This window comes from Lynx rufus, unplaced genomic scaffold (assembly GCF_022079265.1).
Source record: "Lynx rufus isolate CCGP_SWC_20201006 ecotype Redwood Valley unplaced genomic scaffold, mLynRuf1.p SCAF_33, whole genome shotgun sequence".
Taxonomy (NCBI): Eukaryota; Metazoa; Chordata; class Mammalia; order Carnivora; family Felidae; genus Lynx; species Lynx rufus.
In genome coordinates, this window is record NW_025814849.1 from 1,422,214 (window position 1) to 1,493,794 (window position 71,581).

The 71,581-nt window shown below is 48.8% G+C and overlaps 2 protein-coding genes across 2 annotated transcripts; one reads left to right on the top strand and one right to left on the bottom strand.

Moving 5' to 3' along the window:
- Positions 1 to 7,248: 7,248 nt before the first annotated feature.
- Positions 7,249 to 54,928, top strand: LOC124522018 (transmembrane protein 132B-like). Its single transcript, XM_047093191.1, has 4 exons — positions 7,249 to 7,281; positions 52,921 to 53,112; positions 53,546 to 53,610; positions 54,034 to 54,928. The coding sequence occupies exons 1-4, from the start codon at positions 7,249 to 7,251 to the stop codon at positions 54,926 to 54,928; spliced, it is 1,185 nt and encodes a 394-aa protein (XP_046949147.1).
- Positions 54,929 to 58,764: 3,836 nt separating this feature from the next.
- Positions 58,765 to 59,666, bottom strand: LOC124522031 (ribose-phosphate pyrophosphokinase 2-like). Its single transcript, XM_047093211.1, is given in 2 exon segments — positions 58,765 to 59,523; positions 59,526 to 59,666. Coding segments are annotated over 2 exon segments (900 nt in total).
- Between the last annotated feature and the right edge of the window lie 11,915 nt (positions 59,667 to 71,581).

Here is a 71,581-nt window from a genome sequence, read left to right on the forward strand (position 1 = left end):
AGTGAGCAGTGACCAGTGGCATCTGGGTTCTTTACTGTCATTGGCTGGATTTAATTGCCCTTATTTAGCCGGGCTTTACCTTTCACTCAAGGTGTCTCGTCATTCACTGAATATGTCTAACTAATTACGTGTGTCTCTGACCCCTCCCCGGATTCCTGGAACTTATTTCCACCGTCCCCAGTCTAGTCTACCCTCTCTTCCTTGCTAGCTTCCCGGTGTGACCAGCCAGTTGACAGGAAAGCATGGAGGACCAAGAAAGTCCTGCTGCCCAGACATTGTGGATTGTTATATGTGGATGCACTCTGGTCACCAGCAGGTGTCTGGAAAACATCCAGTTTAAGTTTTGTCATTCATCTAGTATTTGCAGCAAGGTATGGCCATGAAATGCCGCAGCACTTCTCGAATGCTCCCAGCATCTTCTGAGAGATGACTAGAACAAGGCAGACAATGCCTAGATCAAACACTGGTCAGGTGAAGCATTGGCTCTGATGGAATGCAGGAAGTGATGGGAGATCTTCCTGGTATCTAGACATACATCCGCCAGTGACTATGCCCTTTTCAACTTAGTGCACTCCTAAGCAGCCAGCTAGAATGAGTCATGGTGTTTGGTTGCTATCACTCCATACCAGGTGCCAGCAGGTCCATGATTAAAAAAAATGCTTCAGTGGCAACACAGTTACTATGGGGTGACTTTGAAAAAGGGAATTTAACCTTGTGTTCCCCTTAAAATAGGAGTCGGTAACAGAATCTACTCTGCAGGGTTGGAAGATTCCGACGCGGCATGCCACGTGGTGAATACAGCTACAACAGAGGACACCTGTGGTCGTCACCAATGTCGTTGTCATCATGCATGTCCGTTGTCACCTCCACTGGTGCCTTTTCAGTAAAGCATTCTATGACCGCCCTATTTAAAATAACAACCCTTTTCCTCACTCTTTCTCCCTTCCTCCTCTTTATGCATCTATTTTTCTTCTTTGCATTTATTACCATCTCACATGTTGTCTACTTATTTGATTAACGGTCTGTTTTGCTCTAAAAAAAAAATAAGCTGCATGATCATAGGGACCTCGTTTTCCTCTAGGAAGTGCTAGTGTCCAGGCAAGTGCTTGGCATCCAAGTGGTTCTCAGTAAGTCCTGGCTGATTAAACAAAGCAATCTCATCCCAAGTTGTTGAACCATGTAGCAATGCGGCTATGGTCGAGCTTTACAGACTGGCCGTGGGTTGGGTCAATAATGCAAAGAATTTTTAGCTCTTCCCAGCATGTCCTCGGTTGCAGAATGAGCTGGAAAGGAATTTGGATCATTATTTTAGACTGCCATCTCATGGACAAGCCAGGTTCCATCTTTTTCTATTTATAGCACTATATGGAAAGTCCTTCCGATGTGCTAAGCGCTCTGTAGATAGAATGCATTACGTCATTGCATGACAAGACCTAGAGTGTCATACTGTGACATCAGGGCAGCCTACCACCTCCTTGGTCTCTGCTGAGCTCAGATTAAACAAAAACCCAGTAGGCACGGGCAGGGGAGATGTAGCCTTTGTGAAATAATGCACTTCCTCTCTTCCACACAAAGGGGGATGTTAGGGATCACCTAGAATCTTTAATTCCACTCAGGAGCTGATAAATCATCACTGAAAATGGAAAAGGAGCAGGCAAGTGATGGATGGAAGCCTTGGTATGCGAATCACTAATCTGTGTCCTAAAGACGGCGATTAATCAAAATCCCAAGCAATTAAAAATAATACTAAGTTTCTGGGCTTAATTTAATAATCATTAAATTGCTGAATTTTGCCTGGTCATGGGTTCTCATTTGGAAGCCTCCTGTCTTACTTGCTTCAATCCGTGAAATATACTGTCTTCTTAAGCCTGAGTTTATTTTCTTATAAATGACCTTATTAGAAGGCAACAAAAATGAAATAAGCCTAATTAATTTAACTTTTAAAAAGTCATATTTTCGTGGAGTACTTTCTAACACACTCACACTAATTTGTTTCTGTTGTGTGCATCACGAGTATTAAGTGACTGGGTTCGTGTTCCCATAGTGGATTAATACTTGTGTTTTAATGGAAAACGGAGTTAATCAGAAAATTCCCTCTAGCAGCAAAGGGATGTGTAGGTCACAGGAGACTGTCTTTGTAGATAATTAAAGTTCAAGTTTAGCTTTTTTTTTTTCTCCTGGAAATGTCTGATTGGATCATTTGCAATTTACAGTAAATATCGGAAGTCCTGGTAGCTGGATTTCCATTGTCTTTTTCCTTTTCTGTTTGCACGGGGGGCCTTGTGGGCTTGTGGCTTTGTTGGGCAACCTGAGGCACACTATCCACGATAGTGCTGGTAATTATATAGAGCCCTGATGGTGTTCCGTATATAAGAGACATCGTGGAATATTTGTAGTGGATTGGGCACTGTGATAAGGGCTTCATGGGGCCATTCAGCCTTTCCAATACCCATTTTATGGATGGATAAACTGAGGCACCGAAAGATGAAGTTACACAGGCTGAGAGCTAGGAAGTGGCTGAGCTAGGGTTTATACTCGCGATAATAAACCATTATAAACATTTACTGTGAGTCGGCACAGTAGGGATAGGTAGAGAATGGCTGTTTGATAAAACTCCAAGCAGCAAAATTCAGACTCCCTGACTAAAAGAGAAAAGAACACCTTCTTTCCAGATGGATGCTCTGGGATTCCAGGCAGAAGTTGTTTTTGAGTTGGCGCCTTGTGGCCACTCGGTCTAGTGCCTCATTGTGTCCTTGGGTCTGGACGCTCAAGGGCTGTGCCCCGCGTCAGGGGCACGCAGACAGATACACGTCAGAGAGCCTCTCTAGCAGGAGCTCGGCCACCCCACCCCACAGATGCTGGAGAGAAAATCAGTGAATAATTTCTTCACGGCTCGGCTATTCTCTGTGGCAGCGTGGACGGAGGTCCCCCCCCAGGCGCTCACAGACACCACCGTCAGCGTCTGGTCACTTAGAGTAGCAATCCCCAGTAGAAATCCCAGTAGAAAGAGAAGGTTCAGAAGGTTCCCACCAACGGCCCATAATGCAGGATTGGCTCCTTTGCTGTAAGGACATGACTGTGACATTTGCAAAAAGCTGAATGAAGTTTGACTCTTAAATATCAGTAATGTGTGGGTGTGAAGATGTTGATGGCTGTCGTGAGGCTTTGGTGGTTTTGTTCTTGGTGTAGGAAATGCACACTTCAGTGGCTTAAAGGGTTGAGGCATTAGATTGGCAATTTGCTCTTGTTCAGTTCGGGGGAAAAATAATTTCTTTTTTGTAAGTTAATTGTTTAAATTGAGACAGACAGAGACGGCGCGAGTGGGGAAGGGGCAGAGACAGAGGGAGAGAGAGAACCCCAAGCAGACTCGAGCGCAGAGCCGGACATGGGGCGTGAACCCATGAAACCATAGGATTGTGACCTGAGCTGAAACCAAGAGTCGGATGCTTAACCCACGGAGCCACCCATGCATCCCTAATGTCTTGCACTATACTTATAACTGTTGTGTGACTTTGTGATTGTTTCAAACTTAAACAAAAAGATATATTAAAATTACTCATTTATTTTCCCTCCAACATCTGTGAGGTGGCTGAGTTGGAGATGCTCTCCTTCACACGCATCTGTCCTTGTCCCCCTGTCACCAGTGGGCTAGCACAGCCACACTCTTCTCCAGGCGTTGTCAGAGGCCCACAGGAGCCCAGCAGAGCAACACGAACACCAATGGTTTTCTTTTCTTTCTTTCTTTCTTTTTTTTAAATGAGGTAATACATGATAGAAATGAGCGTGGACGTACTGAGAAATCTGAGACTCAGATGTGGATCCCCAATACTTATGTCTCTTTCTTGTGGCCAAAGCAAGGCTCATGCTTGAATTCCAAGTCAAAAGGGCCTTTTGATGGGACGAATTGGCATCTTCCCATGACAGCAGGTGTAAAAGTGGAGGCTAATGATGCAATCCATCATAGTGCTACAAATAGAAAGAGATGGGGTGCACGGGATCTGGAGAGATGGCCGCCACCCCCGTCCAACACATCCAGGGGAAAAGCTCATTAAATGAGGTAAGTGTGCTCAAGGCCCAGCACAAAGTTTGATCCTTAGTTAGCAACTAATATGTCAGTTCCTTTATTTTAATAACTCCTGACCACCAAAATGCCTATTTCTTTCAACAGATGTTGGACCAAGAAGAAGGTCTGAAAGCATATCTTAATTCTCCCTATACCTTTCCTTGTGATGATGAGAAGAAATTAATTTTTGTGTGTGTCCGTGCCAAGCAGATGGTTGGAGTTAAATGTCCCCGGAGCACGATGGTGTTGTTTGCATCATTAATTAAACTTTACTCAATATCGCTCTCGTAAATCTTGAGTGTAGCATACGTGCAAGGTGGTTTAGCTCTGGTTTTGAGACTCGGTGATGGAAACGTGCCATAATCTGCCTACCTTCTAATGCAACCACAATGCGTTTGAGTTAGGATTTGGAGAGGGTGGGTAATAAAAATGGGGTGGAGACATATGATGATACAGGCCTGTTTTTAAAGAGTAAAAGAAGAAAGGAATAGTATTTGAAAATAGTTATAAAAATTGATAGCTTGGTAATGGAAGCCTAGACGCCAGCGGAGACATCTCCCTTCTAGATGCCACTGCTGAAAATAGCTTGATTTTCTCACACCGGCCCAGCGGATAGAAAGGGATCTGAGAATTCAGTCTAATTACCTGCCCTGTTTTAGGACTTGAAAATGATTTGTATGGAACATAATAAAATTTAATCTTCTTCTTCAGCCAAATTTATAGTTGTTGGTGGATGGGAGCTTATCCTACGTGGAGGGCTGAGTGTATTTCAAAAGGCAAGATCTGCCCACTTAACAATGGGACTTGGGAAACCGTGACTCTAGCTCCAATTTCCTGCTTGGTCTCTCAAAAACCACTGCAACCCCCTGCAGATGCTAATTTATGGCCTGATGGCCTGATCCCCATAGTATCCATTGAGTTTTGAGTCAACCGTGAATTCACAGCCAACTTTTTAGAATTATATACATGTGTGTATATATACACACACACATGTCATTTATATTAACATATAAATATAAATGATATATTATGTATATACATTTATCTAAATATATATGTGTATATCAATTATATATGATGTGGGAAACAAAGGCAAAATTTAAAAAAGTAAATTTCCCTACTACAGCCCATTGACAAGTCCTGAAAACAGGTAGAATGATCTTCCTCTAGGAGCTCAGCTGCCGTAATGATGGCACTTTGCTAGGAGCAAAAGACAATCTTAGCTTAACGTTATCCTGGCCTCCAGGATCCCATGAGTCTACTTTATCATATAAAAATCCCTCTGGAAACTTCCTTTATCTCTACACCCCAAAATATATGTTAGCAATCATCCTCCAAGCATGTGGCCCCCTGATATACATCTGAAGGATCTCATGGCTGAGGGTTTACTAAACAGCGATAAATGACCTTTTCCTAACAACGGCTAGCCCCCCTCAGGGTCCTGGAAACCTTGTCTCCAAGATTCCTTGAAGACACATGCTGTCCCTAACCCCCTCCCAGCTTGAAAGTATATAATCAGTCACCCCTCACAACCCCTGTCACGGGCCCTGTCCCCGTGCTTTAATGAAGCCACCTTTTTGTACCAAAGACATCTCAAGAATTCCTTGGCTGTTGGCTCTGAACCCCAGCATTTCCACATTAACATAAATTTAGAATTACATATATATCTTAGTAATTATATGGAAGTATTTGAAGTTCTATAGAACATATATATATATGTATATAGCTAGCATTTACAGGTGGCTGACTGTATTATAAAATATTTTGAATGTAAAAAATGATCTTCCAATTTAAAAAATTTTGTCGGGAGAAAACTGAGCCACCGAGATAGTGAAATAATGCAATTATTCTGATTTATGGGGTATATTGTCTATCTCACCCAATCCAATCTCTTGCCTTCTGAGAGAGAATTCTGAAAAATTATTTTGCTAAAATAAGTAACTCTTCTAGTTCACCTGATTTATGTTTCTCAATAAAACCCATATATTTTTTCTACTAGGACCTGAATTTATTATTTCTTTTACTGAGGCAAAATTTATTTGGGGGTCTTAAATTTGCTCAGCTTAAGTTAGTATTGGTCAGATGCTGAACACTGGGTGAAAATTCAAACCCGATCATCGGGGCATCCTGGATTTTTCATTTGTTTCTGTCCAAAGCGAGTATGACAGTAACTTGCTCTCATGGATTTACGTTGAGTGGGGAGTTGGGATAGCACTTTTGTGCTGGTGGAGACCAGGGCTGATCCTTGGGAAGAATCCAGAATGAGCGATGCTTGCTTGAGAGTGGAGGGGCGGGTTTTCTGAGCCCGCTCCGGGAGAACCAGCCCACATTGAAGCAAACAAATGGAAAGGGAAATCTCTTTCTGTGAAACAGGGACAGAAGCAAGAGAGAAGTCTAAAGACAGCTGTCGAGGTGGCAATGGATCCGAGGCGCAAAGTGACAAGAAAGGCAGAGGAATCTTCCTGACGGCCAGCGTCTCCCAGTTGTAGAGTTTGGAGCCCATGGTTTAGGACAGCGCTCGGCTCCCTCCCCACAGCACTGTAATTTCCTTCAGCACATTTGTCAGAACTATGATCTGCCAATTCAGAGAGAGTGATGGCAGCTCGGGCTTCTGTCTCCGGCATCCCTTCCAAGGCTCCTCTTTAAACTTCTATTAGCCTGTTCTTTCCTGCGTCCTCCAAATATGGAGGGTGCATGAGACACATCTGGTCTTGGCAGCCATTGTGTGAATTCCTCTTTCCAAACCCACCGCCCCTCTTGTGATACAGGCTAGGGCTTAAGCTCGAGGCAGAGGGCGTTGACGCCTACCCGTCTGGCTTTAGACTTGGCTGGGGTCTGCTCACTGTTTTGAGTGTGAAACACTCTATCCAGGGACCTGCAGGGGATGTGACCCTAGAGGCCAGGGGCTTGCTGGAGGCATGTTAAGTCTTAGGGATGGAGCGATATCATTTGCTCAGCTGCTGTGGGAGCATTTACTGTGACAGGGCACAGGATGGTTCTTGACAGAAGGAGGGGACTCCTTGTCCTAAAATGCTGACTACCTCTGCTCTCTGAGGAGAGGAAGGACTGAAATGACTTAGCCTGTGATTTTGCTTGTTTTTTTTTTTTTAATGGAATCTAGTCACTATAGACTGAATCGTGTTCCCCTCTCCCCAAATCCGTAGGTTGAAATCCTGACCCCCGATATGGCTGTATTTGATGATAGCGCCTATGGGGAGGTAATTGAAATGAAGTCATAGGGCAGAGCCCCAGCTGATAGAATTATAAGAAGAGACACCCAGGTGTGTGCGTTCTCTCTCTCTCTCTCTCTCTCTCTCTCTCTCTTTCTCTCTCTCTCTCTCCCTCCCCGCTCTCTATGTCAGAACTTGGGAAGAAGGCAGCCCTCTACAATCCAGGAAGTGGGCCTCACCTGGACCTTGATCTTGGACTGCCACCTCCAGAACTGTGAGAAATACATTTCTGATGTTGAAGCCGCCCAGTCTGTGGTGTTTTGTTATAATAATCAGAACAGACTAAGATACTCAGAAAGGACATGTGTGAATAGATAGCTGGAACCTATGTCTGTGAGAAAGAGGTACGTCCTTTGGTAGGTCAGATTCAGTCTCTAGGCCTGTGTTCCCAACTTTCACATGAAAGGATCAGACCAGTGGTTAATCAGTCCATTCATCCATCTATCCACCCCTCCACCCACCCACCCATCCATCCATCCAACCACCAAGACATCCATCCATCCATCCATCCATCCATCCATCCATCCATCTATCCATCCAGCCACCCACACATCCATCCATCCATTCATCCATCCACTTTCTCTACAGATCACACTTAGTCCCCAGTACATACTGGTCAGAGTTGTTTACTGAGTATACTGACTATTGTATACTGCATATAGCAGAAATTCTGACTCTAATTAGTTTTAATTAGTTTTCAATAGATTTTTATGGTGATCAAGAACAATAAAGGTTTACATTAGGGTAGTATGATTAGTTCCTGTTTATTAGAACAAGAAATAGGTTCTTCTGTCTTCAAAAGTTATCTTTGATTAACTCTTACCTCATAAGCTTTTGTAGGTCTGAATCCCAAAGTAAATTTATAGGTATTTGTTTGAGTCTGTCACCCGACCAGAGTCTGGGTGATGGCTGTTGGCTTCCAGAATAAACCTGGGGCAAGTTGGCCTTGATGCTTTTGCGTAAACTAGAGTGAGCAGCGCCCTTTGTAAGCACTGAGGACACGGGGTCCCTGCAGAGCGGGGGCCACACTGCCATCGTGCCCCGCGCTAGCCATCTGCCCACATCTGTGCCTCCTTATAGCACAGGAATGCCAACAAGCATCTTGTCAGCTACACTGCCACGGTGGCCACATAACAGCGTTTATATGTGAAGTCATGTCTTAGCCCACACTCAGAAACAAAGAAATACAAAATGATTGATCCCAGGGAGCAGATGGGAGCCAGCTAAATGTAAAAGAAGAGGGAGAATAAACTAGAAAGGTATTTGGTTCAATTGACCCCCATCTTTTCAGGACAACCTTCACAGATGTGCAGTTTCTTAAGGTGAATTGGAAAAAATGGACCCAGATCAACAAGCCCATAAGAAAAACGGCTGTTCGTCAGCCGGCTATAGAATTCTGGGTGATTCTGGGGCAAGAACAGGACATGACAAATTCTTAAAGGTTCTGCCACGATCTCTAATATTTATGACCCACTTCAAAAGCAGCTACTGCGGCCACATGTGTCACAGGCTGGGTGACTGCAGTTGTTCTGTGTTGTTAGTGGTGAGTGAGAAGGGGAGACAGGTGAGTGAGAATGTCCCAGACAGTGACGTTCTCATTGAAGACATAATCCTGTCACTGTGGATAGGAGGACTGGCGATTCACCATGATGTGGAGTCCTGACTACCAAGGCCATCAGTGCTATAAAATAATGGAAATATAAGATAGAAATAAAATTATCAGGTATAATATAAACATAACATAATATTAAAGAATAAAATGCTTAGCCTATAGTAAGCAAATGAAAATTAATAATACAGGTCCATTTTAGGTCTGTATGCTTTAAACACACACACACACACACACACGAAGAGAGAGAGGAGAAGGGAGAGAGTTCAAAAGTTTACCAGGAACCAGCCATGAGCACCAACCAGTTCTGGGCATGCGGTCCGGCCGTGACCGTGCCTGCGGCTGCCAGGGACACAGGGGGGAGTGGTTGCTACACCTGTTCCTGCACAGTATGGTCCTGATTCTGGCACTTTTCATGGCTGTGATTTTACTTTCTCTCAAGACGACATTTTCTTATTTTTTAATGTTTTTATTTATTTTTGAGACACACACACACACACACACACACACACAGAGTGTGAGTGGGGGAGGGGCAGAGAGCGAGGGAGACGCAGAATCCAAAGCAGGCTCCAGCCTCCGAGCTGTCTGCACAGAGCCCGACGCAGGGCTCGAACTCACGAACCATGAGATCAGGACCTGAGCCGAAGTCGGACGCTCAACCGACTGAGCCCCCCAGGCGCCCCCAAATCTCCTTTCGAGAGCTCCTTAGAGGCGTGGGCAGTGATGGGTAGGTGACGGCTTGTAGGCAAAACGTACGTGTGCCTCCATCAGCCAGCGCCCCTTTGTGTTTTGGTTATGACTTCACTTTTTATTTTAAAAGATGCTTATTCTGGAAAAGTCAAGCAGCATAGACGCTTGGCAACAACAAAGAAAAAAATCACCTCAAACCCTAAGATCCTAAATTCTGCATTCTCCGTCTCGGAAGACTGTCATTTCTTCAGTCCTCACCCCACAGGGTGGCTATAAATGGATTCCCGAATGAATGGGGATAATGTGCTATAAAAACGCACCAGCACCCTGCATGCTGTTTTTGTAAAAATGTGCCAAATTTATTTTCACTTATTTAACAGGAGAGGAAGGATCCAAACGAACGCTGATGAACTCCAAACCTTTCCTCCTTGGAAAGATGGATCGGGCCTTTTGTGATGAGGCCTCAGAGGTCACAGAGTGTAACTTCTACCGGAACCACACGTCTGCCCAAGATCAAGGACGGGAAACCAGTCCCACGCCGCGGGATAACGAGAGCCCCGTGTCACAGTGAGGTTATGTGGACGGCGTCCTTGCAGGCATTTTTGGTAAATGCAACCCATAGTGGGTCTCACCCGGCATCTGAGGCGCACGCTTATAACACTAATACCCTCGAGGGAAGTAGCCTGTTCAATAGGAGGCGGAAGAAACTGTCGGGTTTTTAACTGGGAGCAGGAAAACTTGGAAGGAGCTCGGGCAACTTGGCTGCATTTCCTGGTCTCCCCGGAGCCATCATCTCTGTCTCTGGAAAATATTTACCTTCGGCCGAGAAGGCGGCTCAGTCGTGGACGGGGATGGTGAGGTCCCCACCTCTCTCTCGGGGGGGAGGACGGATTTCAGAGGGAGCCGGTCACCCCGCTCGGCAATGAGCTGCCCGGGCCGTAGGAAACCTAATGGGACAGAACACAGTCTAATTTTCTGGGAGAGCCGCACAGCCTCCCTGCGATTTTGCATCCAATAAGAGTTCCCATCTGGGGCTCCCTCGCGGGCTGTTCGAAACTCCCGTGTAAGAGGCAGCTCGGTACAACCAGGCTCGCCTTGGCACGGGGACGGGCTGCGTCTGGGCAGGTGATGCTGGGGCGCCCTGACGTTGCTGTCCCGCTGACTTGCCAAGGAGGGAAGGCACCGGGTGCCCCAAACAGGGTCCCACACGGTCGGCGGAGGTCTCTGCTACAAGGTGATGCCGGATTGCTGCAGAGACAGCGAGGTGCCGACATTAAATAGATACAGACCCCCGCCCAGACCCGCCTGGCCAAAAGGATGACAATATTGGGGATTCTCGTTACTAACACACGGCTTGAGAAACGACGCATGGCCACCGCGGGACGGATTGGCTTCCGGACGCACTCTTTCGTGTTCTTTGCTTAGTTCCTTTATTACCTGTGTTTATTGTCTAGTAAATGGTTTGAAATTAGAAAAAAAAAAAAAATCCCGAGAAGGGACAACGTTACAATGGGATAAATCCTTCGAAGCGAATGTAGATCAACAAAGTCAACGCCGGAAATTTGCTTTTCCAAACGACACCGGGGCTGAAATGGGACTTGAACCCCAGCGTCTCCAGACCCAAGGTCAACGTTGCCTCGGCTGCCTCCTGTCGAACCTGTGATGAACCCACGTGCTTAATTGTCGGTCATCGGCCTTGCAAAGGTCCTGGGGAAGATATCCTGCCACTGAGATGTCCCCCGGGATTGGGCATGATCACTGATGGAGAGACTCCTCTCCGTGCCTGCCCCAGGCTCATGGGAACCGACCGGTATATTCACTCCGTCTGGCTCAGTCCATGACCCTGAGTCCGTCCGTGACCCTGAGTCCAAATCCACTTGGAGAGAGATGGAGACAGAAAAGGAGATAGTGCAAAGCCCTAGATTCTCAGAACACTGAGGATCCCCCAGTGGGATGAGCAGACTCTGATGTGGTCAATGCCTCCCTGGGACTTTGCAGCAGGAATACTGATGAAGATGGAAAATTGCATGCTTACAGCCACTGGGAATATTTTGAGCCAGGCTGCGACGTTTAAACTGAATGCGATCTCTAAACATAGCACATCGATGTCCCCAAACCAAAGCGGCCCATCTGTAGCAGAAACAGCAACTTCTACTTAATGACGCTTAAGCAGGAGCACTGCCAGAATGAGCCTGCCTCGAGCGCACAGCCACTCCGTCACTGGAAGCTTCCCGACGCTGCAAGCAGAGGGTGGCCGAGGCGAGCAGCAGACCCTCCAGCCTGGGGTGATGTCTGGAAACCCGGCTGTTCGATCCTGAATGGAGACATCTGGTCCAGTGTTAGCTTGATCGTTATCTGTCCCCAGGCAGGGCAGTTTGAAGAGGTAGGTATGCCAGAGGACGGGCGGGAGGAGACGCACCAGACCACCGTGCGTACAGACCGTGCTCCTGATGTGGGCAGACCTGGGTTCGAATCCCTGCGTTACCGCCGTGCGACCTTGGCCAAATCTCCGAGCCTCTCTGAGCCTCTGTTTCCCCAGCTGCCAAGTGGAGGTGACTCTGCTGGGAGAATAAAGAGGGAGCAGAGCCCTGCGTGTAGTCAACGCGAGATAGTAAGAGTTACAGCAGCACCAGCCGTAGGATCTGGTAAAAGTGAATCCACATTATCCTCTGGGAAAAACTAACTGAATCCCAGCCGCTGCGGCGTCGTGCAGATGCGACAGTGCCCCCTCCAGGGTTCGTCGTGATGATCGCTCACCTGGTGAACAGGTGCCGATGGGGACGCTGAGGCTCCGAGCTGAAACGACTTGCCAAGGTCAGATGGCGACATGAGCATCCACTTTGCGGCTGCTCTATGGTTCCCTGCACCCCAACCGGGACTGTGTGCCCCTCCTTGTCCTCCAAATGTCCCCTCCCCCCAGCAGTTGCAATTCAAAGGCTGAGAGTTCACAGACTGTGTCTGATTGGGATGGAGACCATCTAAGCAATTGGACCCCCCTAGTCCTGGGTCATTATCTTGCTCTTCCCAGAGTTGGGGGTGGATTTGCTGACCTTCACTCAGCCAGCCAGGAGCTGAACGGCCAGATCACTCACTTCACCAGGGTCCTGGCTCTTTCCTGCATCACCTTTGCCTCCCAGTGGGGAGGAGGGTGACCTCTGTTAGGAGGTCTTTGCTGTGTTTAGTGCCACGGACAGTTGTCCTCAGGGGCAGGACGCACACCTCACTGTCAGTGGCTGAGCTCTGTCATCTCACACGAGGAACAATTAGGCATCGTTTGGACAGAAGCCGCTTGCATTTTGTCCAGAAGGCTTATTCTCATTTTCCCAGTATATTCAGTTCTCTCCTCCCAGGCGGTGACTCATGGCTCTGTCGTTTCTATGTGAGTTCCAGCTGGAAGGACATCATTTGTAGCTCTCGTGACAAACGGCCAACATAGCAAAATGGATGCATGGCGAGCCGGTGCGTGAACAACGACGGCCAACGTCCTTAGTAATCAGAGCAATGGAAATTGAAACTGTAAGAGATACCTTTACACGCCCATCGGAATGGGTATAATTTAAGAAAAGAATCCACCTTTTCAAGTGTAGGAGAGGATGTGGAGAAACAGGAACTTTCTAGAGGGGAGTAAAATGGATGGCCACTTTATTTATCTTTTTTAAAGTTTATTTCTTTGTTTTTGAGAGAGAGAGAGAGAATGGGAGAGAGGCAGAGAGAGAGAGAGAGAGAGAGAGAGAGAGAGAGAATCCCAAGCAGGCTCTGTGCTGTCAGAGCAGAGCCTGATGTGGGGCTTGAACCCACGAACCGTGAGATCGTGACCTGCCTGAGCCGAAATCGAGAGTCGGACGCTTAACCGACTGAGCCACCCAGGTGCCCCTGGATGGCCACTTTATAAAACAGTTGACTTAATAAAAAACTAAAAATAAAAAGTTAAACATAACTTCCCTATGGCCCAGGCTTTCCACTTCTTGGTATTTGCCAGTATTTACTAGCCTGGTTCCTGAACGTTGGTAGCAGCCTTATTGGTACCAGCCCATGGAAAGGGCACGAATGTCCACCAACAGGTGCATGGGCAGCCACGTGTCCATATAAGGAAATAGCACTAAGCCGTCAGAGGAAATTGACTACGGATACATGCTCCAACATGACGGGTCTGAAAATAATTGTGCTAAATGAAAGAAACCACACAGAACACGGGTGATTCCGTTCTTAGGGAATTACAGTATATGCAACAAACCTATGTCAGAAATCAGACCAGCGGTCGTGTGCAGATTGGGGGAGGGGTGCGGGGCGGGGGAGGGGGTAGGCGGAGGGATGATCATTGTTCTCTTGCTTTCGGTCATGGTCTTCCAGGCTAACACATAGGTCGCAACTTAGAAAATATTACGTTTCTTAAATATACGCATTCTGTTTTATAGCATGTATACTTCAATAAAACTCTTTAAAATCGTCCTTGGCACGTGGTAGATATCTGATAAATACCGTTGGTGAGGCAATCGCACTAGAATTGGGGCAGGGAGAATGATTTTACTCCCCTCCAACCTTTGTCCCTCCTTTCTTCCCCTTTTGCTCTCAAACGATGGGAACACTTGGGGAGGTCGTGGCTTCTGCCTTTCTTCCCCTTTTGCTCTCAAACGATGGGAATACTTGGGGAGGTCGTGGCTTTTGGGACACTTGTCAGTGGTGACCTTAGGTCCCAGGTGTCCTGCTGATAAGAAGGGAGAAAGGTCCTGGGGCCATTCACTGTACCTGTACTCTGTAGACATCCTACTTCTTCTTTTAAATTTTTTAAATGTTTTTTTTTTTTAATTTATTTTTGAGAGAAAGAGAGAGAGCAGCAAGGGAGGGGCAGAGAGAGGGGGAGACACAGAATCCGAAGCAGCCTCCAGACTCTGAGCTGTCAGCACAGAGCCCGACGTTGGACTCGAACTCACGAACCACGAGATCATGACCTGAGCCGAAGTCTGACGCTCAACCGACCGAGCCACCCGGGCGCCCTGAGGGAATGAATTTCTGTTATTTTTAAGCCACCAAGCTTTGGATAATTTGTTGCAGACAACAGAGAAATGTTGTACAAACGGAGATCAGACTTGTACCAGGTGCTCATTTGTGCGGGGCCTCTCAAGACCACGGACAGAGCCTGGGTCTTTCCGTAAAGGCAGGAAGTCACTGTAGGGCTCTAAGCAGGGGGCTGACATTATCTACCTTATTTCTACATAAAACCATTGAATCTGCAAGTCTGGCTACTGTGTGGCATCGGGGTGGGGCGTTTCAAGCCTGGAAGGTGGGCGGCAGCTTTGGAAGCTGCTGTCCTTGTCCTTGTCCACCGTGGCTGGGGCCAGCGTGGCAGCAGGGGGCGTGGCTAGGGTCCTTCTTGAAGCCCAGACCTGAGATAGTTCCTCTAGACCTGAGCTGATCCGAGAACAGCTTGGGGATTCGGGAGCAGGCCAAAGCTTGATGGTCACTTACATTTATTGCTGCTGGTGTACATTTAAAGTTGCTTTTGGCCAAAAGCCCCTCTCACATCCTGCAGAACTGGGGAAGGACATCCCAGGGAGGCTCTCGTCCACCGCGTCACCAGCAGGAGGACTCTGTGTTTGCTCCTTCTCTGTCGTGGAGAACAAACACACGAGCGGCCCAGTCTTCCAAAATGCACTTGCACTCTCCCCACTCCATGGGGGGCAACACACACACACAGCCCCGTGGAAACTTTCAGAGACCCCGGATTGTGCCGTAGACTCCACCTCAAAGACCCAGAGGAAGCACTGGTGTGACAGAAGGTCTTGTGTCCTGACGTGGGGGGTGGGGGGGGGTGGGAGGACACATTTCATGTCTTGTTCGGATGTTGACCTGCCATGTAAAACTACCTCCCTATCATGGCTCTCTATTTTAGGTACGTGTATGGGAAATTCAGATTCGATTGACTGTAGTGCTGGCCATTGCTCAGCTAACTCTTTAACTCCTTCAAACAGGAGCAGCTGTTCATTGGCTGTACATTTAGAGCATCCAGTACCTACAGAGGAATATGAGAGTGTGGACTCTATTGCGGGCGAGTGTAGACATAGGGAGGGGTGAAGATTTGCAGCCAGCTACTTAATATACTATTGGAATATATCGCCCAGTAACCGACCGCTCAGGATTTCGTTGGCCAGAGCACCTTGCTAAATGGCTGAAATATAATGTATTTAATCAACTCCTTTCTTTTCTTTAAAAAAAACTTTTTTTAATGTTTATTTATTTTTGAGAGAGAGAGAGAGAGAGAGAGAGAGAGACAGAGAACAATCGGAGGAGGGGGCAGAGAGACAGGGAGACACAGAATCCGAAGCAGGCTCCAGGCTCTGAGCCATCAATACAGAGCCCGATGCGGGGCTCCAACTCGTGAGCTGCGAGATCACGACCTGAGCCGAAGTCGGATGCTGAACCGACTGAGCCACCCAGGTGCTCCCAATTTTTTTTAGTATTATAAGCAATATTACAGGCTTATGTTATATGTGATATGTCTTTGTCTAGTCCTCTTGTTATTTCTTTAGATTGTTTCTTAAAATGAAATGACTAATATTTTCACAAATATTTTTTTTTAAATTTTTTTTTTCAACGTTTATTTATTTTTGGGACAGAGAGAGACAGAGCATGAACGGGGGAGGGGCAGAGAGAGAGGGAGACACAGAATCGGAAGCAGGCTCCAGGCTCTGAGCCATCAGCCCAGAGCCCGACGCGGGGCTCGAACTCACGGACCGCGAGATCGTGACCTGGCTGAAGTCGGACGCTTAACCGACTGCGCCACCCAGGCGCCCCTTCACAAATATTTTTAAGATTGCTGCTACCTGTTTGCCAACATGTTTCGCAGAGAAGTCGCAAGACTGGTTTCTCATTAACAGTGTGAGAAATGCTTACTCATCCTGATACTGGGCATTGTCAACTTGTTTTTAAAACATACTTGCTAATTTGATGGGGAAAATGTCATATTGTTTTTACTTGTGCTTCTTTTGTAACTTGTAAGTAAGGAACAAATTTTTGTACTTACTGATTTCTGGTAATTACATATTTGACTGGTAAGTGGGACACATATATCATCATCACTTGAGCTTTTTAGAAATAGTGTGTGTATACAGGCTGCGTGGTTAGCAATTCTTCTATTATGTCTCATTAATTCATTCAAGAAATAATTACTGAGAGCCTTCTATATATGGTAGGCATGATTCTAGGCGCTGGTGATTTCATAATGACCAAATATAAAATTCTCTGTTCTCTGGGCGCCTGGGTGGCTCAGTTGGTTGAGCGTTGATTTTGGCTCAGGTCATGATCTCACGAACTGTGAGATCGAACCCCACGTTGGGCTCCGTGCCGGCAGCATGGAGCCTATTTGCGATTCTCTCTCACTCTCTCTCTCTCTCTCTCTGCCCCTCCCACCATCCTCACATAAATAAATACACTTAAAAAAATCTCTGTTCTCATGGGACTTGGCATCTTCTGGGGCAGAGAGAGATACAGTACATGAGTAATGTATGTGGTATGTTAGATCGTGAAAAGTGTTCAGAAAAGAAAGACCAGGCATAGTGTCTGTAGGGGTAAAAGGAAAGCTTGCAATTTTAGAGAGAGTCCAGGGAATTTTTCTCCAAAAAAATGAACATTCTTTCCATCTGAGTAAAGACGAAAGGAAATGTGTGAATTGGCCACAAAGACACCTAGGGATTCCAGGAAGAGGGGACAGCAAGTGCAAAGGCCCTGAGGCAGGAATGTGTCTGTGTTGGATTGAGGGAATCATGGTGGGTCTTCATGGCCATTGAAGGACTGTGGCTTTTTCTTCGCAGGAATTAGGAGCCGTTGGAGAATTTGAGTAGAGGAGGGATTTGTTTCGTTACACATTTTTAGAGGCTCACACTGGGTGCTGGTTTGAGGACATACCAAAGAGGAGCAAAGGCAAGGTCGAAAGTGTCAGGTGGGAGGCTGCTGGAATAATCCGGACAGTGGATGGTGGGAGTGGCTTGGACCCAAGAGCTAGCAGGCCAGCGACGGGCAGGACTCCGGTTTTCAGTGTTAGAAGGTGGAGCCCACAGACCGGCTGACAGATTCACGTGATGGTTCTGTTTGGTTTGCTTGGGTTTTTTTTTTTGTTTTTTTTGTTTTTTGGCTATTATCATTTTTAAAATTTTATTTAAATCTAAGCTCGTTGATATATAGTGTAGGAATGATTTCATGAGTAGAAGTTAGTGGCCTGTCACTTCCATATGACGCCCAGGGCTCGTCCCAACAAGTGCCCTCCTGATGCCCATCCCCCATCCAGCCCATCCCCGCCCCACCTCCCCTCCAGCCGCCTTCAGTTTTTCCTCTGTAGGGTTGCTCCTCTCAAAGGAGCGAAATACCCCTTTCTGGGTGTTTCCTCCAGCCCCCTCCGTTCTCGAGTCACAGATAGCCTTGTTTCTCTCCCCGTTTGCGTCAGTAATGGTCCCTGTGACGTGACGTCATGCACGAGCCCCAGAGTCGTTCACAACACCGTCGGACAAGAATGACCTTGGAGATGTCCTCCCCGGACAGAAACGAGAAGCATTCATGATTCCCACAGTGGAGAATACCGTTGTGTTCTGGCGGATGTCACCCCCCGTGGCAGGCTGGCCCCGGCGGGTGGAGGGCGGGCGGGGGATGCCCCGCTGACACTTTGGTGACCACAGGTAGGACGCTGTCCCTTCCTCGGCTGTGTCCTGTCACATCCGTCAGTTCCGAGCCACAATCTTGACCTCGGAGCTTCTCAGCCTCAGCAGGGCTGGCGTTTTGTGCTGGATAAATCTTTGCCCAGAGAGTCTGTCCCGTGCCTTGTGGGACTTTTAGCAGCGTCCCTGGATTCTGCCTGCCACATGCCAGAGACGGTCCAGACCCTGTCGATGTGCCCGGGAGACACGCTCACCCGTGCTTGGCGACCCCGACCAGGACTAAGCTGTGCCCCCGAGTCCACGAGATCCGGATCTGTTGTAGCCCGACTAGGGAAAGAGTGACTTAACCTCCTCACAGCGGCAAACAGCCATCGTCCTCTCCCCACCTGGGCCTGAGGTGAAGGGCACTTCCGGCTTCCTGCTCTCTCCTCAGTCACCGACCCTTCTTTGCAAGGTCCCTGTTGTCCCTGTAGTTGGACAAGAACATCCTCTTGGGATGTGGGTTCACTTGGTAACTTCACTGTTGTTTTTCTTTACTCCTTTTTCTTTTTTTTTTTTTTTTAATTTTTTTTTCAATGTTTTTATTTATTTTTGGGACAGAGAGAGACAGAGCATGAACGGGCGAGGGGCAGAGAGAGAGGGAGACACAGAATCGGAAACAGGCTCCAGGCTCCGAGCCATCAGCCCAGAGCCCGACGCGGGGCTCGGACTCACGGACCGCGAGATCGTGACCTGGCTGAAGTCGGACGCTTAACCGACTGCGCCACCCAGGCGCCCCTTCTTTTTTTTTTTAATTTTTATTTATTTATTTTTGAGAGACAGAGCGAGACCAAGTGAGAGTGGGGAGGGGCAGAGCGAGAGGGAGACACAGGATTGGAGGCGGGCTCCAGGCTCTGAACTATCCGCACAGGGCCCGACGCGGGGCTCGAACCCACACACCGTGAGATCGTGAACTGAGCTGAAGTCGGACGCTCAACCGACCGAGCCACCCAGGCGCCCCTGGAGGCAGGGGTCTTAGGTAGGCAGTTCCTAGGTAGGAGGGAGACATAAGGCCTTGGATCTCAACCCACCTGCTCCAGCAGCTGTGCCCCCTCCCCCTGGTGTGAACACACCCCCAGGTGTGCAGGTCTGAGGCCTCCGATGGCCCTCTACCCGATGCGCCTCCCCCATGCGGCCACCATCCGCCTTACCTGGTGCGGCCTTGTCTGCCAAGCTGGGCAATATTGATTCTTCAGACGAGAGGTCTGGATCGGGCTTCGGTGGTCCTGGGTTCGACTTCTGCCCCTTACTGTTTTAGCTAAATGACGCTGGAGAAGTCCTTTCTCTTCTCGGGGCCCCTTCTGATTAAAACGAGTCATTTCAATAAGACTCATGTTTGTCACTGGCGGGTTTTCATAGCACAGGCGATGGGGCGCGTGCACGTGCTTGAATGTGCATCTCCACGTGCGTTTATGTGCGTGGACACCGTGTATGCGCGTAGCTCTAATTAAAACGCATTAGGAGGAAGTGAGGGGACGCTGGCCCATCGGACGATATTTTGCAATGCCCTTTGCTCACAGCAAGGCTTGTGAGTTGAGGCCTGAGCTGCTTTAAAGAAAAATACCAAGCTGGTGACCTTTTGAAGAGACGCGTAATAGCACAGGGCGTGTCAGGGGGTGAGCGTGTGGGGGGTGAGGGGTCTCTGTGCCTCCCTCAGACCCAAGGCCGAGCTCCCCCCCTGCCACTGCTCCCCCGTGGTGTCCACATGCGCGTGCGGGAGGAACCGTGCTCGGGGTCTCGGAGGCGAGCCCCGAATCCCACGGGGGACGCTGTGCAGGGAGGCCCCTCCGAGGCGAGGGGACGGCCCGAGTCTCGGGCTGCGGGATCCCTCTTGCGTCACCACCGCAAACACACACCTTTTCCTTGTCATCAGTGTATTTCGTCTTCAGCCGCCTCTGGAGTGGCCTCAGCTGGCCTCTGCTGTGGAAACTGTCTCTTTCAACTTTTACAAAAAAGGAGGTGGGGGGGGGGGGGAGAAAGGCAATTAGCACAGTCCTTTGAAGAATTAAGCAGCAGCAATGCTGGCGGCTGAGAGAGAGAGAGAGCCACAGACGGCTTTATGAATTACAATTCAAGCTGAGAAACCCACCGGGGTCTCGTAAGGCGATAACTTGTGGAGTATCGCTTCCCGTGCCTGTTTCTTTAAAATCTGGGGTGCCCCCGGGAGAAGTTCTGGTGCGGGAGGGCTGACGGTCCAGACACGAGATAAGATGCCACGCAATCGCGAACATGGGGAAGGTTTAGAATAATCCACAAAACAATAGGAACCTGCCGTGTGGCTTTCTGCTATCAAAGTACATCTGGGTCTGGGGGAGACAGACAGAGAAGCTTAATCTGAGTCCGTGAACGTCCAGAGGCTGTTCAACTCGGTGTTTGCATCACCCGAGACATTCCCTGGGTCCCACAGTAGATGTATGCCACCCTCGCCCCCAGATCCACAAAGAACACCGAGAACAAGCTTCTCTGGCCGGTTTTCTTTCCCCCTCCCCTCTTCCCTACTTCTCTCCTGACTTTCACAGACAGCTAATGTCCCATTGGCCTTTTTTGTTTAATTTTGCCTCCCTTGGGCTTCCCCTAAGCCATTGGAAGGGGTGGCTATTAGCTATGCTTTTGTCTCTGAGCAACAGAATAGCTGAGTCATGGTAGTTAAACAGAGCAAAACAAAATGAAATCGGGGCTTATTCGTCTCCAGGGCAAGAGGCCTGGAAGCTTCTGTTTTGGCGCCATGGTTCTATGATATCGGGATCAGAGTTTTTGAGATTCTTTAGATCTTTTCCCCATACTTGTTGCCTCATGGTGCCAAGATGGCTGCTGTACCTCTCTTCCGGATGGGGCTCTGCCTTCCTTCCTATGGTGGGAGCGGGTTTCCGGGCCGCGGCCTTGAGGGGTATGTGGCGCTGAGACCATGGCGATGTTGCGGCGATGCCCGCTGAGGCCTCTCTGTGAACCCCAAGATACTGGCAGGCGGGGCCCAGATCTGCTCCTCCGTCCCCCAAGACAAGCCTGGATGGGAGCGCCCCTGCCTGTTGCACCTGCTGCCTGCCATCCGGGGCGCTCTGCCCCCTTCTCGGCCTCTCCCTGCCCTCCCTCGGCCCTGCTTTCAGATTTTACCCGGGGAGCTCGAGAGGGTTCAAAGCCACAGATGATGAGACGTGTCGGGAGGAAAGCAAAGGCAGGTACTGTCCCGTTCCCCATGCAAAACACCACTCCTCACGTTAATCTGTTCAGGGAAGGCATGGAGTTTTCTTTGTTTCATAGTAGGATCCACTCACACCAATTCTCCGAAACCATTACCCCAGGGACCTTCTTCCAAATGTAGGTTAGAGGGTTGATGTCTGGGAGCAGCAAACGGAAGACAGAGGCAGAGACACTCTGGGCTCCCTGCTCCCGCCCAGACGTAAATCTACAGGAGAAGACTGGTGCCATCAGCCCATCTGTTCGATGATCACCTCCCCACCCGAGGCCGGGCAGGCATCGCAAACCACCTGTCAGACCTGCGATCCTCACAGACCCCGCGACCCGGCCAAGCGACCCGTTCTGGACAACGGCGTGCTGTGACCAGCGTTGGAGAAGAGAAGGTACAGGTTGCCTTCCCTTTCCCTCCTGATCATAGACCAGGACCATTTTCTGGAGTACAACCTTTGGAAGCAAAATACTGAGACCTTCCCATAGGATAAAAGGCTGGTGATCATACTTCTCATTAAGAAGGGGCGCCTGGGGGCGCCTGGGTGGCTCAGTCGGTTAAGCGTCCGACTTCAGCTCAGGTCACGATCTCGCGGTCCGTGAGTTCGAGCCCCGCGTCGGGCTCTGGGCTGATGGCTCGGAGCCTGGAGCCTGCTTCCGATTCTGTGTCTCCCTCTCTCTCTGCCCCTCCCCCATTCATGCTCTGTCTCTCTCTGTCTCAAAAATAAAAAACTTAAAAAAAAAATCATGTTAAAAAAAAAAAAAGAAGGGGACCCTGAAAATGGTTGCTTGGCAACTTGAGAGTTCTTTGGGAAAAAAAAGAACCCAAATGGTTCCCCCAAACTACTGAGGTATCGTTTAGAGGATGAGGAAGTGTTTTCTCTGGATGAAGGCAACGGCTGCCATGTTTCCTTTGTGTTCTTCTAGCAAGATCAACGCCAGACCGTTCAGCGTGAGCCCTGCTTCCTGTAGCCTTAAGAAGGGAGCCCCCTGGGGTGCCTGGGTGGCTCAGTCGGTTGAGCGTCCGAGTTCGGCTCAGGTTGTGATCTCACGGTTCGTGGGTTCGAGCCCCGCGTCGGGCTCTGTGCTGACGGCTGGGAGCCTGGAGCCTGTTTCAGACTCTGTGTCTCCCTCTGTCACCCCACCTCCCCGATCGCACTCTGTCTCTCTCTCTCTCTCTCTCAAAAATAAATAAACATTAAAAAAAAAAAAAGATAGGAGCCCCTTCTGTGCTCTAAGACTTAGGCAAAGATAGGAGAGAGCTGACTTGGAAGTAACACTGGAAATCAAAAACAGCCTTGCTGTCTGTGGGCCGACGCTTATGCATTTGTGCTCCGAGTCCTGCTCAGAAGCGCTGGGCAGCACGTCAGAATTGCTTTGCACGATCATAATTTAGCAAATCGTCTACTCTCTATATCAGGCTGGCTCAGTAAATACGTCTCCTTTCTGTTTCGTCTGAAGAAGAAACATCGTGGCGAATAACTCTCACAAAGGGAAAAAAAGTCACCCTGCCCATTGTTCAAATGGCACATAGGAAGGACGGCCCCTCGAGGACCCCTTCTGAGGGCACCTGCTTCCAACGGGCGTGGGAGGGGGCTCGGCGTGGAGGCCACCGGTAGAACACACGATCTGGTTTTCAGAGACTTTGGTTTATTGCTACCCTCTTGTAACCTTTCCTGAGAGATTTCAATGCCAAAGCCTTGACGGAAAAAGACACAGTTTTCTATCAGATTTTCCCCTGCTGACACACAGACCGCTTTTCTTTGTGCCTAGCTGTTCTCCCCCAAAAATGACTTAACCGATCACACTCTCCCGAGATGAGTTTTTGCTTCTTGGCGAGGGGGAGGGGACCGTGGCGGGCTCAGGGGCGGGGCGGGGGGAGGGGGGTGCATTCAGAATTTCTGCCACGGAAAATGTGGTGACGTTTCTCATTTCCCCAGCTCCCCTCCCCTCCCCCAGCTCTTTACCAATTCACTCAAGCACTGTCTCTGCTCCAGGTGCTATATACTTGGTTCTAGGCGTAAACAATCAAGTTGTACCCATACTCACTTTCAGGACTTGTGCAGGAGAGCCGAGACACAGGTATGCAAGCGATGTTCCTATATGCTAAGGGGCGGTACGTCTCCATGTTTAAAGAGAGGGCTGACTCTTCCAAGAGGGGCACGTTTCACCTGGGAAGGCTTGAAAGTAAAGACAGTATCGGAATGGGGTTTTGAAGGATCGGTAGGAGTTTGCCAGGAAGAATGAGGAGCCGTGAGTCATGAAATCAGTAGTTACTGTTAACAGCACTAACTGTGCCCCACACGTGCTTTTTACATGTTTCAAATGCCTTGTCACTATCAGCCGTTCAACAGTGTGAGCGAGGGGCCCCCGGGTGGCTCAGTCGCTTAAGTGGCCGACTCCTGCTCAGGTCATGATCTCCCGGTTCGTGGGTTCGAGCCCCGTGTCGGGCTCTGTGCCGACAGCTGGGGGCCTGGAGCCTGTTTCGGATTCTGTGTCTCCCTCTCTCCCTGCCCCTCCCCTGCTCACGCTCTGTCTCTCAAAAATAAATGTTAAGAAGAAATTCAAAAAAACCGTGTGAGCGAGAGGAGATGCTCAGTGTGTCCCTTTTACAGATGAGCCAACGGGGGACTCTCCCAAGCACAGGTAGCTTTTGGAGCAGGCCCGCTGTCCCCAGAACCCGGCTTTCAGCCGTCACACCACACCGGGGGGCGCTGGGGAAGAAAGAGCGTCGGGAAGGAGAGAGAAGTCTGCTGAAGCACGAATGGTTAAAGGAAGTCATCTGCTCGAGGACTGGGTGGCGTGTGACTCCCCAGCTGTGTGGCTCGGGGACGGATAATCAGCCGCGCGGAAGCTTCACAAAACGGGGTGGACAAGCGCGGTCTCTTGCCGGGGTTCGTGGGAACCCCCCTTTCCGGGGGGCTCCTCTCTTTTCTTACGCCTCCCTCTCCTCTGTCCTTGCCAACGTGTGTCGGCTGAGAACGTGCTACCTGCCAGATGCCTCGATAAGCACCGGGATGCAGCTAAATGGGGCCGGGGTGGCTGCATTGACATCCGCAACCCCGTAGTCACAGGTGTGGGGTGGGACAGGCCATGAGGACCGCACGCGTCCCTGGGTCCGAGGTCACCTTGCCTCTCCCTCCGTATCTCCCTCTGATGCCCTCTCTGTATGTCTTTGTGTTGCCCGCTATCTGCTCTGTTAGCTTTCGTCTCTGTGTCCTCGGCCGCCTGCCTCTCTCTTGGATTTCCTACTGTTTTTAACCAGCCTGGCTTTCTCATTCCCTCTCTCTCTCTCTCTCTCTCTCTCTCTCCCCGCCGCCTCTGTTTCTGTGTTCATTCTGTTACTCGTCTGCATCGATACTCGCATATTCTGTCCGGCCCTCCACTCCTCTGCCTGTGACTCTACTCGACATGTGGCTCTTGTCTCTATCTGCCTGTCTCCCTGTCCCTTCCCGTCTTCTGTCCAGAGGACTGAGAGTCAACCCGGCTCCGGCCGCGTCTCCCCTGCTGACCGGACCTACCCGTGTCCCTATGACAGGAGCCATGGGGCAGGGGGCCCTCGTTCTTCGGCGAAGCCACCGCCCCGGGCCGGGGTTCCAGGCTTCTCTTCCAGAGCTTTGCTCCACAAGCCGCTGTCTCATCAGGGTCGGGTGTTAATTCAGCGACCGATATTTGCATGCTAGCTCTGTGGCAACTGGATGTGCTATTTCATTTTCATTTGGCCCACGGCGGGGAAGAAGGCGCCTTCAGTCAACAAAGACGGTTGCATTAGCAGGTTACAGACGTAATTAGGCAGAGCTCGACTGAACCGCTAATAGATTCAGGCGCCGGGAAGGAATTAGAGATAAACACTGATTATTCAGTGCCGGCGCTGGGGTGTGCGAATGAGCGGACCCACCTGCATGACGGAGACAGTGTCAGCTGGGCGCGCTCGACCTTGCCTCGTGTTCCCGCCTGTCTGTCATTCCCTCTCCGGCTGGTCTCTCTCTGCCCGATGGCGTGTCCTTTCCTGTGACTGCTGTTAACAACCGACCACAGCGGGGATGACTTAAAACAGCAGAAATGTGCCCTCTCACTACCCTGGAGGTCGAAAGTCTAAAATCAGCGTGGGTGGGGCTGAAACCAAGGCGTCCGCAGGGGGCGCGCCCTCAGGAGGCCCCGGGGATGACGCCCTCCCTCCTCCTCTGGCGGCCCCTGGCGTCCCTTGGCTTGTGGCCGCCTCACTGCTGGGCACCTGCCTGTCCCCCTTCCTTCTGCACCAGACGCTCCTGTCCCTGCCTCTTAGAGGACACAGGCAGGTGTGTTCAGGGGTCATAATGAGGACGGCTTCCTCTTCTCAAGACCTTGAACTTCATCACCTCCGTGAGTCCCTCTTCTGCCGTCAGGAGGACACTGGCACGTCCTCGGGGTTAGGCTGTGACGCCTGTACCGGAGCAGAAGTTAATTTGTCTTTCCGACCGTCTTTGGCCTCATTTCCATGACTCTGTCTGTCTGAAAGCCCCTGTGCCCCATCTCTGCACTTCCCAGCCCCTCTCGCTGCCTCCGGCTGTCTTTCCAACTACGGGGGTCCCGCTTGTGTCATTCTGCCTCTGGTTTCTTTGCGCGTGGGGATTCCCTGACGTCCTCTCTTTCCGCCTCAGTTTCCTTACCTTATCTGACTGTCTGCCTGCCTCTCGGTCCTGTCCCTCCCCCTCACGCAGACCAGGATTCTGTTCCTCCCTGGCACGGAACCCGGAGATCACTGGTCGCCCTGCCCGCCCCAGACGCCTGACAGACACCTGTCTGTCGGTTCAGACGCCGCAGACGGAGAGGGGCCCCGAGTGATAACAGAACATCAAGGCTTCGCTTTGCTTGTTGTTCGTTATCAAACGCAGAGGGAGACTCAGCCACGGACCGAATCCCCTCCGTTTTTCGTGTTTTTTATTCACCGTGACGTGATACAATTCTGCACAGCTACCAACACATTGAAAACCAGACTCCCTCCTCTTCCCCCCACCCCCAGTCACGGCGACAGGTGCAGGCTTTCCCCACGTGACGCTGCAGCCTGGCACGCCCCAGCTCAACGTCTGAGCCGCCTTGTGACCTCAGGGAAGTGACTGGTCTCTGAACCTCCGCTCCTCTTCTGTAAGGTGCGTGTCCCAGTACTTCCCCCGATGGGAGGCATCCAGGTCGTTCTGTCCTCTCCGTCCCCATCTCGACCTTTGGAGGGCTTTGTCTCAGAGACCCATTCTTTCCAGGGTTCGGCTGACCTTTCCTCCGCTTGGCAAGATAATAATCCTCTCCCTTCCTTCCCTCCTTCCCTTTCTCTAGTCATTGTCCAATCACTGTCCATCCTTGGGAACCACGATACGATAGACAAGGACTCCCAGATTTGCAGGCGAGGAAGTGGACAGAGGCTCTTGCTGGCTTGGGTCGCCCCAAAACCTGGCAGCACAGCGGAGGTGAGCCCTCACCTGTGACCCTTAGTGACAGCCTCTTGTACCCACTCATCTTCCCTTCCCCGCAGCGAGGCCGAGGATGTGTGGCTGGGAGTGTGGGAGCTCGTGTCTGTCTCTGAACAGTAAGTGAAAACGGGGTGCAGGTGGGAAGGCTTTACACGCTTTAGGATGATGGGGGAACTGTAGAGACTATAGGCCAGCAACCCCCACAATGGACTCATGGTGGAAAGGGCACTGATGTGTGTTGCTATGGTGACAGAGTGCCTCAACGACACCAAGGGCAGGAGACTCTCTCCGCCTCCCCCCGCCATCTTGCTTAAGGATAACCTGAAACCAGCCCCGGAACTCATATTTCTGCTTCTTTCTACAAAGGTGCTTCCTTGTTGCCCTTCCTACAGGACTCCTTTCTCTGCTTTTCATGTAGGTGGCATGAAATGGCCACCAGCTGCTCCTGGGTTTATGCCCCTACCTCTCAAGAAAAGAGCTAAGACAGAGACTTAACCCCCCAAACCCATGGCTGTTGCCTCAAGACCCAGTTTGGGGCAAGTTCACCAATGGACGACTCAGTGGTGGCCAGGGTAGGTGGGTCACGCTTCCCAGCTTCCCAGAATGGCTTCTGGGGTCCCTGTAGCTGTCCCCAGGCAGAAGGATATCAGGAAGAGAGAAATTCCTAATGAGCGTTTGAATAGCACTGCCTCACATTTATTTAACAAACATGGGGTGGCCACTCATTCACCATGTTGCAGACACGAAAGTTGGTCTTTTACTCTCATTGGATTGCCAGTCCCTTCGAGTTTTCTCGGTTCAGATGCTCCCACTCTCGCCGGAAGGGGCAATTTGTCTTTATTGTTGCCTCCCCAGCTTCAAGCTTTCCGTGCACAGGTTAGAAACTCACCTGTTTTATATTCTGCCTGCAAGTTGTACAGATGCATTTAATCGAGAAAACTTGGTGAACGATACATAAAGCCCAGTGGCCAGTCGCTTCCTCGCAGTGACCCCGGGGGGCAGGTAGGTGGATGCTATTATCTAGTTAGTCTTGGCTACTGATGGACGTTCTCCATCCACAGGGACGGTGATAATGGGAGTTTCCTCCAGCTTTCCCGTCTCCCCATATTAGCTATTACCCCCTTGACACAGCAAGTGTGCTTTGAGCTGAGCTGAATTTTTATTGAATTTTTCTCTAAGTGCTATCTTATTTGAAATGTCCTTCCTCATTTTCGGCAGGGACCAACAGGTAGCTGCATTTTGAAAGTGTATACCACCAGGATAACCTATTATCAGAGGCCACAAAAATAGAGTTTAAGTGGTAGGCTAGGCAGACTTCAGAGTTATCTGATGCCCAGCACGGGGATTGAAAATCATGATTTACGTGGTAGCAAAAACCTGAGTTTTTCTCTGCCGGAAGTTTACAGCTGTCTTGAAGTTTTATAAATCATGACTCGAGGCACGTGAGGGCAAAGGGAGAAAAATGGAATGAAGTCACCTTCAGAGGTTGGCGTTGGACCTCAGGGCTTGCGGCTTCTCCTGGAGCTTTCGGGATGTAGGCGGATTGGGCATATCATAAACCACAAGCCTTGTGGTCAATACTCGTGAGCCTTGGGGCTCCTTCGGTATTTCTCTACTGGCCGAACTTCACATTGTGCAAAACACACTTAATTAGTTCTTGTTGTGCATTCTTTCTCATTTGCTTTAACCAAAGTTTTAGGAGGTCAGTGTTCACCCTCAAAGATCCCTTTTTAGTTGGATAAGACGGTGTTGTAACTGCATTTATTGGAGGAGGTGATTTGGTTGAGGAAATCACACGATCTTTAGCCCATCTAGGACGGTGGGTGTTGACTCTAAGAGTCTCTCTTCCGATCTTGGCTGTGCCCCTGAGCAGCCGCTGTGTTAACCCGACCAGCCAGCTGGTGAGGAACAGAAACCATGGCACATGCATCTGCTAAGAGAGGCAATGCACAGAGCTGGTCTCTACAGCGGTGGGGGCGGCAGGCACGTCAGAAACCCAAGGGGCAGGCTGTCAGGATGTGGCCCCGGAAAGCTGGACAGCAGCTGAGGTTGCCACCCGCTCATGGGATTCTTCTTTCTTCGAAAACCTCAGCTCTGCTTCCAAGAACATCTCTCCACATCTGTACTTTTGTCCAAACTGCCACGACATCTTTTTATCCCCAATTGCTCAGGGCTTTCCCAGTGGACATCTTAATTATTTGTGTTCGTTTCTTTTTTCTTGTGAGAATGGATTCTTCCAAGTGGGGAATCTGTATCACTTGGTTGTTTGTTTATTGGTCATCTTAATGTACAGAATAGAAAAATGACCGAAGTATACGTCCAGGTAACGCTTGGTGCACGGATGGATGAACGCATGAATGGATGAATGAGTGAGTGGATGGATGGATAAGTGAATGGACGTGTGAGTGAATGGACAGGTGAGCGAATGGATGAATGAATGATTTGGATGAGTGAATGGATGAATGAGTGGATGAATGGATGGGAGAATGAATGAATGATTGGATGAATGGGTGGATGAATGGATGAGTGGATGGATGGATAAGTGAATGGATGTGTGAGTGAATGAATGTGTGAGTGAATGGACAGGTGGGTGAATGGACGAATGAATGATTTGGATGAGTGAATGGATGAATGACTGAGTGAATGAGTGGATGGGTGGATGGATGGATGACTAAATGGATGTGTGAGTGAATGGACAGGTGAGTGAATGTATGGATGTATGAATGGACGGATAGATGAATGGATGGATGAATGATTATAATTCTATCTAGAAGGAGAAAAAATCCCCACATGTGTATAACATGCCAATGCTACACCTTCCTTAGCTCAATTACCATGTTTTCAAATTTGTGCTCCAAACTTTCTGTTCTCTTGCCCAGTAGTTGTTAGTTCCAAATTTTTATCAAAGAAAAACACATCATCTGTGTGTAGAAGAGAAGAAAAATAGTGCTTACCATATAGATGGTTGAGAAGGTCAAGTTGAGCACCACAATTGCATGTGCCGTGTTCCTTCACACCTGTTCTTTCTAACCCCACGCCCTGGCATCTATCAGGAGTGGACTATGAAAAGATTGAATGAGCAGGACCAGGATGTCAAGAAAGAACTGTGTCTTTCTGGAAATACAGAATGTGCCTAAATGATTCATTGGCAAAGTAAGCATTCTCTCTGTCAAAAATATCCAGTCTAAGACCCATGGAATTAGACTCTGAGTTTGCTTTTGTTTTTGCCCATCTGGGAGTAAATTTGTGTGTCCCTTTAGGAGTTGAGCTTGTGTGTAGGGATGTCTATAATGTTTTACCTCCGCCTGATTCAAAGCTCCATAGGATAAGAACTCTATCTCATTCACCAATGTTTATCACACACAGAGGTACTAATGTGTATGTAGGACGGCTGGTATTAGGGAAATCTGTCAGCTAGAGCTGTCCTCACAAAATACCATGGGCTGGGTGACTTAAACAGTAGAAATTCATTTTATCAGTAAGGTTTGAAAGCAAGGTGCTCTCAGGGCTGGTGTCTTGTGAGGCCACTCTTGCTGGCTTTCAGATAGCTGCCTCCCGGCCGTGTCCTCACATGGCCCTTTATCTGTGCACACGCACAGAGGAGGAGGTCCCTGGTGTCTGTTCCTCTTCTCATAAGGACACCGCTTCTATTGCACTGCACCCTAATCACCTCACAGGATCCTCATGACCCCCACCCAGAGGCCCTCTCTCCAAACACAGTCACACGGGGGTTAGGGCTTCGGCTTGTGAATTTGGGGAGATGCAGTTCATTCCAGAGCTCTTTCCCAAGATGCAGTGAGCTCTCTCTGTGGTCGTCTAGTCTTTGCTAGAACGTCCCTGGGGAAGACCCTGCTGTTGGACATCTTCCAAGAGGACTGGTATCTGGAGCATCTTTGTCGAAGTGATCTGACTTGGGCTTGCAACCTTGGCCCAAGTGGGGTTTTGCTTCATGGGATGCTTTTGTTCCAACAGGGATGATGGTCTGCTCTGAGCACAGCAATGTGCAGGGGGCTTGGTGGGCAACCAGCTGGGATACGGATATGTGTCCTGTCCGTGGAAGGTGATAACCAGCCTGAGGGAAAGAACTAGTTAACAGTTTTTGGAGCTCTCACTCCCTCTCACTCCCTCTCACTCTCACGATGTGCTAGGCATTGCTGACTCATTAACTCACACATGTTTTTGAGGCAGGTAAGACTATCACGTGATGTTATAGACGTGTGATCAGAGGTGCAGAGACGTTAAGAAACTCACCCCGGGTCGCCCAGTGGGCAGGTACTCACGGGTGCTTGCAGGCCCCAGAGCTGCCCCTCCCCACACTGCGCATCACTGAATTTTCAGCGTGGATGTGTCGACAGAGGCCGTCCTCAGAAACGAGTAGCCAAAGTACCGTTCCTGCTAATCCTCCATCAAAGGGATCTGTTAGTTGGAGCGAGCTTTTTTGAGTTTTCAGAAACACTTCTGTATTTAACCACATCACCTCTAAACCTTATATCATTTCTTGTTTTGTTTTTCCTTTCTCTTTCCAGTTTCTTTGAAGGTCTTTTCCGGAAGGAAGACAAATGTGATTTCCAGGGTGCGATTATAGTGCAACCTTTGAGAATCTACCTTTGTGACTGAGGGCTGGGCTGCTGTTTTTCTGTTTACTGGTAACCGTATTGTTTGCCAGTGAACCTTGGCTTCCAGAACACCAGAAGCCAGTCCCACATCATCAGCAAGGGGCTGGATTGTTTTTTCATTCTTGGACAGAAATAGCCAAAAACGCTATTGCCGCTCTGGAAGGTGGCGCCTACCAACTTGCTCTGGAAGGTGGCGCCTACCAACTTACTCCGCGATAATAAAGTTTTCAGGTTCCCAATATCCACTGGACTGAGCACTAATGAGGTGACAAAAGACTCCCAAAAAGTTGCATTTAACATTTTAAAGGCTTTCCTGCCCCAGGGAAGCATCTTCTTTTCACACTTAGTTTACAATGGGTATGTTTCCCGATAGATGTGCTGTCAGAGAAAATCTGAACTGCTGTTTGCTCAGAAATGCAAAGGAAATTGGTCACTAAGTCGAAGGTGATGTCACCTCTGGAGATGGTCGGAAGCCTGCGGTTCCTGGGTGAATGTGGAATAAGTCCAAATGAGCCCACCTCCCAAGGTCTCTTTAGATGGTTCAACATTGGGTGAATTTAGAGGAAGTGATAAAGTGATCACTGATCCACTTCCTGAACGCAGACCCGTAGAGGGGCATGCTTGAGCCTTAGTGACGGAGGTGAGGACCTTGTGGAAGATTCTGGCTGGAGGCACCTGCACCCAGGTGATACACAATGGCGACCGGCACGTCTACCATAAGCTCTTAGGTTAATTATGGTAGTTTGGTTTTCTGTTGTGGAAACATCACACCGGCTCAAGCATGTTCTCCTTAAGAGGAAGTGTCCTGGCTTATACAACTGAAAACATCATGATGCCACTATACAAAGTTGGGTCAAGGGTCTCTCTGGTTGAACCTGAGGCCCTCTACGTGGGGACGCTGGACCACACTTAGGTCCCCAGCTGGCTCAGGGCCCCTCCTCTGCCTAGGCTTGTCCTCCTAGCCTCTCTCACTCCACGGCTACCCTGCCTTGCACAGGGATCAACCTGTTGGCTTCCTGGACTGGTTTTATGAGGATATGCATGGGACAGGTTGGTCCTTCCCTGAGATTCCAGCTTCCTGAGGGCAGGAACCATGTCTAATTTACCTCTGCATTGACGGGGTCTATCTATACGGATGGGGTTTTGGAGTGGTGGTGATGCAGAGCTGACGGCCAAGAAAGATATTTTGAGACATCTTTGGTACAAAAGGTGGTTTTATTAAAGCACGGGTGCAGAACCCATGGGCAGAAAGAGCTGCACTGGGGTCTTGACTGGTTGCGTACTGTGGAGTTGGAGGAGGTAAAGTCAAAAGGGAAGCCCCCAGAAGAACTTTGATATGCTAAAGAGGATACCTGAGACAGGAGACCTAGCTGTTGTCAAGCTAAGGTTGTTTTCCCTCTAGTGAGACTAACTTTACATCGGGAGGGGGTTCCTGGGGAAATGCTAGACTCTGTATTTGCCTCAACTATTTGTCAATGGGCTGCAGGTGATAAAGAAATTTAATTTTTACCTGCCGTTTCCTTCTTGTCTTTGTTCCCACATCACCGTGGAGGGGAGGGTGATGTTGGGGCTCCCGGAAACTGAGTCCATAGGTTTCTGGAGATGAGTCTATTGATAAGATTGCCTTTTTCTTGTAATTTACTAAGACGTTTATGAACGAATGGAGACTCATGTCCTACAGGACCGTGACCTCTATCAGCTAACCATTCGTTTTCCTCTTTCCTGTGTTCTTGGGCAGCCAGGAGTGCCCGAGGAATGTCACACACATGTCCCACCTGGGGCGGGTGTTGCTTTGTCCTCAGCTTGCCTTATGCTCCCTCATCAATATTACTACTACCACTAACAAAAGTAAAATTATTATCACACCTAGGAGCTCACACTAGGTCGTGCAATGAGCATGTTGATGCACACCAGCAGGTGCACACATATGGAGAATTTCATTCCGTAATGGCAACCTTAGGACGTCAGCCCTGGGCTTAGCCTTGGCTGTGGAAACGCAGAAAGTAAGTACGCGGTTCTTAGCTGGGATTTGAGACGTAAGACGGACGCCTCTTCCTTGGCCATGGTGGCCAACACTTCCTGCAAGTTATTGGGCATCATCTCCATCCCATTGGCTAACCCCAGGAGCCGAGAATTTAAATATAAACCGTCAGGCGGTTCAGAGTTCTTGCCTGGCTTTGTTTTCCCTTCTCTCAGTAATGTCGCCATCAGCCATCCCTTTCTGGTTGGAGATATGGCATCTATTTCCTGGTTTCTGGACTGGAGATAACACCTTGTTCTTAACCTTCGGCTCCCGCTGTGTAGATTATGATTTCAATATTAATTAGACAGGTTTTTTTTTTTCCCCCAGTACGGTTTTGGCAACCTCCATTAAGAACGAACATTCTTAAATCCTTTAATGTGGCAAGTTCCCCAGCTTCTCTGCTGGCCCAGAATGTCACCGGAACTTCTCCCTCCTCCCGGGGCGAAGCCTCCCTGGCCCGTCTCCAGCTACTGCAGCCACCTGTGTCCTCAGGAACACGGGGCTCTCAGAGCTTTGGGGCCCTTCGTGGGCTGCAGGTCTCAGACGCTGCCTAACCCTGGCTCTTACTGCCTTGTTCCTTTTGGAGATGCATTCATTTTGAGCTCAGTGAGAGAAATGAACACCTTCATTTCTGTGGCACGTGGGTGGGTGGCTCAGTTGGTGGAGCGTCAGACTCCTGATTGTCGTTCAGGCCATAACCCCAGGGTCATGAGATCGAGCCCAATGTCTGACTCCATGCTCACAGCGTGAAGCCTTCATGGGATTCTCTCTCTCTCTCTCTCTCTCTCTCCCCCCCCGCTTTTCTGCTCATGCCCAGCAGGAAGGGAATTTCATTTTCCTGAGTTTCAGCAAAAGCCCTGGGATTGACTTGACGGGAGCAGTTCACGCCCCATCTCGTTTCCGGCCTGGCTGCTTTGCCCAGGGGACAGGAACGTGATGACTGTCACGTCTGGGTCACTGGCCACTCCTGGATCTGGCTCTATGCAGTTGGAACAGACGGAGCATGAGGAAGTGAGGTCTCTCCAGGGAAAATCAGAGCTCTGCCACTCAGAGCAGCAGGAACGACTACCAGGCCATCAGCAGTAATAACAGAGTTCCACTCCGACTTGCCTGGCCTCTTAAAAATGCCACAAAGCACAGGAGAGAGAGCATTCAAGCTATGACAGCGCCTGAGCTCGATGTGATGCTGATTACAGACTCGCCACTCTAAGGGACTCCTGTGTCTAGTTCACGTAAGGCTCTCTAGTTCTGAGGGAGGGTATGTCACTATCCCCACTTTACAGAGGGGGAAACTGAGACAGCAAAGGTAAGTAACGCCCAAGACTTCACAAGTCATAAGTAGGGGCCTGGATGTGTAGCCAGGCCTGTGCTGTTCTGCCGTCCGTGCTCATAACCACCACTGTATTTTCCCTCTGCTGCAGAAAAGCAAGGTTCATCTCCTGACTACTGACTGTGAGGCTCAGCGAGTCGGTTCAACTCCAAGAACCTCAGTTTCTTCCTCTTAACAGAAAAGATGAGTTCAGGCCGCCTCCCCAGCCCCGTATGCGCATATGATACAATACCGTTATTCATTAGTCAATCAGCAAACATCCATGTTTTCAGGTACTTCTCCAGGCCAAACAGGCAACAGCAGTAAGGCATTTCCCATCACTGACAATTTGTAAAATGCCCTTCGTGAAACAAATACACGCTTATTATTATTACTATCACTGCCGCTCCTGGGAATAATTCAGTGGGCTTGTGGGTTGTGTCTCTGCAAGTTAGAACAATTTTTCTCATGTTTATTTATTTTTGAGAGAGAGAGACAGAAGGCCAGTGAGGGAGGGGCAGAGAGCGGAAGACACAGAATCCGAAGCAGGTTCCAGGCTCCGAGCCGTCGGCGCAGAGCCCGACGCGGGGCTCAAACTCATGAACCGCGAGATCGTGACCTGAGCCGAAGTTGGACGCTCAACCGACTGAGCCCCCCAGGCGTCCGTGTCTCTGCAAGTTGAAAACCCTAAGTGTGAGGGCATTTTCCAGGCACGTTGACGACGGTAGAGACCGCAGCTTGGCTGTGTTCAGCCCTTAGTGGAGGCCTTTTACTAAACCTTATAAGATGCTATTAGTCATAGCACTGAGGTTGCCAAGCCCTCCCTTTGTGACCATCGTTCTAATACAAAGTGACACTGGGAAGCCCGCAAGGTGAGGCTCGGGCAGGCACTTGGGTAACACCTGTCAGCCCGGCCTCAGCCGTGACGGACGACGCCAGCGGCTCCCGGAGGCGCCTGCTCTGTTGTTCCCGTGGCCCACTTTGCAAAGCTGATCTTGCCATTAAAAGGTTTCATGGTGGGATGGCTACCTCTGCAAAAGACAGAGCCAGGTGCATTGAGAGCTGTGTGCCGGGAGCTGACGTCCCCTTGCCTGAGAAGCCCCCACCCCGGCTGACCCTGAGCAAAGCAGTGGCCTGGCCCTCTGCTCAGTGTGGCTGAGGGATGCACAGACCCGTCAGATGACTGCAGCACCCCGGCAGGTGGCCTGAGAGCCAGGGGGCACATTCCCACTCCTGGGGAGTTCCGGGAGGGACCCGATGCCTCGTCTGCTCTGCTCTGCTTGCTTACCTGGAGCCCAGGGGACTGTGCACTCACTCCCTACTGCCCTTGGACCTGCCGTTTCCCTCTTAGGTCAGGCTGTGTAGACACCCAAAGCCTGCCATCCACTGTCTGTCCGCCGCCCCTCCCCTGCCTCTCTGTTTCTTCCCTGGCCCTGTGCTCGTATTTTGACCTCACCATTGAAATAAAATGCTCACTCCTTCCCATTTCATATTGCTGATGATGCATTTCAGACAGTCTTTAGAATTGTGATTATATGTGGGTAGATATGCTGCATAGACGTGTATACTGCAGAGTGCAGCGCCCGGGCCACCTGGCATTGCTCTGGGTCCTGGTGTTATTACACCGCACCTTACCTCGGCCAAGTCGTGCCAAGTTTCCAAGCCCAGCTGCGTGACCGCCTCCAAATACCGATCTCCTACTCAGTACAGTGTCTTCTTGTTTGTTTCTTTTTTTTTAATTTTTTTTTTTAACGTTTATTTATTTTTGGGACAGAGAGAGAGACAGAGCATGAACGGGGGAGGGGCAGAGAGAGAGGGAGACACAGAATCGGAAGCAGGCTCCAGGCTCTGAGCCGTCAGCCCAGAGCCTGATGCGGGGCTCGAACTCACGGACCGCGAGATCGTGACCTGGCCGAAGTCGGACGCTCAACCGACTGCGCCACCCAGGCGCCCCTCTTCTTGTTTGTTTCATGGCCAGTATGAGACGATTTTCCGGTTTTCCCAAGTTCCTCCAGACTGGCCTTTCTTTACGGCAACCAGGAAGGTAGAGATTGGAGAATTATTTTATTCGCTTTTTGTCAAAAAATTTTAACATTTATTCATTTTTGAGAGACAGAGAGTGAGTATGGGGGGTGGGTGGGTGACAGAGAGAGACGGAGACACAGAATCCGAAGGAGGCTCCAGGCTCCAAGCTGTTAGCCTGATGGGGGGCTCGAACTCACAAATCGCAAGATCATGACCTGAGCTGAAGCTGGACGCTCAATCGACTGAGCCACCCAGATGCCCCTTATTTGCTTTTTAAAAATTTATTGATAGGGGCGGCTGGGTGGCTCAGTCGGTTAAGCGTCCGACTTCGGCTCAGGTCATGATCTCACGGTTCGTGGGTTCGAGCCCCGCGTCGGGCTCTGTGCTGACAGCTCGGAGCCTGGAGCCTGCTTCGGATTCTGTGTCTCCCTCTCTCTCTGCCCCTTCACTCACTATCTGTCTGTCTCTCTAAATAATAAATAAACATGAAAGAATTACAAAAATATATCGATTAATTTGGGGAATGATTCTCCGGTGCCTGGTTCTGTCCTCCAGCCTTTTTCATCAGTTATTTAAAGTGATGCATCCTATAGGCCTTTCAGATACAAGTGATAGAGTCTCCATTTCACCGTAACTAAGGCTCTGGGAAGTTTATGTGCCCACATCAGTTGAGTACCAAACAAGTAAAACGAGGTTTGAGTCCCGATTCGTCCCGCTCCAGAGTCTGTGTTTGGTCGGCTCAGAGCTACCACCCAGGAGGATACAAACTCAGGAACACTTGGTGAATCTCCGGGATTTTTTTCATGGGGTGGTGTATTTGTGAGGGGCCCCGTGGATTGTGACAGCGCACGGGCATCGCAGCGGATGCCAAAGGATTCCGCTGAGCACAGGAAGATCAATCAGAGTCTCGGACCCTCTGGGGAAGCACTTGGAAAAGCCAATACTTCTGCACGGAACCAGGCTTATGGTATTCACCTAGGGTAGCATGATAAGGGGTACAGCAAAGCGAGACAAAAACGGAACAAAACAAGAATACGGTCCAATGGGAAACGTTTAGAGAGGGTCTTTCTGCGCAAAGAAGGCATCCCTCAAGACTGAATCAATGCGCACTCTCATATTCTGCATTATCCACATGTTCATTACAAAATCAGTGGCCGGACCGATCAATGCAACTGCAGGGGCCGAGACCTGTCAGCACAGAGACCACACATCGCAGAGAAGTAGGCACCTGCTCTCCGGGAAGAAGGGGTTCTTTCAGGTCCAATCAATAGGCGACATCTGCAGCCTGTGTAACCCACGGAATGCTGATAGAGCTGTTTGAAAACACCAGGGCTAATCAGTTCTGTTGTTACTTGATTTAACTTCGAGAATTGCCTTGTTTCATTGATGGAAAGGGAGCAGGATTAAGAGGGAAAAGAAAATGCTTTTCATATGCGATCCAGGCAAGACAGTGTGAGATGAAAATCAACTATTTTAACATGGGAACGCCCCCTTTGTAGGACGGGGGGTTTTGGGGGTTGACTTGCAGATGGGGGCAGGCGGGTCCCCCTGGCAGGCTGGAGGGCAGTGGTCAGCTTCAGGCACAGGCTTTGCAAGTCCCCGGTGTGAGTGTGCTGTCGGGACCGTCGTCATAAGTGCTGGGTTTGAGCTAATCGAAGGTTTCCCAATCCTGACAGTTGAAGTCTGATACTTCTTTCTCAGGAGGGTCTGTGCTGTGCATTGTAGGGGATTTACACGCATCTCTAGCGTTTACTCACTAGATGCCAGTGGCAACCACCTGCCTGAATTGTGACAACCAAAAATGCCCCCCAGAATAGCTTTACGCTAGAGGTAAAACTGTCCCTGGGTGAGAACCACCGAATTCTACCTCCAGAAAAAAGATGGGATGGAGGGGAGTATATTGGACCCCGTAAGCCCATGTTTAGAAGTTTGGGACTTTAGGGATGATCGACAGCCAGAGATGAAACCATTGCCAGACATTGCCTATGCATCTCTTATTTCTCGACACCAGTTTTCCTTCTCCCGACAAGCTTGTCCATGCAATTGGGACTGTGGCCACAAGTAGCTTCAAGCTCATATCTGTGCAACTCTATGATCAGGAAGGAAAAGAATCTTTTCCAACGAAGTTCAGTCCAAAAGCTCCCGCAAAGGGCTCTGGTCCAGCTTTGGTAACACATCTGACTGTAAGTGACTTCTAAGCTGTCTGTGTTGGGAGGGAGCTGAGGGATTCTGTTGGCTCACATGTTCTCTTGTTGGGCAGGCCTCCTGCCAGGGAGAAAGGAGGAAGTTTTTCTGATCGGTTCATTCACTCATTCATTCATTCATTCATTCATCCACCTGTCTGTCCATCCAACTATCCATTCACCGACCTGTCCATCTATCCATCCATCCATCCATCCATCCATCCATCTATCCATCCATTTTTCCATCCATCCATACACGCATCCATCCAGCCATCCACCTGTTCATATATCCATCCATTTTTCCTTCCATCTAACCATCCATCCATCCAGCCATCCACCCACCCATCCATCCATCCACCCGTCCATCCATTCATCCATCCACCCACCCATCCATCCATCCATCCAGCCACCCATCCATCCATCCACCCGTCCATCCATCCACCCATCCATCCATCCATCCATCCATCCAGCCACCCATCCATCCATCCACCCGTCCATCCATCCATCCATCCATCTATCCATCCATCCATCCATCCATCCATCCATCTATCCATCCATCCAACCATCCACCCATCCATCCATCATCACTCATATACTCTGTGCCATTCCTTGTCCTGTGTGTGGAGGATATGAAGATGAATTGCATATTTGTGTCCTGCCTCTGACAGGTTTCTGGTCTGCTTTTACTAGATGTTCAGCTAAAACTGAGACAGAGAACTAGGTATCTCAACAGGTGGTGACAGTACACTCTTCAGTGATTTGGGAAATGACTGAAAATGGCCTGGAAGTAGATACAGAGGTTAGGAGGGAGCAGATGGAATCTGATTAGGAAGACAATGAGAAATAAGGCATTCTCAGCCCTGAAAAAGCATCTGTTAATTGTTGTTGTTTTCTAATGCCCAATGTGCTTGGGTAAATAGGGAGATACCAGTTTTTTTGAAGCACAGATAGCGGGAGAGGCACTGGGGTGTGTGCAGGAGGACAAGTGTGAAGTTGAGCAAAGGAGTTTGGAGTTTAGCCCCTGGTCAGAGGGGAGCCCCAGGACAATGGCCATTGGGTGATAGAGTTTTTGAAAATGAGCCTTGGAGATAATGAAATTCAGGCAATCGTGTAGGAGGTGGGTAGGAGAGAGGGAAGAGTATTTCGGAAGTTCTCTTGCAAGGAGGGGAACAATCGACTGGAGGGCTTGAGAGGAGACCAGAGGGAAACAGTGGTGACAACTGTGTCGAAGAGTTAGATTCAGAGCAGAAAGAGCTATAATATCCTCAAAACCTCCCTTCCCTCCATCCCATGACCATGACCATGACCATGACTGCAAGGGCCTGCCCAACCCCTACACTCCTTGACCCCCTTTGGCTTCCTTTATAGCGTCTGCCTCTAGCTGACCTTCTCCTGTATTTGCTTGATCCTGTCTGTCGCCCGCAACAGAACGTGATCTTTGTGAGTTCTCATGTGTCTCTGTTGTTCGCATCGGCCCCATGTCTAGCACAGCATCTGGTCCCTCCAGAGTGTTCAGTAAATATTCACTGAGCTTGTTCATTCACCCACCTATTATTCATGTATCCAGTCACTACTCAATCGTGCATATACCCAATAATATGTTCAATGCACCATTTAAAGACTGCCTTCTCCAGTTGTTTCATGAAAAAGAACATTCTTAGTGGGTATGTGGGTGTTTGAAAGGAAATAATGTCTAAATCTACAAGCAGAAACTGATAGATACTTCAACTGGTGCTTCTGGGTCACAGTTTAGACCTTGCAATTCACTCCTCAGTGGAGAATTCTTCCTTTTGACAGGCAATCCAAAGAAAGAAGATCTTCTTAAGTATTTTCCTGTGGATGGGTAGAGAAGTCTGGAATGTGACAGCTCTTACTTTGGGTGGAGGGTGTGCTCTCAAAATCATGGCCGCCGAAGATGTCGAAATTGGGATACTCAGACATTGCTGGTGGGAATGTAAATAGGGCCACTGCTTTGGGAAACAGTTTAGCAGACCTTGAAAACATTCAACGTGGAGTTCTCACGTGACCCAGCAATCCCACTTGTAGGCGTATATTGAAGAGACATGAAAATGTAAGTCCTCATAGGCAGAAACTGGTACGTGGATGCTCATGGCAACTTTCTTCATAATATCAAAAAAAAGGAGAAATAGCCCAAGTGCCCGTTTTCCCCTGGGGGGTGAAACACATGTGGTCTATCCAGATAAGAGGCCATTACTCAGCTGTAGAAAGGAATGAAGCCCTGATCTATGTTACAACGTGAATGAGCTTGAGAACATGATGCTGAGTGAGAGAATCCAGGCACCAAAGGGCACATAGAGCAGGATTCCATTCGTACGAAATGTCTAGAGTAGAAAAATTCATAGAAACAGAAAGTAGACTCGTGGTCGCCAGGAGCTGGCGGGGGGAGGGGAGTGAGGAATGAAGCAATGTCTAAGGAGTACGCGGTTTCTTTCGTGGGTGACAAAAATAGTCTAAAAGTAGATGGCGATTATTGCAAACCGTGAATCTACCAAAACCCATCCACTCGTCCACTTTACAAGGTGAATTTAGTGATAGGTGAATTTTATCTTAATTTGTAAAAAGCACGGCTGAATTCTCATGGGCCGTGTAAGCAGGTTCAATGGGAGGAGAACTACGGAGGTTCTCAAGCCACAGATCCCCCTTCTGTCCGCAAGGGAGAGAGTTGGTGCAGATAACTATGTGGGCAACATCAGGATTATTACTTCCAAAGAGGGAGATGGATTTATGGAGAAGTATGGATACTAAATTATTTATTTGAAATGCTGCTTGTGTGATTTTTGGCACTAACACAAAAGAGACGAGGCAGCCATGGGAGCCCGGGTGGCTCAGCTGGTTGAGCGTCTGACATCAGCTTGGGTCACGATCTCACAGTTTGTGAGTTTGAGCCCCGCGTTGGGCTCGCCACTGTCAGTACAGAGCCCGCTTCACATCTTCTGTTCCCCTCTCTCTGTGTCTCTCTCCTGCTCACCCTCTCACACTCAAAAATAAATAAAATATCAAAAAGAATTAAAAAAAGACATCGTTGCTGCCGAGAAGCACCTTGGAAGCTTTGTTGTTATTAGGATTTGAAGAGCCTTCGGAACCTTCTAACGAATTTGGATTTGAATTTGTAGCAAAAATGGGAGAGGTAAGACACGCGTATCACAGCTCCCTAGCTCCTGTCCCAGGAAGATATCACTAATCAGTCCTTGCACGTCTCTCCCCAGAGTCCAGACTCCTTCTCAGGACAAGCCCCCAGCGCCTGTGAGGATCCTTCTACACTCACAAATGCGATGAAACCTTTCCTATTTATGGTACAGTCTGTGGGAGCCGGGAGCAGTATCAAATAAGGACTGCAGCATAATGTCCGTGAGGGACACCTTTGTTCCAGATGATTTCATACACTGAAAAAATAACAATAAACCCACCTGCTTCCCTGGGCGTCGGAGGCATACTGTCAAGGAAAGCATTACGCCCAAGGCTGTAAAATGCCAATCTTGAGGCAAATAGAGTCCCAAGACTTGCTTTGTTCGGCCAGGATCCTTCTTTACAGTTGTCCCGTCAGTGGCCGGTGTTGAAACTTGATAGATTTCGCTCTCTACCTGGATTTCCTGTCTCTTTCGAAAAGCAATCAGGCGCCCTCAAAGAGCAGTGCTAGCACTCCTGCGTGAAAGCAACTCATCCCAGCTGTGGTGGCCGCCTCCCTCGAGTGAAAGTCTCCTTCCGGTTTGCCTTGTCCCAATACCCCAGGCCCATCACACCCACCCGACGGGCCACTCAGGGCTGCGTTGTGCTGTGTGTGTTGTGTTGTGTCTGCTCACCTAGTCTGAACACTATTTCATGCCACTCCTTTATTTATGAGAATTGATGGGTAAATTACCTTCTTGCCAATTGAAGGCTGCTGTGGATGTACAGGGTAATAGGATGATGAGTTTGCTTTGCTTCATTCGTGTAAATCTAGACGTTGGATCACGCAAGGATCGGGTGTCATCTCACCCTGGCGGTGTGGGGGAGGCGGGACTGGAGGTACAGTGGATGTACCACACTACCCAATCAAGATTTGTTGCCATGGATGAGCTCAGTGCTTGCGGACACGACTTTCTCGGGCAGTTCAGAGAGTCTCTCGTAGGCAAGGGTTTCATTAACCTCTATTCGTGGCGGAGAGAACACAAGCGCCATCAATGGTCCCGCAAGGTGATGCCGAGAACATTGCTTGTGCACCCAGAATTTCCCCACGAAGGGCCGGGACTGGGCTAGATTCTGAATTTCCAGTTCCCTTGAGAACGACTCCGTGAAGAGTGTGAGTGTGGAGGTCCAGCCTTCTCTTGGCGGTGGGGACCACGCCTTGCGTCTGCCGGGCCCTGTCCGCTTGGGACTTTCAAAGTCCCTCTTCCAATGTCTCTTTGTGGAACAGGTGGTCGAGAGGCCACTGCTTGCGTTTACTTCTGTCCTTTTCCTGGGAATCACAGAAATAAACTCTTCCGCTATTGGTACCTTAAGTTCACCACGCGTGATTCTCTGATTTTCCAAGCGCTTTTCCTAATAGACGTTACCTAAGTAGCTGTCGTACAAGTTGGAAAAATTCTGTGGAACTTTCTCTTATTTTTTCCCCTTGAAAACCTGTTTATCCTGCCAAAATACCTTATGAATGTGTGTGTGTGTGTGTGTGTGTGTGTGTGTGTGTGTGACTAATTTACGTGCAAGCCTGAACATCTAAGCCTTAGCTTCAACATCTGTGCCAACGGAGCCTAATTAGCAGTGCGTCTCCCCAGCAGGCCCAGTGCGCGCAGTCAGAGCGGGCACAAGAAGCCGGGCACAGCCATATGCTGGGCTCTCACCAGATAAGCACCCCCTAATCCCTTCTGGGGCACCGTTCGATGGACGTGAAGTGCTTGGATCTTTTGCTAAGCTGACAAGCATTGGTGGTGCTTTTAAAATCCCCCGATGCCAAGGGATGAGACGCTAAAATGAAAGCATCCTACAAATAAGGGTACGCTAAACTTTGTACTGAGCCATAGTCTGGCCTGGGACGCTCTGAAGTTTTAATAAGGAATAATTTTGGGAAGATACTTATCTAGAAATAACAAAACCTTACTGAACGTGTTTTGGGGCAGGGGCACCTGGGGGGCTCAGTCGGCTAAGCATCTGACTCTTGATTTGGGCTCGGGTCATGATCTCACAGTTCGTGGGATTGAGCCCTGAGTCGGGCTCTGTGCTGACAGCGCGGAGGCTGCTTGAGATTCTCCCTCTCCCTCTCTCTCTGCCCCTCCCCTGCTTGTGCACCCACGTTCTCTTGTTTTCTTTCGCTCTCTCTCTTTGTCAAAATAAATAAATAAACATTAGAAAACAAGACAGTGTTTGGGGACAGAGCTTTTTCCCTAGAGGAAAAAAAACTAACATGTCTTAGCTTTGCCATAGTGATGGCCCATCGGATAGAGCCCAGGACTGTCCTGTGCCATCTAATGGAGCTTGGCTGAGAGAGTTATTAGGGAGTCCTTCTGTGCAGATGTCGTGCGTGTCTCTAATTAAGGTGAACAGTGAACCCCTCTCGTGGTCCTGAGATGAAAACAGCCAGTAAACGTATCCATCCCCCAGGCCCCCCGGGAGCTTTAGGGAAATACAATTAAAAACAATATCTTCTGCCAACTCAGAAAACCTCTCCAAAAAAAAGCAGAGGAGAAAGAAAACGATTTCATTATTGAGTCCGTATTAAACCAGAATGTGACGTGCATCACAGGCAATTTGCTGAGAGATTTGCAAAGGTAGAAATGTCACCATTTAAAAAAATTTTTTTTAACGTTTATTTATTTTTGAGACAGAGAGAGACAGAGCACGAATGGGGGAGGGTCAGACAGAGGGAGACACAGAATCTGAAACAGGCTCCAGGCTCCGAGCTGTCAGCACAGAGCCCGACGCGGGGCTCGAACTCACGGACCGCGAGATCACAAACTGAGCCGAAGTCAGACGCTTAACCGACTGAGCCACCCAGGTGCCCCGAAATGTCACCATTTTATACAGCCCAGCAGACGTAATCCATTTCATACATGTTCTCATAATAAGTCAATTTTTCTCATTTTTAAATTTGATTGGTCCCAGAGAACCCTGATTAGTTTACTAATCGCTACATACTCTGTGTGTGTAGTGCTTAGGAGAGTGACTGTCAGACCTGAGGACACAGGCAGGCAGGAGAAGGGACAATGGGCCCAGAGCCCCCTGGTTCAGGTCCCTGCACGAAGCCGGCAATCCTGCCCCCCTCCCCTCCTTGGGAGTTCAGATGGAAGACCATGGATCAGTCACGAAGTTCTCGCTGCACGCTCCTTCTCCTGTGTCCCAACTGGACCCCACTGCTTGACGGAGAAGGGCCGTGGCTCCTGTCCTGTGTATTTGTGCTGGGCTATTAACCCAAATCGGTTAGGAACACCTGTCTTACATCCAGGTGTCGTGAGCCTGACGCGAGGCTCAATCTCATGAAGCATGAGAACGTGACCTGAGCCAAAATCAAGAGTCAGATGCTTCACTGACTGAGCCGCCTGGGCACCCCTTCCCCAAAACATGTCCGATAAGGTCTCGCTCTTTCTAGGTAAGTATCTTCCAAAAATTATTCCTTATCAAAACTCAGCTCAAATCCTGACTCTGTCTCTTGCTGGCTCTGTCCCCTTGGCCAACTGGCCCCTCTTAGCTTCAGTTGGTGCGTTCTGATAGAAAAACCAGGATACTTCATGTTACACAGTTATTGTGAGGATTGAATGCATACGGGACATACTAAGTTCTAAGAACGATGCCCAGCGCACGGACAGCGCTCCACATAGGCTCCTGACTATTAGCCCTTCTCTGATTTCAGGGGTTCCTGGCTTATAAGGCAAACCCAAAAATGTAGGCAAGTGCTCCTTAAGGGGCAGAGACTAACCGTTTTTGCAAACTACGGAAGACATATTAAACAGCCTTTAGGTTTGGATCAAAAATGACCGTTAAAAGTTTTTTTAAGGAGCACCCGGGGTGGCTTTGTCAGTTGAGCTTCCGACGCTTGGCTTCAGCTCAAGTCACAATCTCCCGGTTCGTGGGTTCGAGCCCCACCTCGAGCTGTGTGCTGACAGCGTGGAGCCTGCTTGAGATTCTGTCCCTCCCCTTCTCTCTCTGCCCCTTCCCAGCTCATGCATTCTCTCTCTCTGTCTCTCTCGCACTCTCTTGCTTTTTCTCTCAAAATAAATAAACATTAAAAAGAGCTTTTATTGATGTATTTTGCATGTCTGCATAGAGATGTATGCATTTTCCGTGTACGTGTGAGAAACATACCATCCGATTCTGTAGCTTTTCTTCCTTGATGTGTTGTCAGGTTGAGGGCAGGGTGGTGAGGGGAGTTACAATGCACGGCCAGGCTTCCTGCTGTTGAGACAGATCGATTCGGTGGCAAACTCAGCGAGGGGCAGGGATGAGCACACAGACTAAACCCTCCTTTCCCTTTTTGAAGACAGCGACATGGTGGGAAGCGTGATGGCGGGCGCCGTGTGAGTCCCGGACCTGCCGCTTCCGGCTCGACGACCCTGGGCCGGCTACCGGTGCTGCCCCGTCCTCGGCTCCCTCTTATGCAACTGGGAAAGGCAACAGCACTCCGGATTATAGTTCTGCAATCCAAGAGCTCCGTTTTCTACAACATAAATATGTGTAATGCATGTAAAACGCTTATGTTCTGTAAATGTAACATGTATGTGAAATACACACTAACCCATAAAGCATGCATAGAAATTGTACCTATACTATGTAACATTAAGATACATAATGAATATATAATGCAAACAAATGCGACATATTTATATGTTATGTAAATATAAAATATGCATGAAATGCACTGTGAGCCATTAGACACAAATTATATGTAATTACATACATACTCTGTAGAGTATAATACTAATAATGGGATATATAATGCATCGTACTATGATATACATACAAATTGTATATAATTACTAGACATATATGCTCTGTATCGCATAATGCTAATAACACACTATACTGTATTGTAGTATAATATACACATTATATGTGTATACATATACGTACGTATACGTACATACTAATATATTATTAGTATTATACTCTACAGAGCATATCTGTATAGTCTTACAGTATATATAGTATATATGTATAGCCATATACTATATTACTATACATAATATATATCACTACATATTACGTTGTGTATTTGTATATATAGTGACTATATATGTATATTAAACATGCACACAGAGTGTCTAACCAGCACAACCCCTCCTGTGACCACCCCAGGTGCTTTGCCCAACCCCCGTCCTGTGACCACCCGAGGTGCTTTGCCCAGGTGATGAGCTGAATGGCACAGGCACTGCGACCTGGAGTTAGGCTACTCTTGACCGTATGAGGGTAAGTCAGAAGGAGGACCATCCGCTTCCGACCACAGTTGTCCACAGGTGAGTGAAACTTTGGATCAGGGGGGCGACTGCACTGTCTGCCCCCGTCTAGAATTATTCATACCTCTAAGAAGTCGGGCTCCTTGTAATGGCAAATGATATTAGAAACCAAAAGATTCCGGACAAGTACCAGAAAAGCAATGAGTGGGGTTAGAAAAGTGTGCGGCAAAGGGCAGACATGCTACACGTATGAACACACATGTAAATATCTGTCGTTGCTGGGGCCGGGGAGGGTCAGGTAGAGACCCACGTCTGGGAGGCAGTGGAGAGAAGCCAGGGACGCTCCTCTAAGGGGAGACGTGGCCGCCCTCCACTTGCAGGGTGCGTGCGCATCCCAGGGCCCTGCACCTGAGGCTGTGGGGGCGGGTCTCATGATGGTTTAGGAGGCTCTAGCCGGAGGGGGCTGCCCTTGACCTCAGGAAGAACACGGCTGCCTGTAGACAGAACATCTGCAGAAATACCACCTTCCTGGAGACCAATTTCTCTCAGTGAAACTGCCAGGGTGGTGGGTGGGGCAGAACTTCTGGAGAAAAATCATGACCCGACACTCCCTGCTTTTCAGGATGAGAGAAGTTTCCTGTTTTAGGCTGGGTTTGCTTTGGCCTTTTCGATGGTCACTAATGGAACATTTAAAAGTCAACTTGTGAATCCTTTCTCAGATCCTGGACTGGACTTAGGTGGCCAGGGACAAACTTGAAACTTGCGGTGAATGCTTTCCATCTGCCCCGTTGATATCAGCAGGTGGGGTCCCTGTCTGCCCTGCAGATTGTTGGGGGGTGGGGTTTACAGGCACACCTCCCCCATGGGAGAGTGGTGATCTACATGGCCTGGGAGAATGGCCCTGGTGGGGAGTATTTACTTTCAAGAGACACGGGGGCCCACGTTCAAGCAGCGGACTTGGTTGCTAACAAAACCAAACCAAACAAAAAGCAGCGACATAAATTTGCTTTTATCATAGCTCTTCCGTAGCAGGTGTAGCCGAGTCTATCAAGAGACGGCCAGTATAAACACCCTGGAGGGAGAAAGAAGAAAACTTTCCCAAATATCATTGTAAATAAGTGATATTTGTTGTTTTGTTTTGACTTCAGAAATAGCTATCAGCTCATGGAATCAGGCGTTTCTGAGGCAATGAATCCCCCAGCATGGGGGCATAATGAGGGAGCCGATAACTGCCTGGGGCTGAGTATCTGATTTTCGAGGCAGAAGAGAAGCTGAAATGAGGAGACGAAGTGCCTATTCTATGGGTAAACAGGAAGTGGATTAGAGAGGAAAGCGTTTATGTCCCATGAAGTCTAACAGCCACTTAAGTGGATGCTATTATTTGACAAGACAGTGTGGGCTGCTAATGGCCGCTTCGCTTCTCTCCCTGCTTGGCAGCCGTGCAGACTGAAATGATAGAAGTGACGGAAGGATGCAGGGCCGTGCACGCTAGGTGGCGGCCGATGTCCCTCTGGGAGACCATGCGCGACCGGAAGTAGGTCCGTGGCTGGAAACCAAGTAAATGTGCGAAGGCATAGCAGTGATGGTGGCCTCTAATGTTGCCCCAGGAGCCGATGCCATGCTGGACGCTGCCTGTGATATTGTGAATTACAACAGATCTGTGTTTTGGTCTTTGTGTTTGGTTCCTGGCTCACAGCCCCAAGACCCTTGGGATTTTCTAAGTGATGAGAGCGATTTTGAGCATCTTTTGTTATAATCGTTGATCTTCTGTCCTAGGCTGAGAGTCATAAAGGCAGAATGGGTGTTTGTTATTCATAACGAGCCCCTTTCAACCGCACAGGTTCCCAGCCGTCCTATCTCCCGCCTCTCCTGGAGCCCAAGCTGACCTCTGTGAGGTCCCCACTCACACCTGTCCTTGAGACGTTAATAACACCATCTCTTAAATTCTATTTTTTTTTAATGTTTATTTATTTTTGAGACAGAGAGAGACAGAGCATGAATGGGGGAGGGGCAGAGAGAGGGGGAGACACAGAATCGGAAGCAGGCTCCAGGCTCCGAGCCATCAGCCCAGAGCCTGACGCGGGGCTCGAACTCACGAACCGTGAGATCGTGACCTGAGCTGAAGTCGGACGCTCAACCGACTGAGCCACCCAGGCGCCCCAATTCTATTTTTTAAAATACAATTTATTGTCAAACCGGTTTCCCCGCAACCCAGTGCTCATCCCAACAGGTGCCCTCCTCAATGCCCATCACCCACCCTCTCTTCCCTCCCACCCCCCATCAACCCTCAGTTTATTCTCAGTTTTTAAGAGTCTCTTATGGTTTGATTCTCTCCCTAACTTTTTTTTCCCTTCCCCTCCCCCATGGTCGTAACTTTCTCAGGATTCACCTAAGAGTGCAAACATATGGTATCCGTCTTTCTCTGCCTGACTTACTTCACTTAGCATAACACCCTCCAGTTCCGTCCACGTTGCTGCAAATGGCAGGATTTCATTCTTTCTCATTGCCAAGCCGTATTCCATTGTAAGCTGGCCTCAGGTCAAACAACATGGCATGGTTTGTTCCCCCTCCTGCTACAACCACAGCAGAGGTGGGCACCCCCAATTTCCCAGGTGAGGAAAATGAGGATCAGAGCACGCACATGGCTTGTCTAAGTTAGCGTGGAACAGGGGCTAGTTCTGTTACATTTGGAGCTCAAACTACTGCTTCCCAAACTGCTGCCCATTGGAATCGCCAGGGGCTCTTTGAAATATATGGATGCCTGGCTCTAACCTCAAGACACTCTGATTACATTGCTGTGGGCTGAAACTGGGCAGTAGGATCACCCCCAGGCGATTCCACAGTGCAGCAAAGTTCTGGAACTGTTTCTCCGGCTGGGTGGATCCTGCACTTGAGCGAAAACAAGCTGGAAGCACGAGATGATGTCTTTGTTTCCTGCGTTCTGAGCATGAAGCCACAATTCTGGCAAAGTTCTGTGCCAGATGCCGGATGGCTGAAGATGTTGTAGGTGAATCTGTGGACACACACGTTTGGCCAGGAGAGAGCCACGTCCTGACATTGACATTTCATGACCACAGTCCCACACTTTCTGGAAAATTGAGGATATTTCAAACATCCCTAATGTGGGTCATGCTCCTTCTGATTTGTATTTAAATTCTAGTTAGTTAGCGTGCAGGGCAATACTGGTTTCAGGAGTAGAATTCAGTGACTCATCACTTACATAAGACATTGTGTTCGTCTCAACAAGTGCCCTCCTTAATACCAATCACTCATCTAGCCCAACCCCCACCCACTTCCCTCCATCAACCTTCAATGTGTTCTCTGTCTTTAAGAGTCTCTTGTGGTTTATTTCCCTCTCTTCTCTCCCCTCCTTCCCATATGTTCATCTGTTTCGTTTCTTAAATTCCACACGAGTGAAATCTTATGGTATTTGTCTTCCTCTGACTGACTTATCTCGCTTGGCATAAAACATTCCAGCTCCAACCACGTCATTGCAAATAGCAAGATGTCATTCTTTTTGATGGCTGAGTAACACTCCCTTGTATATGTACCGCATCTCCTTTATCCATTCATCCGTCAGTGGACATTTGAACTCTCTCTATAGTTCGGCTATTGTTGATAGTGCTGCTATCACCATCAGGGTACATGTGCTCCCTCAAATCTGTATTTTTGTATTCTTTGGGTAAATACCAGTAGTGCAATTGCTGGCTGATAGGATGGTTCTATTTTTAGTTTTTGAAGAACCCCCCGTAGTGTTCTAGAGAAACTCTTGAGATCAAATATCTCTCCCTTTCCCCAGTGGATGCTAAGTTAAGACACACTTCATGGAAGCAACCTTCTTTCCCTGGTATTAGCGGCTGTCAACCACAGGACGCTTGGCAAAGTCGGGACACTTTTTGTTCGTCACATGCATGTAGAGGTAGCCACGAGTTCCATCACGCTATGCTTTCTCTTTTCTTAGACTATTATTGAAGATGTTTCTTAGTTATTTTAATAGGATGGCTGTGAAGAGATTATGCAGTGGATCATTATCTTTACAAAGTGTTTAAATATTCCGTATCACACCCCAATTTAGGGTTTGCCCAAACGTGATTTTGCAAACGCTGGTTTATTGATACTACACTAGTCTAGGTCTGAAACACTCTGGTTGCAAATTGATGCTTTATGAGGTGAAATGACTTTTTAAGGCCATGACGATTCCTTTTTCCACAGAATTTTCTCAGCAAGCTCAGTGATGCCACAAGGCTCTGCAATTGTTGTCTGATAAACATCTAACTACCCAAAGAGAAAGAGAAAGAATGAAATGGGGGAAGAAGGCAAGACGCCATTTCTCTAAATATTTTTAGGGAAAAGATTGTCAAAATGTAACTATTCATTTTGAGGAAAATGTCGCATTTTCTGTGCTGTAATGGGCCAACGCCAGCAGGGAGATAATATTCTTTAATTTGGGGGGCATCATCACTAAATGAAATCAAGGTCTTTGGAGAAAATAACTGACTAACCTTGTATAAATCAAAGGAAGTAAAATGTATTAGGTTGATCTATTTATAATTCCTTTTCACTGAGGGGGTTGCAACTGAACATTAAAAAATGTTCTTCTATGCCATAGGCATTTCAGTGAATTGTCCTAGCCCAAGACCATCTGTCTGTCCTAAGATCACCAGGTGCAAATCTGTTGTCTGAAAAAGTCAGGTTTACTGACCTACTGCTCTTGGGGAGACAACACACACAGGAAACGTGGGAAACATTATCATTCAAAAGAGATAGATTCTGAAAGGAAGCTGGCAAGGGCTGAGGGCAGGCAAGGCTCTAATCAAGCAGAAAGTGGGTAGCTCCAGGCACACAGGGCCGCCGGCATCACTCTGGACCGTGCAGCGGACCCAGGGTCCTGCTTGCTAGCGAAACGCAGAACTCACATACGCGGGGAATGATAGGTTCAGAAACCCATTTTCTGAAATCCTGCACTGGAGTTGGAAATCAGACTTGCTTCTCTGCGTCAAAGTGACTTAGGTCCTCCAGGCAAGAGAGGGACTCATCCTGCCTGACGACAGGATTTCAAAGAGCAAAGTTTCTGATAATCCTTGCGTTTAGAGAACAGTGTTTCGCAGGGGTCAAAAAAGATAGCAGTCACCCCCAAAAGGGGTTGTTCTGATACCACAGCTCTATCGTCCCTGGGAGGAACGTTTCCTGCTAATGTGGCAGGTGACTTCACCCGCATCTGTCATCACAGCCGAATAAAGGGAAGGGCAGGGTTTGGCTTTCCTGGGCTGAGCTCGTTCCTAGTTTCCAGAAACTCATTTAGCACTGAGAACACACTTCAGGGTTTAAAGGATGGCGACAAAGAAATGCCTGAAAATAAGGCAGCCACCTGCTTACAAAGCCCCACTTTCTTTTGCAGGCATTTTACCGGTTTCTTTCCTTTTTTCCCCGCATTGATAATGTGCGGAGCACACACTGGAGCTTGGTCGCTTCCTTTGAAGGTCCTCTCCCCGCTCTCTGACTCCATCCTGGCCGAGAAGACGGTGATCGTCCTGGATGACCGCGTCACCATCGCCGACCTGGGCGTGCAGCTGGTGGCTGGCTTGTCTCTTGCCCTGAAGCCTCACAGAGCGGACAAAAGAGCCATCGTCTCGATGGTGGCTGCCCAGGACGTTCTCCGAGCCCCGCAGCAGGTGGGATCCCAGAGTCCTTTTGTCCCCGGTCGTTTGAGACCACTTCCCTCCCCCGCGCATCTGCAGAGGGCATCAGTAGAGCACTTGTGTCTAGGACAGGTCCTTGAAACGCCTTCCTGCTTTCTATGCAGTCTGTCTCATCTCTGGGAAAAGTGTTCAGGACTTTGGGTAAATCGTCCACAATTTTACACACTGACCATGTGTCCAAATACCACTTCGCAGCTGGTTATCTGTGATGAGGGGGCAGGGAGCACTACTGATAGACCATAACCGAAGGATCACATGTACTCACTTTTCCAAAATAAGTACTCATCAATACTTGCAAATTCTATTTCTGCTACTTAAACAAGTATGGCTAATGGACACCAGACATCTGTTGGTTTATAATAATTACGGGCAACTTTAAACCTCTGCTCTGTCTTTAAACTTGTAGCAAATCCAGTTGAATTATATCAAGGTCACTGTGTCTTTCAAGCATGCCCGTCCCCACACGACATCGTTTCACAGATACTTCAAATGAGCATGCCTTCCTAATAAAGAATGCTTGAAGTGACATTATCTTGAGCCTGATTAGCTGCACCTGAAATTGATTCCGATGCATCACGTGGTCTTTCAAACTCTTTGGAGACTTCAGAATCAAATTCTGTTACACAACATTCAATACGTTAATATACACAGCACTGCATTCACCACGGTCTACACATTTGCTCCTCACACCCGTACGGTTACAGCCCATTATTTACGCCAGTTTGATGTATGACAGCAAGTGATTCAGATTTTAAAACATATTTATTCTTCTCTGCTTCGTATTGAAAACATCTGTCATAGGAAACCACATGTGTGATTTATAAATCTGTGTACATGTTTACACATTTGAAGGAGATGAATTATAACATAATGCCTTAATTTCATTTGTCTTAGTTGTTGGATTTTATTCAGTGATGGTTCGGTGACACCCTTAGACATTGATGATCCCAAGGATTTTTCAGTTACTGTGTCATCATTGGATGAAATGGTGGTGTCTGTCCACGCAAACCTTCAGTCCCAATGGCCGGTTGTGGTTGCACAGGGTGAAGGGCAAGGTCCCTTGATTAAATTAGAGATGATGATTAGCGAACCCTGTCAGAAGATCAAGAGGAAGAGTGTTCTTGCCGTGGGTAAAGGAAACGTCAAGGTCAAATTTGAACCAAATGTTGATGAGCACCTAGGAGGCACCAACGATATCGAGGGCATCAGTCGGGAATACAAAGACCACTTCGGTAATTCCATACAGCGTGAAGGAAACCAGGAGAGAGCGGTTCAGGAGTGGTTCCAACATGGCACCTCTGTTGGCCAAGAGGAACGTAGCAACAGAAGCACAACCCCACAGTACCCCCTGGAAGGAAAGGATAAGAAGTTGCTCAAGAGTGGCGGTCCAGACGCCTTCACAAGCCTCCCCACTCAAGGGAAGTTACCGGAACCCAATAATCCCAGTGACCTTACAGTGACCGCAAGGGGGTTAACTGACTTGGAGATCAGCATGTACGCTCTGCTCTGTGTCTTCTGCTTGGCCATTTTGGTCTTAATCAACTGTGTGGCATTTGCTTGGAAATACAGACACAAAAGTTTCGCTGTGAACGAACAAGGCAACATCCCCCATTCCCATGACTGGGTCTGGCTTGGGAATGAAGTAGAACTTCTGGAAAACCCCGTGGACATCACCCTCCCGTTGGAGCAGCGCACAACCATGATAGACAGGGGGCTGCAGTTCGAGGAGAGGAACTTCCTTCTCAACGGCGGCTCCCAGAAGACCTTCCATAGTCAACTACTCTTTTAGAAACATGACTAGGGAAAAATCTAGTCCTCTCTTCAAGATCTGTTTGATTGTCATACAAGTTTCATTACCTGGGCCTTGTCACCTCTTTCCATTGACTGAGTATCCATGCTGCACGTTCGTTTTCTCCACCTACCCTCCCATCAGTGTTCAGGGGCAGTGTGTAAATTCATATCCCTACTTTATCTTTTCTAGTTTTCCTTATTTAAAATAGCTTGAATTATACAAGAGGCTTCACTTAATATATGAGTGTCAATAAAAGAGTGCTATTTAATAAGTTTTACATGAAACTTTTTTCCCACATGAATTTTGGGGAAATGTTGCCATCACAAACATGTTTATTGTGTTTCCTCTGGTCATTATAGCTTCATGGGGGAACTAATAGGGGCCCTTCTTGGGTGGGTCCAATCTCTGAAACTACTTCTAGCTCTATTTATGAAGCACTATGAGTATCAATTTTTTTGCACCCAATGTGAAATCTAAAAATAGTGTTTCTATGTACAGAAAAGGAATTGTCAAGGAAACAGCTGCAGATGATGCTTGCCATTTGTGTGAATAAAAGTAAAAAGAAATAAATAGATGATATTCCAATTTGACAGTATGTAGACATCCATCTATCTGATGACAAGTGAGATGTTCACAATTAGTTTTGTGGTAGAAACAAAACATCCAGGGCATCTGGGAGGTTCAGTCGGTTAAGTGTCCGACTTCAGCTCAGGTCATGATCTCACAGCTCATGAGTTTGAACTTTGTGTCGGGGTCTGTGCTGGCAGTTCAGAGCCTAAAGCTTGCTTGGGATTCTGTGTCTCCCTCTCTCTCTGCCCCTTCCCTGCTCATGTTCTCTCTCTCTCTCTCTCTCTCTCTCTCTTTCTCTCTCTCGCTCCCTATCTCTGTCTCTCTTTCTCTTTCTCTCAAAAATAAATACTTAAAAAAAATTCAAACATCCACAGGATGCACAGTGGAGGGAGGAACGTAACTGGCCTGGGTGCGAACACACATGCACACACAAACACACATACAAATCACAAAAGGAAATGGCAATTCCAAGATTGAGCTGTTGTTAGGGAAAACACAGTGGCTGTAAATCAGTGGCAAAGAAGAAAGAAATCGCATAGCTTATAAAATATTGATTCTTGCATAACTTATAAAAGAAAGAAATTGCATAACTTATAAAATATTGATTCTTGCATAACTTATAAAATAGAAAACGTTACTGGATAAACCACAGGAATGGTCAGAAAAATATTCAGGGTAAGAAGATTAAGTACAATTTTTTAATACTTATTTTGAGAGAGAGAGAGTGGGTGAGAGAAAGGGAGGGACAGAGAGAGAGAGGGAAAGAGAGAATTCTAAGCAGGCTCCACACTGTCAGCACAGAGCCTGAAGCAGGGCTCGAATTCAGGAACCATGAGATCATGACCTGAGCTGAGATCAAGTGTCAGATGCTTAACCAACTGAGCCACCCAGGTGCCCCAAGTTCAATTTTATTAAGATGGAATAGCTGTTGAGTTGGACTTTGGGCTAGAATAGCCCTTCAGAGTCTCTGCTAAGCCATTTTACTTACTTTACTTTTTTCTCTTGGAAAAAAGCTTTTTTGAACGTATAATAAAAAAATTTTAAAGTAGTAGCATGATTTTATTGATGTGGTTTAGTACAGTGTTGGACAATCTTAAAATCCTATATTCTAAACAAATTCAAGCACTGCAAATGATATATTCTTGAACGTAGTTGACATCTAACAAAGGCAAGTTCTAATATGAGCGTCCGTAAGTTGAATAATATAATTTAAGTTGGAAGATAGGCAGTTTTGGTATTTCTGAATTTCTCTGGCTCCCCTTTTGGCTGGATATATGGGAGTCCAGCCCCATTCAGCAGAGTTGGACAGAACCAATCTACTGGGCTCATTCATTCGTCACTTCAATTCATCATCACTTCAATTCATCATCACTTCAATTCATCATCACTTCAATGTTTCCAGGCAAGCAGCAAGGGATACCCAAGTTCTGGGATCGGGCCACTCCTGAGGTCACCTTCATCATCCTTTTTGAAGTGAAACCATCGAACAGTTAAGGACTACATTGCCACTGTGTATGGCCAAGTCTAGCCTAATCAGTTAATGTACCACAAGTACTTGAAAACAAAAAGTGAGGCTAAATGAGAGAAACAAACAGTTCATGATAATGACTATGCAGATTTTTTTTATGTGAAGATTTTAAAACTAGTTTTAGATCTTAGAGTCCATCTTAAGGTGAAATGATTACCTTTAAATCAACTTTTTTGCAGTCACGTCGACATGTCTACACTAGTATGCCTAGGCTGTCTACTCATGTGCACACATGACTGCATTTTCAGTTGCCTGTGCGTAGAAATTCCCAGAAAGAGCTAGCACTCATTTATTGAAACTAAGAATCACATACATCGAAATAGGCTCTTTCCAGATCTCAAGTCAACTCTTCCTAGATAGAGCCAGTCCATATCGTAGGGCTGATGCTAACAGGCTGTAATACCACTGTTTTCTCAGAAGCCTTTTTAAGGTACAGCACAATGCAATGACCAAAATGATCCTTTTAAATCTCGGCCTCTGCTGTAGTGAAGTCTGAAAGCTTAAAGATTGTGGTTCAAGTCTGTTACTGACTTAAAGATTGGATTTTGCCACCAGCAGAATCTAGAGCAGAGGGTCTCCTCTCTTCGAGTTTTGAGATTGAGCGGAGGGAGAGACTGTTACTGTAACCAGGGCTTTGTCTCTGAGGCAGATTCTCCTCTTTTGGGGCTGAAAAATTCAGGTGGTTGTGCACCAAGGTGCATCTAACAAAACTCACAACATCCTCCAAGAGGCACCTGCCACCGCGTTAACATGATCTTAATAGACCAATTAATGCTTACTTATTTATGCTTTTCTCGTCAGCCTTACCGACATTGTTCATTTAACAGTTTTAGTTAAAATAATCAGTTGACTGGGAGACTTGCTACTTTTGATTACAGAAGGCAAAGGCATAGGAAATTAAAATGGAGGATGGAATGTTCAAATATGCGTTTGGTGGCTGTCACAAAAATTCACCTTTTTATTATGTTAAAAACAAAATAACGATCAGACTAGTACGTTTGAGGGGGCTTAGGGGAGGCTGTGCTTTGGTGGAAACCCACAACATGAAATTCTTGGAAAAAAGGCAACGTAAAAGCTAGAGCTAAAACCAGGCCGTAAAATAAGACAGCGGGACGGGAGCCGCTCAAAGAGCTGTCCCCCCGGGATGGCCAGAGCACAGTGTGAGTACCACCAGTCCACTCACTGGGTCTATCTCGACACTCTCTCAATCAGATCTGTTGCCGAACTCAAATTTTTGGAATTTCAGAACGTGACACTGCAGGTAAGTGACAGTTGTAACATGTTTTTCAGAAGTGGCAATAACAAAAAAGACACCAAACTACATTGCCTCTGATATGGCTAATGTTTATCAGACGGTAAACGTGTCCGTGGCCATCTTAAGCCACATAAAATTTGGTCACATTAAGCACAATAACCCCAATGGTTCATTTGACATCTGGTTACTTAAAAAAAAAAAAATCAAAATTCAGGGTATTATAAACTTTCTAAGATTCACTCTGAAACAAAAGGCTAATTCTGCATACAGAGTTTTACCCAAATGTCCATAGGCATTATCATTATTTACACAGAAGGTTTCAATCTGAAGTCACCTTTGGGAACCTCAAAATATGTAAACTATGAACTTCCACAGTGGAATTATATGTACTTGAAAATTGTGGCCTCAAAATACCCACGTCTGGGATCTATAGCGACCATGGCTGAACAGGTAAGACACAGATTCAGCGTTGCGTGTTCTTCAGATCACCTCTGCCAAGATCATCGAGATATCAGTAACCTGAATCTGGGGACAGTGTCTCATTTTGTCCTCCTGCGGAATGGTGTTTGTGACCACAACAGCCTTAAAGGCGACATTATTTATTCTGGAAATAGCTGGCCCAGAGAAGATCCCGTGTGTGAGGACAGCATAAACTTTGGTGGCTCCAGCTGAGAGTAGCTTGTCCGTGGCGTGGCAGATGGTGCCACACGTGTCAGCCATGTCGTCCACGAGGATGACCACGCGGTCCTTCACGTCGCCCACCAGAACCATCCGGTCCACTTTGTTTGCTTTCTTCCTCTCTTTGTGAATCAGGGCAAATTCCACACTCAGCCTGTCCGCAATCGAGGTGACCCTCTTGGCTCCCCCGGCGTCAGGTGAAACTGTGATACAGTTGTCCCACTCGGCAGTGTTCTCCCGGATCCACTGCAGGACCACGGGCTCTGCGTACAAATTATCCACCGGGATGTCAGAGAATCCCTGGAGGTGAGAGGCGTGCAGGTCCACGGCGATGATGTGATCTGCCCCAGCCACTGACAGCATATTGGCCGCAAGTTTCGCAGAAATCGGAGCGCGGCTCTTGTCCTTCTTGTCTTGTCGGGCATGCGGAAAACACAGGATCACGGCAGTCACCCTGGAAGGCGACGCGACCTTACAGGCGTTCATGATGAGAAGCTCCAGGAGGTTGTCGTTGACTTCCCCACAACCACTCTGGGTGACAGAGACATCTTCGCCCCTCACACACTCTCACCGATCTCGATGCTGGTCTCCTGGTTGCTGAACTTCTCAGTGACCACCTCGCCCAGCTGCAGGCCCAGGCGGCCGGCCACGCGCTGGGACCGGTCCTGGTGGGAGCTGCCACTGAGGAGCACGATGTTGGGCATGGCGGAGGCAGCGGTGGCATTGGAGGCTGCGACGCGAGCGGGAAGGCGCGGCTCGAAGGTATAATAAAAATTTTTAACTTTTCTTACTCTCAATTGATGTTAGCAGAGAAAAATCTGTTCAAAATAACAGGAGCAAGAATGTACCCAATTCTGTACGTGCACATATAAGGGAAATGAATGGCACCAATGGTACGAGGGGCAGGAGACAGGAATTCAGATTTTTATTTTATAATTTTTTTATTGTGTATTTATTTTTGAGAGAGAGAGAGAGCATGAGCAGGGAAGGGGCAGAGAGAGAGGGAGACACAGAATCCGAAGCAGGCTCCAGGCTCCGAGCCATCTGCACAGAGCCCGATGCGGGGCTCGAACCCACGAACCGCGAGATCCTGACCTGAGCCAAAGTTGGGTGCTTAACCGACTGAGCTACTCAGGCACCCCAGGAATTCAGATTTTTAAATACTTTACTTTTAAGCTAAATCTTTAATGCTGTCTTTCTTTCAAAGACAGATCTTAAACAGAAATAACAAACTAGCATCCCAAATTTCTGGGTCTGTCCATTGGCACCTCGTTATTATTCTATAATTTCAAATTATTTTGTCATACCAATTTTAATGTGAAAAAAGGAGGTCAGGCCAGCACCCAGTGGAAAACGACTGCTCCCAAAGCGTGAACTGTGTGATTCTGACCCTGTCTCCCAGATGCAACTTCCTGATCGTAGGAGTGGTTTTCTCCCCGCCTTTGCTCTCTTATCCGTGTGAGGGACGTCTCATCCCATTGGGAGTCAGTGGGTAGAACCTTCTGTTCTGGCGGTGCTCATGGCCAGCTCACGTGACATCACAGGTAGACTTGCGTATCTGAAGACCAAGTCTAAGAGACGGAACTTGCAGGAACAGGGGTAGGAAGGTCCTACAGACTGGTCTGAGGCGGCCCTGTGACCCCAGGGGCGATGCCTCGCATAATTCACAGTGGAGCATGGCTTCATCTCCATCCCGTCGTCCCCGGGAGGGACCGTCCACCCCAGCTGCACTGCCATTTTCCTGTATCTCCTGTCTATAGGATGCCTGTGGGTTTATAAACAGGAGCAGATCACCGGACCTGCCCCCAGGAGCTGGAGTTCTGAGTCCTGAACATGTTACTGCTGGGGTTGAGGAGTAAGGTCGGTAAAGCTTGACTTTTTCAAAAATCTCACTGGAGAATGAAGCCAGGAGCCCCGAATCATTTGATGTAAAATTAAAAGGTACCGCACTGTGGGCCTCGAGCTTCTGAGGCTTTGCCCTGAATGCAAGAGTGTGGTGACATAGCAAAAAAGACTCGCTCATCCTTGAATTTTTCTGTTAGGAACGAGCAAGGGAGGAGCCCCTTAGTAGAGGAGCGACCAGGGATTACGCAGAGCGGTTCTGGACATGATTGCTGGAATAGACCTACGTCTCCGGTGAAAGCAAACGTGGGCATCTCACAGGATGCCTTAACCCTCCAGACCCTGGCCTCAGATGATGGTTCCTTTGAAGCCCTAGATCCTTTGCAGCATCGGTCTCTCTTTTTTTTTTTTTAAGTTTTTAATTATCTTGGGAAAAAAAAAGAGAGAGAGTGAGGAGAGCCAGAGAGGGAAGGAGGAAGAGAACCCCAAGCAGACTCTGCAGAGCCCGACACGGGGCTCGAACTCGCGAACCGCGAGATCATGACCTGAGCTGAAACCAAGAGTGGGACGCTTAACCAACCGAGCCACCCAGGCGCCCCAGAACCGATCTTAATCATTGTTTTCAATCAAGGAAACGGGTGTCTGTTGTAAAGTATGTAGAAAGCGTGGACATGTATAAAGGGGAAAAAAAAAGTCAGAAATAATCACCAGCAGTAACAACAAAGATTATTTAGAAGGTGGCTGACGCTTGCAGAAGGAGCTTTTTTGTAAGCCTTGGGATAATTCCGAGGTTTCCCCCAGCATCCCCTGGAGGGGTGGCCTCACTTCTGGACAGAACATGCTAATTCCAACATAATTATTCACATGAAGTCTGCTCCTTCTCACTTACCTTATCTCCATTTGGATACTTGACATTTGGCTCCAGCATAATGGGAATTCGCTTCTGAAATAGAAGCATCTAAACTCAGTGACAGGATGAGTCATAAGCAGTCAGCCAGGCGCGTCCCCTGGAAAGGAGACGTTGGGGGTGAGGGGTGTTTGGGTGGTGGGTGGGGACACAATGGATGTCACACACCCCCACCCCCACCCCCGGGGCGAGGAGCCTGTTGAAGGCAGCCTGCAAAGCGCGACACTTCGCTCGGCGAGCTCGCTCGGCTCGCTCGGCTCGGGCGCAGGACAAACTCACGATGTGGACACGTGGCGGAGGGTGGCCATGAGAACGGGGACATGTACCGCGTCCCTGAAGGGGAGTTTGTGGAGAGAGAGAACGTGGGCACGTTCAGCGAGATACAGTCGCTCCTGGGCGGTCCAATCTGCTCCTTGTGCTAAAACTCAGCATAAAGTCAAAAACCGGACGAGGGCTGGGACCCCCTTTTCCAAACGGCCCCCCTTTCCCATACGTCTGCGGGGGTGTGTGTAACATTTAAGAAGCAAAAGAATAAACATTTTGGTATGAAACCACAGGGGCTCTAAATTTCGCCGAACTCTGCCACCGACTCTCATCCACTTAGCAAAATTTTCCCGGGGTTATATCTGCTCTCGACGTTTCTTTGCCCATTAGAAGCCATGGGCTAACTTCACTGCTGGTTGCCATCTACATGACACACACCGCATCCTGAGAGGTGTAACCCAGCGTGGAAAAACGGACCTGAGTTATTAGTTCTGAGATGCAGCACCCCGGGGTCTGACGCCGTTTGCTTAAACTGAGCGGGATTTTAGTGGATGGGATACTCACATCGTGGGTCCGAACAAACAATTTCATCCAAAGCGCGCTATGGATAAAGGCCCTTGCTGCAGGATGGAATGACTCAGATTAATCCTGATTAGTTTGTCTTGAGAGCGCCCCAGGTTTATGCATCCTTGAAGGCACAGAGGGGACAGGTGCTTCTATGAGAATTCACCTAAAACACTGTGGGTGTGAGAGGTCCGTCCCCTGGGTCTGGGGGCGGGGTGGGGGAGTGCCGTTTTGGAGACCAGGAGATGGGGGTAGGGAAGCAGGGACCTCACAGAGACAGTGGGGTTGAAATCCATGGGCACGCTAAGTCGGGAGACAGCAAGAACAGAAGACACGAGACGTTTTCCCTGGGGATAAACGGCGCCCAGCAAGCCCCAGCAAACACCACCTGTACAGAGCAAAACTGACTTCCTCGCTTTTATTTTGCAAACAGACCAGGTTAATCCCACACTGAAACCATCCGGAAGTCTCTCCAGAACCCTTGGGAAAGCGAGAACATCGAGGCAAGTGGGAAGGTGCATTCTTAGTTTCACAGCCACGTGGGTAGCCGAGTTTTACGGTGACGACATTAGGTGACAAGCCGTCTGTGCGTTTTGAGCAGAACGCTGGTTGCCCCCCCACTTCGTGAGCGGGATTTGGAGGAGCCAGTGCGGGTGGGGCCACCCGGGGACGACCCCATCCAACAGCGGCGGCAGACGGAAGCTGCCTCCTGTCTCAAAACAGCAGTGATACTGGTTTTGCTCCCCTCAAAAGCCTCAGCCCACAGCTCTGTCCGTGTAAACACGACATGAGTGCCTTCTGAACTAGCGGCCATCTCTCCAGTCAAAACTATCCCGATTAATATCATGTGTATTCTCTACTTTACGAGAAAAAAAAAAAAAAAAAAAACCAAAACACTAATTTAAAAAGATGCTGGGGAGGCATGCTAAAATACTGAGCTTGGAGTTTAGATCCGGGATGAACTCAGGGCTCAACACAAAGTGTCAGTGTTCAGGCTCGTACCTCCGATGGACCGAGGTGGCTTGTTCTGTTCCATGTGCTGGTTCCCAGACCGGATTCCACGATTCCTCCAGGTTCCCTGCCCCTGCCGTCCGCACACCCAGTTTCCCCCAGGGTTTCGGCAAATAGGACCGACCGCGTCGGGTGAGTGCATGTTGGCTGAGGTTACTAAACTGGCCCTGCCCTCCCAGCGATCCAGGCGGTTGGCAAACATCCCTATGATTTGACAATATTCCCATCTCAACAGTTGGCGGCTTTTTGCAAATCAGTAAGGGTAAGTGTGAATTTAAAAGTCTTAAAAACGCTGGGAAACTGGGGGCGCCTGGATGGCTCAGTCGGTGAAGCGTCCGACTTGGGCTCAGGTCATGATCTCGCGGTTCGTGGGTTCGAGCCCTGCATCGGGCTCTGTGCTGACAGCTCAGAGCCTGGAGACTGTTTTGGATTCTGTGTCCTCCTCTCTCTCTGCCCCTTCCCTGCTCTCTCTCTCTCAAAAATAAACATTAAAAAATTTTTTTTTAAAAAACACTAGGAAACTTCACCTTTAAGAAGCATTTTAGGGGCACCTGGTTGGCTCAGTCGGTTAAGCATCCAGCTTTTGATTTTTGGCTCAGGTTATGATCTCACAGTTGGTGGGTTCAAGCCCTGCATTGGGCTCTGTGCTGACAGTGTGGAGTGTGCTTGGGATTCTCTCTCTCTCTCCCTCTCTGTCTGCCCCTCCCCTGCTCACACTTTCTCTCTCTCACAATAAATAAATAAACTTAAAAAAAGAAATATTTTATTTATTCCTGCAGCCGCCCAGACAAAAATTTTCTGTAGATAGTTGCCCCCGTGTACTAAAGACAGGAAGAGGGGAGGCATTTTTCACATCTCACTCAGGTCAAACCAAATGAAAACTCGGAAGAAGGAAATATTCAAGGTCTAGCTGATGGTCTTCTTCGTTCCTCTTTTGAGCTATATTTGTGAGTGGCTTGGATGTGGATGTGGATGTGTATGTTCATGTATGTGTATTTGTGTGCATGTGTGCGTAGTGTATATCGTGTGGTGGGTATGTCGGTGTTCGTGTGTATTTATGCCTGTGTTTGTGTGTGCGTATGTGTTTGTGGTTGTCTATGTGTGTGGCTACGTGCATGTGCCTGTACGTGTGTGGTTGTTTACGAGTGCTGTGTGCGCGTGTGTGTTTGTGTGTGTCTCTGTATTGTGCGTGCCCGTGTCTCTGTGTGCTCATGGGTGTATGTGTTTGTGATGGGGGCAGGGTATGGGTCCACGATCCCCAGGGTGCTGGTGCTACACAGCCAACGGAGCTCTAGAGACATAAGAAACACGCAAGACGGCTGGGGATTCTGGTTGGGTCTCCGAGGATTTGTGCAGACATCCCAGCTGAAAAACCGTCAGGTGCATTTGCCAAGTTCTCCGGGCCGTATGTGCACTTTTCAAAACTGTCAGCCTCACCCTGGCCATTTTGGCAAACGCCACACTTTGCTTCCAGGATGCAAAGAGATATCTCCCTGGAAATCCAGGGCTTGAATCGCTTGATAAGTCTTAATAAATCCCCTCAGCCAAGCCCACTCTTTGTCCGAGCCCCACAGGGACCTGCGAGTGAGTGGGCACCAATGGTAAAGGTCTTTGAGAAGTGCCGTGCCTGCCTGCTTCAAAAAAGCTGGCAGCATATGAATCGGAGCACCCTCCAAAATTCCCAATCCATTCTTCCCCATCAGCATAATTTCCGAGCTATAAAAAATATTTTTCACTAACAGCTTCATCCAGTTTGCTTTCTGACGGAAAACAGAGCCGAGCCACTGGCCGCTGACGGTTCTCGCGTCTTCCCACACCTCGGTGTGCACCGAGGCTTAGTGATCGCATTCCAGATTGGAAGCAAGTTTGAAATGTAACTCAAAAAAGAACAAGGACTTGAGTTAGAAGTTTCTGTGCAAAGCACAAATGCAGCATTTGAGATGGGTTTTTGTGGGGTTTTTTTCGGTATTAAAGTTCTTAATACCTGCGGAAGATTCCTTACTGAACCTCTATAATTTATATGCATTATGGTGGTAGGGGCGTTGTTTGTTTTTAGAAATCTTAAAATACATAGGAAAGTGTGGGGAAGAGTTGAATAGAAACCCTTCCCTGGTTGGAGACCCGTAGGTGGGAATAATCCAAGGGCTTTAAACTCTACCAGGGAAATAAATGTTCTTCTCAATCTAAGAAGGCTGGGATGTTATCAACGGATAAAACCAGCGGATGTCTGTGTTTCAGGAGAAGCACGAAAAGGACTCTGGTTTTAATTGTTGATCTGGGTCATTTGTTCAGATGAAATGCGTGTATTTTAGTTTAGATGGAGGATTGTCTCTCTGGAGACAGCAGACGCTGGGAGCAGGAACCACCTTTCTGTTCATTAGGAGAAATTGCACTTTACATTGACGCGGGTGTGGCTTCCAAATCCGGGCTGTGTGTGAGCCTCACTTTTCTACGCCTTTAATCATGTTTTATTTGTTCAGCATGGCTTTGATCACTCCTGGCTTGCCGCAGCTCCCATTCTTTCTTGGGGCCCGAAATCACATGAAAATAGGGGTCCCTCACAATTCTCATATAGCTTTATGAGTTTGGAATGGAACAGCCCATTCCTTTTGTGATGAAGTCTGACCCAGGGGCGCCTGGGTGGCTCAGTCGATTGAGAGTCCGACTCTTGATTTTGGCTCAGGTCATCATGTCATGGGTCGTGGGTTTGAGCCCTGCATCAGGCTCTGCGCTGAGCGTGGGGACTGCTTGGGATTCTCTCTCTCCCTCAATCTCTCCCCCCTCCCGCTCGCTCTCTCTTTAAATAAATAAACTTCAAAAATTAAAAATAAAAAGATAGATTATAAACAAGTCTGCCCCAATGAATCAAATTTACAAAAACGGCAGGTGTAGGCACGGCTTATACAGTGTGCTTAATTCACACCTCTCCTGCTGCCTGACGAAGGGGTTGTCTTTCCCCTTTCAGTTGTGTTTTAGAATGTCCTTTTTACTCTGGTTCCATGGCTTTTCCTCTAGGGCAAGCGTTTCCCAACTGTGAGAACATTGTGGGCAGATGTGGGTGGACCACAGCTGGCGTCTGCGAACACACGCCTCCCAGTACAGGGACTTTCAGTTCTTTCTAGCGTTTTGAAGTTTCCACCCACATGTCTGTGCGATGGTGCTGGACCCCCCACCCCCACCCCCAGCTGCACCCAGGTGCTGGATTAGGCAAAACCCAGACACCCAAACAATGTGCCGAGAGATGCCGACGTTTGCACATGGAAGGATTCGGGCGCTCCTTCATGGCACAGGGACACGGAACCATGGCGTGGTTTTTGCTGGCTTCTCTGGTTTCCACCGGCTTCTCTGGTTTCCACCATTTTTAAAAATGTTTATTTATTTTCAGAGAGAGAGAGAGAGAGAGAGATCAGGAGAGGGGCAGAAGGAGAGAGAGAGAGAGAGAGAGAGAGAGAGAGAGAGAATCCCAAGCGGGCTCCATGCCGTGAGCACAGAGCCAGACATGGGGCTCGATCCCACCAACCGTGAGATCATGACTTGAGCCGAAATGAAGAGTTGGACGTTTAACCGAGTGAAGCCCTCAGGCTCCCCCCACTCCACACCCTTTTAATTACTTACCTTCCATGGGGAGCCTTGTCTTTGATTTCTAGGGGTATCATGATGTGGACCACTTCTTGGACTCCAAAAACAGATTAAAGGACCCCCCACTCCCTGTGGGTGATGTTCTGGGTGAGACTCACCATGTACGAGGTTTAGACAAACCCCAAGAAGCAGCGGGGGCCAGCGAGGGGAGCAGAAGGTCAATTAACACAGAAGCGATCAAAAACCCAGGGGAAAAGCAGTGTTCCTAACACACAGTGAAAGAGACTTGATATTCTACAGACGATCCATGGTCGCAGCAGAAAAGGGGTTTATGCCCTACCCGTGACACCTTAATGCCCATAACGTTGCTTCTCTATGATCTGTGTTGAAACAACACGCAGTCTTACCACACGTTCACGCGCGTGCCAGACTTCGGTTCCCCGTCGCGGTCTCAGAGCAACGGATTGGTTCTGGTCTCCTGGGGCCAGACGTGGGTTTGAGCAAGGATTGGGGCCAGGTCCTCTGGGGGATGGTCTGATGGGAAGCAGTCTGGAGGACAGTGAGGTGGGGCTTTCTTCAGGAAGCAAGGGAGGGACGGGTGGCCCGCGGGGCAAGTGACACAGTCACTGGGCCCTAGAAGCTGCAGGGGAGGTGAGCCCAGAGGAGAACTTCCTCGCAAAGAGAATCAGGACGCAGGGTGGGCGTGTGCTGGGTCCGGAACGCGAAGCTCTTTTACCGAGTCACCCGTTCAAGGAAGACTTGCCCTGGCTCCTTCTCTCTCTTCGGGATCCCCGGCTCAGACCTCAGGAGGGTCACAGAATGGCTGAAAGGCTGAGGTTTGGCAAAGGGAGGAGGAGGGAATTCTCCCGCGTCTTTGATCTTCACCTTGGAAATTTTAATGAAACGAAGCGAGCTTGTGGGCCTTAACTGGACTGCCCAGGGAAGGTGGTAAAGAGCCAGTGCAAACCGCCAAGCCAGGGAGAAGGGTCCCCTCTGGACACTCGTGACCCCGACGCCAGCGTGGGGGCTTCTGAACGCCGCCCTCAGTTCTGGCCATTCCCTAGAATGACTCCTGGGTCTAGGAAAGTGCTACCCTCGTGGGTGCTCTTATTAGAGGGGGAGGATACAGTTAGAAGCCGTCCAAGGAAGGGGTCCCAGGGGAGGGGTCCAAACGGGACCTCCTGCCGCCGTCTCCCGGTGTGGGGTCCTGGACAGAGCACCCCTCCCTGCTGCGACATATGACGAAACACACCCAGCATCGCCTCGAAGGCAGTTCCCCCGAGCTTTGCATCAGAGTCTGCGGGGAGCGTTGGGACACAGGCGTGAATGATGGAACTGTGTCCACGGGTGGAATCCAACGTCCGGCTCGTCCCCGGCTGGAGGTGGGGCTCACGGGCCACCTGCTCAAATCCCCCAGAACCTCTGAGCAACTGGTTGGTCCTTCTGGCCCGGCCAAGCCCCGCCCCAGTCATCTGATTAGCATAAACTACCAGGTGTGACCAGGGAGCCATAGGCAGCACAAAGACAGAGCCACCGCTGAGGAAATGGCAGGGCTCACGGCTTCCCTCCCAGGAGGCAGGTGGAGGAAGGACAGACGTCACTTTGGACAAAGTTGATTCTTCGGCATGCGGTGGTCTATAATGTGACCACGAACAGAAAAGTGAGTCCGTGCAGGGTCAGGGGGGACGTTTGCATGACGGTCCCGCGTCACATTGGCGCGTTCTGGTCGGTCAACCATGGACTCTGGGGGGATGGGGGTAGGCGCGGGGGCTGGGGTAGGCACTGTGCTGGGGACACTGTCACAGTTATGGCATCATTACTGTGTTTTCTTCCCTCCTCCACTGTTACCCCCGGGGAGGTCAGAGAGCCCTGCAGGGTGTGGCCTCTGCCTCCCCGTGTGACACTCCAACCTGGGGCCCCCTCAGCCACAAGGAGGAGAACGTGGTTGGAGGGGCAGAAGCTTGGAGGGAGGGAGGTCTGAATATTAGGATTTCGTTTCGCAGAGGGGAACCCTCGTGGTTAGAAATCGCCCACCAGCCCCGTGCTTTGGTGGCAGGCGTGTGAAGCTGAGATTCAGGGCCCCCTGCCATCCCGCGGCTCGTTCCCCAAACCCCAAATCAGAAGGCCACCCCTGCCTTTGGGACGCTGAGGCAGCCCATGGTTTCAGCCCGCCACCCTCTCAATTGGAGTGCGGGACACCATCGGGCATCTCTCTGCCCCGTCACTGGGCCCCGGCGGGGAGTAAGGGTCACAGTCACTTCCACGCGTGTAAAGCAAACGGTAAGTCAGCCCCTCGGGCTGAGAAACGTTCAGCGCAGCACCTGTCAAGCCTGTCGTGCGCGTCACCTCCCGAAGACGGCTGTGAGGACAGGGGGCTGGGTTTGCGGGTGAGGCGGGGACTGGGCTGTGCCGTCTGGTCCCCAGACGCGGGATCAAGCAACGACCCAGCTCTAGTAAAAATTCATCCCTCAGCAGGCACATCTGGTTAGCACCAGGTCGTGAGCGGGAAGACGAAAACCCAGGAGCCTGCTTGGAAAGTTTGGAGCAAGTAATTAAGACTGCGTTTGAATAATGTGATGAACACGCTTATTTATTTATTGTCAAGCTGCTTCGAGACACCCAACAACAGCCCCTCCCGGGGAGTGCCAGGCAGCAGGCACATTTGGAGGAGGAATTAAGAATGTTATTTTTAACTCTCCATTATTAGAGGAAACACACATCTGGAGCCCTTGTGAGGAGTGATTATTAGCCGTTCAGCTGAGAGATAGACTGGTGTCCACCATGCGTTGTTTTCCAATTATTTTGTTATTTTTCAATGCCTTAAATGCTACAGGCATATAAAATTCAGCTCATTTAATCTCCCTAAATTATAGCTTCTCCATCTGCCACGGTCTTACAGTTTAACAAAATCATGACTCTTTATAAACCCAGTAAAGTCATAGAAACAATGGAGCGGAGCTCAGATTCAGCTCTTTTAAGAAAAAAAAAAAAAAAAGGAATAATAAACATATCTGAACTGGAAAATAATGTTGATATTTGTCTGCAAAGGGAGGTAGGGGATTTTTACGGGGTCGCTTATCAAGCTGACAAAAAGAAACGTACATTTATATTTTCCTTATGAGACAGTCGGGCTATGACTATGTCTATGATATCGGGGAGTAGTGCTTTCCACCGGAAACAGGAAACTGGCAAGACTTCCTGACCCCGTAACGCAATTCTACATCCGTGTGGCTTTGGCTGCATTTAGCAGCCTTTCTTTATTGAAACGTCTGCCTCGCCTAGCCACCTTGGGTCCTCCGAGATGTTGAACAGAGGCATGGAAGGGGTCTGTATACCTTGCTAAGTTTATGTCACGAAATAAGTCAGTTCTTCATGTGCATGGAAAAGCGTTTGACATTGGTACTATCAGAGAGAAGGTAATGGCATTAAGGTCCCGTCCTGAGGGAGGGAGCCAGTGTGGCCGGGCCAGACAGGTGCCATCACTCCCGTTGCCTGTGACCGGTCTAAGGACGGCCATATGACCCAGGAGAGGCCAGAGAGGCAGAAAGGGAAGTCAGAGGAACAACTGCTCGGAAAACAAATAAACAAAAGTGGGAAAAAAAGAAAAGAGAAGAAAACTTCCCACGAAAATTAAAAGAAAGAGCTTTTCCAAAAGAGAGGCTCTTCTGCTCCCCTCCTTCCTGCTCGGAAGGCTGATGTTGGAACATTTCACGTGCGAAGCCCAGCCCGTCCGTGTGTGTCCGAGTAAGAAAAGCCACAGGAACTGCGGGGCTCAGAGCTGGTTCCCTGGGACCTGAGTTCAGCCACCTGCTGGGAGAGCTCATTCTTCACGGTCTTTCAGACGTTAATTGTAGCCCAACGTTCCAACTGGTACAAAGGGACATCCGTTTCTAGTTAGATCCTGCTTCTCACCAAGGTGCTGGGTGTGGGTGTGATGCTAGCCTGTCTTTGATTAATGGGAAAACCAGTAGGTACTGGAGATGTGGAGGAGATTCTGTCCTCCGGACGTCTGGGGGGTCCGACTTCAGCTCAGGTCATGATCTCGCGGTCTGTGAGTTCGAGCCCCACGTCGGGCCCTGTGACGACAGCTCGGAGCCTGGAGCTGCTTCGGATTCTGTGTCCCCCTCTCTCTCCCCCCCACTCCTGCTTGGGCTCTGTCTCTCTCTGTCTTCCAAAAATGAATAAACACAAAAAAAATTTTAAAAGAAATTAATCTACAGGCAGCGTTCAGGTTTTCCCGAAGGGTCTAATTGCACCGTAGACCAGTTTCTCTTTCAAATCTTCCTTTTTGTAATCTTTAAGCAACACTTCCCAGTTTTTAATCTTCTGTTGAACCTTCCTACAGTGTTGCCCATAATTGCCATAATATGTGTATTATTATCTATGTAATAGTTACTTTCAAAGTCTTGTTTTACTGACGCAGATGTATTTTGAAAGGAAATTTTAAACACA

Coding starts and splice junctions, on each gene's coding strand:
- LOC124522018 (XM_047093191.1), top strand. CDS start 7,249: ATGGCTGTATTTGATGATAGCGCCTATGGGGAG. Junction 7,282..52,920: donor ATGATAGCGCCTATGGGGAG/GTAATTGAAATG, acceptor CTTCCTTTGAAG/GTCCTCTCCCCGCTCTCTGA. Junction 53,113..53,545: donor TTCTCCGAGCCCCGCAGCAG/GTGGGATCCCAG, acceptor TTAAACTTGTAG/CAAATCCAGTTGAATTATAT.